General features: G+C 43.3%; 2 protein-coding genes across 5 annotated transcripts; one reads left to right on the top strand and one right to left on the bottom strand.

The window, feature by feature from the left end:
• The first annotated feature begins 233 nt into the window (after positions 1-233).
• Positions 234-18847, top strand: lpin2 (lipin 2). Of its 4 annotated transcripts, none has more exons than XM_069692331.1 (19): positions 234-317; positions 6122-6322; positions 9118-9213; positions 10180-10544; positions 10637-10744; positions 10864-10990; positions 11072-11411; positions 11510-11609; positions 11781-11968; positions 12455-12548; positions 12663-12732; positions 12823-13094; positions 13352-13499; positions 13900-14048; positions 15362-15448; positions 16022-16174; positions 17328-17442; positions 17942-18045; positions 18608-18847. In XM_069692331.1, the coding sequence occupies exons 2-19, from the start codon at positions 6131-6133 to the stop codon at positions 18750-18752; spliced, it is 2853 nt and encodes a 950-aa protein (XP_069548432.1). In that variant the 5' UTR covers positions 234-317; positions 6122-6130; the 3' UTR covers positions 18753-18847. The 4 variants fall into 4 exon arrangements, with proteins under 4 accessions (XP_069548432.1, XP_069548433.1, XP_069548431.1 ...); XM_069692332.1 differs by lacking the exon at positions 234-317 and adding an exon at positions 508-578; XM_069692330.1 differs by lacking the exon at positions 234-317 and adding an exon at positions 3146-3435.
• A 3352-nt stretch (positions 18848-22199) lies between these two features.
• Positions 22200-40035, bottom strand: emilin2a (elastin microfibril interfacer 2a). The gene is made up of 9 exons (XM_069692327.1): positions 39764-40035; positions 39047-39172; positions 36187-36377; positions 34106-36061; positions 26639-26989; positions 24911-24964; positions 24400-24459; positions 24132-24272; positions 22200-22961 (listed from the first exon to the last, which is right to left on the bottom strand). The coding sequence occupies exons 1-9, from the start codon at positions 39907-39909 to the stop codon at positions 22639-22641; spliced, it is 3348 nt and encodes a 1115-aa protein (XP_069548428.1). The 5' UTR covers positions 39910-40035; the 3' UTR covers positions 22200-22638.
• Positions 40036-72089: the final 32054 nt, after the last annotated feature.

A 72089-nucleotide genomic window follows, 5' to 3' on the forward strand; every position in this document is an offset into this window, starting at 1 on the left:
GAAGTCCCAATGTCGTCTGAGGAACTAAACCTCGACCAGGTCTGAAGTGTCCCAGCTGCTGCTGTGTGAGCGCCCCCCCCCCCCCACACACACACACCCCTCCCCCGGTCCCGTCAACTCTCCAGCCAGCCTGCCAGCCAAACCACCAGTCGGTCACGGTGGTCCAGGCGCGGACACGTCAGGAGGGCTTTTTTTTTTTTTTTTTTTTTTTTTTTTCTTTCGGAGGGGAGTTTCACCGGCGACGACATGGCGACTCAGTGAAGACACCCGGCACCCGCGTCCTTCGTCGGCAGCGTCTCGCTGAAGTTACCCGGAAGGTAAGCGCCGAGCGACGGGGAGACGATGCGAAGCCCTCCGACCGTCGCGGTGTCCCGACCCGTCGGCTGACGTTAGCTGGCGACGTAAGCTCGCTTAAAAAAAAAATATATATATATATATATTTATTTTTGGTGGGGGGGGGGGGGGGTGTTGGGGGATTAATTAAAACGGAGAAAACGCGACGGCTGGATTGGAGATGCGATCCGGAGCCCGGTGATGTCGGGACGGACTCCCGGCGCGTTAACGTTTCGCCGTTAACGGTAAAGCAAAACGACAGCGCTCCGGTTAGCCGAGCTCCGTCTCCATTCATCTCTCTTCTACTATCTTCAGGCTTGAATTGTGTACTAACGGCGATGCTCGTCGAAATAAGTCATTTGAGGGTTTTTATTGTCTAGTCGTTCATTTCCGGTGCTTTCATACTGGGTGATTTATCAGCTTTAATCTCCAAAAAAAAAAAAAATGCTGTTGTTTTTGTTTTAGCTCGAAAAGCTAAAGCTAACGTCAGACCTGCGAGACGTCCCCCGGGGGGGGGGGGGCTAACGTGAGCTAGCTCGGTTGTCTTGTGTGTTTTTGTTTTGGCTTTATCGCAATTTGATTTAAAACGACAACAAAACATTTCGATTACGATTAGAGCTCAATTAAAAAAAAAAAATATACAGAAGTGCTGTCAGAAAAATGTTCTTAAAGGATCAAAATTTTAAAAAAAACTGGTCAATATGCAAAATGGACCGATTTATTTGATCATAAGTGAATTGAAAATATTGCTCCATTGACATGTGATCAGCTGTATATTTGGTGTCAAGGCAGACACGTGATACTGCCGAGTAGTTGTCTATGTATAACAATTCATATATTACAAACATATATTTTATGCAGAAAATATTGATCTGAAAACTGACTATTGCTGTGAAATATATGTTGTGGAGTAAAAAAAAAAGCACAATATATTCCTATATATAATGTGTGTGTATATATATATGATAATGTTACTTAACACTCAAGTCAGATGTTATCTTTACATTATAAAACACATACTTTGAATCAGATATCAGCTATTCTGCCTCTTGAAGGAGCTTCTTTCTGATCTTTCAAATACCAAATGGCTGAGAGATGAAACAATAATTTGAAGTAATTGTTTTTGTTTTTTTCTTAAACACTACCAAAAGCTACAACCGACAAATGTCCCGTAAAGTCGAGGAAACGTATTTCGGAAATAGATTTGTCACAAATATATCCGTTTGCTGGTTTACCTGATAACGCAGCAAAGTACGTGAAGAGAAATAAAAGGACATTAAGATCAAACAAACTCTGTTTTAGGCTTCTTCTTTGTCGCAGGGTGCGGCCTCAATCCTCCACGGCAGAATCAGCGGTAGAGCTTTGACCGTCTTTGCTTTCTGCAGTCTGTCACTAAATTCACACGTAACCAGAAATTTCCGCAGACGACAGAAAATAAGGACTCGACTTGTCATTCTGATGAAGAATCTGTGTTTTCCTGGCTCTGTGGAGTGTGTGAAAATGAAAGCCTGTCTGTCTGTCTGGGGCTGTCATGGTTTGAGTTACACAAATAACGTGGAGGCTGATTTTTGGCATGGGTTGGTGTAACCTCATACTTGAAAGAGTGGAACAGGAATCTTGTGTGGTCTGGCTGCTCAGCTAACGGAGAGGAGGGATTATTTTGTCACCCACCCAAAGAAAATGTGCTCTGGACCGTCCCAGTCTAGAACCATAATTGTCAAAGACCTTGATAATAACATGGCTCTTCCTAAAATTCGTTTGTACAATTTAAGACTTGTACAAGTGTAAGTTCCAGTGTCTTAACAGCTTCAAGTAGTGAAAGCTTTCAGTGTTGATCCTTTTTTATTTAGTCATGGCTGTGTTTTTCTTCTTTTTTTTTTATAACTCAGTGCACAGTGCAGGTAATATATTATTTGCGACTAAAAGGAAAGTATTCATCTATTTATGCACGGCCCGAGTGAAATTCTTGAACGCAGACTAGATCCTAGCACACGGGAAGAAGCAAGTCACAGCCTCAGTAGGCCTGTGTGTTTTCTTTGGTAGTGTTTACAAAAGGCTTGGCAGATGGGACAGGAGAGCTGCATGCATCATGTTCATCTTAGGCACTCAGTCAGGAGCTGAACCAGACAGGAGGAGGCTGGAAGCCAGAACGGGGAGAATCTCCTGACGACAAAAACATGTTCAAATTCGTCACTGCGTGGACTACAGTCTCATGAGTGTGCCCTCTCCGTCTGTGTTGAGTTTAGATCTTGATATCGATACTTAATGTAAAATAATCCCTCCAGAGAGATGATTCCTTTAGTATTTACAGCACTGTACCATGTTTTCCATCTGCGATCACATGTCCAGGATGTCAACCAGTTGTAAAAAGCTACAAACAAATCAACAGGTTGAAGTCCATTGTACTGAATATCCCATCGGTTGAATCCATTGGCCAGTCAGTGTCCACCAACTTCCCTCCCAGTCCTCCCACCCCCCCCACCACCCTTTAGATAAGTCATACACAGTAACAAGCTCACGCAGCAAAGACTGTCACGTACACGTGACTGACGGTGCAAGAACATCACACTGCTTGTTTTTTTTTCCCCTGAGCTTGAACTCTTATCAGGGCGAAACATTGCTTAGCTGTTCACAGGAGTTCGCTGTTATCATTTATTTACTGCCACCTTCAAGAGGCCATCCCATTGGCTAAACCCTTTATGTCATGTCAGCTGACTCAATGAGCACAAGTGCACATCCTGCAAACAATCACGCAGAAGAACGATGACAAAGTTTATGACAGTGTTGCATAATTGCCTCTGGCACCAGATAGTGTTATCTGTATTCACCCCTGGGAAGGTTATTCCAAGGTGATTAGGTGGGCCATATTTGAGATTGTATTCAGGATGGCAGGTAGACATTATCATCACAATCGGAGGGAGAAGAACATCGGTCCCAGCGGAGTACCTTGAGGTGGGTAAAGTAAGAGCTGGGGCTCCACAAATAGTGATGAAGAGACAGAGATCCTGGGATAACGGTGAGCTCCAGGGAAGCAACACAGAGGACAACACAGACACCAGTGAACAGGATGAATCCCTGTCCCTGAGGTCTTCTTGGTCCCTGGTGAGTCAACACTGACAGGTTCCCTCGTCGGTCACAGCTTGGGCCTGATGCTGGAGGACCTAATGCACTGTTAGTCATCTTGTATTGTTTGGTTTAGCTGCTAAACAATTAGCAGGTCGCTTCGCTTGTTGGTGTATTGTTGTTGCCAAACTATTAGTTTGACACCTAACCACAGTGAGTCAGATGGATGATGTCAGCTTGAACGCTGCAATTGAGCCTTTTTTTTTCAGCACTACGTTGGATTGTGAAAAATGTGGGAAGCACTAATATTGTGTTGTGATCTGGTCCAACGTATTCAGGCTCGGTAATGGTGCTTACATCACCTGTCCAATCTGCCAATCATCTCCTATTTACTTTGTACTTTGTGGTCTGCCAGGATGTGTACTTGTGCTTCCGCTGTGCTGACACTAAAATGAAAAAAAACGAAAAAACAGCAATAGAAGCAGGTGAAACCTGCTTCTCACGTGTGACTGTTTTCTAGGTAACTCATTATTACATGGTGCATTTTCTAACAGCTTCTTAATTTTGTTTTTATTGTGGAATATCTGCTATTGTTTCATGATCTTTATAGATCTTTGAACCCCTGTTGTTACGCCCTAATTATTTTTGACTCTCTGCGCTCGGCGTTTACACTGTAAGTGCAGTGGGTTTTCCTTTATGTGCACTTTTACTTTCGCTATGTCACGCCGTGCTGTCCAGGTGAAAGTGAAAGCAGATTTTATATGAATAGTCTGCCAAATCAAAACGTGTTCCTTGCTCAACAGCAGAAAGACAGATTTGCAGAAATGCCCCCCAAAAAAATGGAGATGAATGGAACTGACCAACAACATGCCACATGGCGTCTACATTTTACCAGTGACAGTGGTACATTGAAATGATGTTGCATCAAAGGTGTGTTACTCCACGTCTCCAGGCCATGTTTGGGTTCACTGGTTCCTCTGAGATGAAATGTACCTGTGTGTACCAGTGTATGTGTACCAGTCGTCACTGTATTGAATCACCCTTTTCCCATCAATAAGTCATCTAAACCTTCATACAATATGGAGCTGGCTTAAGCGCCCTGTATTTGCCTACTTATCTTTGTTTGTTGTAAACTGAAAGCACAATTATTTTTTTTAACTCTTATTTAATACAGATGCCAGACTATGAAAGTCATATCGTAAACACATACTTGACAACATACTTCTGTCACGCAAGCAGCACTAAAACTAGTTTTGTCTTCGATCTTTGGTTATTTTTGTATGACGTATAGTTTCATGTCATCCTCAAGACGGGTGGTAACTGATTGTCACAACCTGGGATGTCAAAATATTGATGTTGTAACTCCTGAAGAGAGTCATTTTGTTAAATGTCAACAAAGGGGAAAGCCTGTTCTTTTTTTGTCATCTTTCTTGTGTACAAATGTTCAAAAGTTCTGAGAAAGAATTGAGAGCTTCTCGTTCCTGAGCTTCCTCCCGCAGTACTTCCACTAAGTCAGCTGAAGCCGTCTGTAACCCTTTAAACAGCCAATTTGCTGTGACTTGTGTTGCATGACGTTGACCTGTGTGGTTGTGGTTAAAAGTCCATCGTCCTGCGTTGCCTGTACACACGTGTACCTGTTCTACGTTTCTTTAATTATCAGCGTGCCCTGAAGTAAGAAAATGACCCTGTGAGTTTCCCATATTCCACGATGCCACCGTTGCATAAATGCCGCTATTCTCTAGTCTTACCCTGCCCCCCTCCCACCACCACCACCACCACGCCCCAATCACTGCCCTCATCATGGCTAGACCCAGAACAAAAGATCAGTGTGACATAGGAACATTTCAGGTTACATAAACCCAGTGAGGTCAGCAGGGGAATGTGTTTACGGGCCTCCCTGAACTAGACCCTGAGCCCGAGCAAACCAAAATTATGTTGACTAAGTTAATCGTCACAGTGTGTCACGATGCACTAATGACGGCAAATTATTGAATTATTCAGTAAAGAGGCCACAGGAAGGCAGGAACGTTTGTATGATTAGCTTTGGCCCGTGTGTAATTTTCTCTCTTGATTTAGTAGCTTCAACAGATTGCTTGTAAAGTTGTTTACAGCCCCCCCACCTCCCACAAACTCCTGATCCCAAGTAACTAAAAGTGTTGTGAGAAAATGTGCAGAATTAATCCAAGGCCATATAATTCTAGCCACAGAAATCTGGCTTTTTTGTTGTTGTTGTTGTTTTGTTTTGTTTTTGTCGTATTTTGCAGAGAGCCGCGAATGTAAACAGGAAGTCAGCTGCTCCCATGACAGCAGGGCAGTGGGATCTCTGTGTGAGGTTGTCTCATTGTTTCGGCCCAGCCATGAGCCCCTCTCTCTGATGTCGCTCGCGTGGGACAATGGTCAGTGATAGGATAACAGTGGGACTCTTGCAGTCAGTATGCAAGTCAGGAGATAACAGACACCACGGGGCAGTGAGGCAGCTAAGAGATGAACGCAAACAACAAATGAGGCATCCCGACTGTCTGGTAGAGCCGGCTTAAAAGAGGTGACAACAGTGGACAGACTGCGAGACTGTTCTGCAAATCAAACGGGGGGAAAAAAACAAGTCGATTTCTCGACTTGTGCCTCCCACTAGAGTCTTCTCTTCTGGACTCTTGCTGAACAACATGCCTTTCCGTGAACTCGGCTAATGTTATATTCTTTTCTTTTTTTTTCCCCTCCCCTGCAGGGGGACACCATGAACTACGTGGGCCAGCTGGCAGGTCAGGTTCTGGTAACCGTCAAAGAGCTGTACAAGGGCATTAATCAGGCCACGCTGTCGGGCTGTATCGACGTTGTGGTTGTCCGTCAGAGAGATGGCACCTACCAGTGCTCACCGTTCCACGTGCGCTTCGGAAAGCTGGGTGTCCTGCGCTCCAAAGAGAAAGTGGTGAGTTCAGTTTTTTTTTTTTTTTCATCTTTAGGTTGTTACCCTTTATTGGGACATGTTGACGCCATGAGCTCGATATAAAAACGTATCAAATCATTTGTGTCCAAATAAGCACATTTCCTAAATGTACATATGACAGAAAACAAAGTGTCCTTTTGAAGAGGAAATACAATTCCCCCATTCCCATACAGTATAAGACCATGCAGACCTGTAGCCAGCTCCTCATCTCTGCTTGAGAAGAGTGGCTTGACACTCTATTAGCAGCTATTAGCATAACACAGCTGAATCTGTAATTGTACTGTTGGTGGTTGCGTTGCATTATGGGTTATGTGGGTGCTCGTGTTTGACAACGAAAAAGACTGTGTGATAATAAGGACAATGTCTCTGGTTCTGCTGCAATGATTTTAACATTTATTTTTCTAACCAGCCCATCAGTGGGGTAGTCTTTTTAACTATGAGTTTGTAGTTGTGAATATTGCATAAGATTATTTCCAGTGTGGCACAGATGAGTTTTTCTGGTTATATTTTAGGCTGCCGCATTGCAACTTAAAAGACGTCCAGTTATCTGCCCGGGTAGGCTTGTTTTCATAACACCGTCAGCATGTGCAAAATGTGCTTTATCGACATCTTCCCCACGGCACGCTCATAATAGCCTTCAATTCAACTAAATTCACCACACTAAGCTCAGAAAAGGCATACGGATTCCACCGATCCGATGCGGGTAATTGATGAATATGGAGCGGAGCGATCGCACACTGTGAATCATTCATGGGAATCTTTTATGTTCCGCTGAACATAGGTGGGATGTTCGGGGCTTTTCTCTCTCACTGATGGTTGTTGTTACTATATTATTACTCGCTTGCACATGAGATCCAATTACTCATGGATGAAAACCAGTGGTGTTATCTTTAGCACTCCCTCCTCAATTGAGAAAATGGGCATTTTTGTAACACCTCTGCACTGGCTCAGTTGATGGGTATGGACGGCAGGTTAAGTCCAGTTTAGTAGTAGTGGAGAGATGTAGCGCTGCATATTATGGATAGAACTATAGATCTTAATGAAGGATTATTAGAGAAAGCTACATCCGCATAAATTAACCCAGGCTTTTTTGTTTGTTTGTTTGATAGAGGTTACTTGAGTTAAACAGCTTAGATTAAGATAAAGATTCTGAATATTTTTTTGGTGTTCAGTTCGCAATTAGTAATGGCCAAAATTAGCTTTTGCAGAACAGCAGTATGAATGGTGAACTTGTCCTGACTTATGTTCTCAGAACAGTTTTATGTTTCGCACTGAAAGCTTATTTACTTGCTGGTGGACCAGAGTGGATAATGATTTTGGGGGGGGGGACACATACACTGTCTCTCCACCTACCCAGAATGCTGATGGGCTTAGAGAGGAGGAATGAATGAGTGGTTTCCATGGCAATGGCTCTACAACTTGAATGTGTGGGAGAGGGAGGAAACGTGAAGAAGGCCCCAACAAGGGCTGTTGTATAACTAACAGTTATGCATGTGTCACCAAGCACCCATCAGATCCTGTATATATATATATATATATATATATATATTTTAATAAGTTGATGGACCAAATAAATGATGCGATGTTTGTTCCTCACATGGAGGCAGTTTGAAAAATTCAGAGTGGGAATTCAACCGAGTCACCAGCCAAATACTAATTAAATTTTGGTCGTGGATAGTATGTCCGTCCTCGTACACCAGTCACATCGGCTGGCAATGAGAAAGGTTTTTAAAATACTGTCTGGCTGTAAAAAAACATTGGGGGTTATAATTAAACACAGCGATGCACAAGTAGTTCTTTCTTCCTTTCCATTTTCTGTTCTTCTTGCTGGAACTAAACATGAGCCTCAAGCGTCAATTTGGGTAGCGCTGTCAGAACCAAATAACCCAATACACTGTCCTAATTTTGAGCATCTGCTGGTGGCCATTGCCTTCAATAATTCCTGTCATCCAGCACGATGTCTGCAAATCCACAACTCAGCCACTCAAGTGAATGTAGCCTGTCACTGACTGTGAAAGGTTGAAGAGGATCCTCATTTATTCAGGATCATTATTAATTGGGCATTGAAATTCCCAGCCACGACCACACATGAATTCCCCTCAGCAACTCTGAGGGGGTGAAATTAAATCTCGACGCTGCGGAGAAACCACACCAACAGTAAAGCAGAAGGAAAGAAACAACATGACGGATCACATGAGAGGAAAAGGAACAGATAATTCTGGTGGCCATTGGTTGAAAATGAATATTGATGTTTTGGTTTCAGGTTGCAGAGCACTTGGAAGTCAAAGTCTGCCTCCTCTATAGTCTCTGCCAGACGTGACCTGTTTTTTTTTTCATTTGTGGTGTCAAGTTGCTGAATGGGCCCCCGCTCCACTGGGGTTTGTCTAGCAAACATGAATGGTCTTGTTCTATTGACAGGCTCTACAGAATGTAAAAGCCCTAAAGACCCATATGCTTATTAAGTTTTCTAAAGCCTCAGTAGAAAGATGGGGTTTTAAGTAGCTACAAGCCCTGTATGTGGTCTGATAAAGTGGCGGAAGTGTTGTAAAACGAGACCCAATTTACTTTTAAATCACTTAAAATGGCTAATAAATATGATTTGTATTGATTGATATGTACCTATAATGATTGACTAATCACCATTTTCAGTGTCCTCTTTATGATTTTGATTTTTCTATTAGAAAAAAAAAAACCTTTCAATGACTGCACCATTACATTGTGAGTTTTCATGTTAGCCCAGAGGTGTCAATCTTTTATCTGCTGCCAACCTTTTCCAGATTGACATCGAAGTGAACGGAGAGCCCGTGGACCTGCATATGAAGCTCGGTGACAATGGAGAGGCCTTTTTCGTCCAGGAGGCTGAGCAGCTTAACGTAAGTATGACATCAACTACACAGATGAAAATAACAATACTCCTGAAGGTCAATGACACGAAGTTTAATCAGGATTCCTGTGCTTTGTAAAGTACAGTACCTAAAGTTAAGTGAGACATTGAATAGACTGCGAAAAAAATTTCCTGTCACAATCGATATCAACATCTTTACAGATTTCTAATTTGTGTAGCTGCTCAAGCTAAGGCTGACAACCTTGTTTTGTGTTTCAGCATAACAGCCATGTCTTAAGAATTTATGGGGGGGGATTGTGTGTGTGGGGGGGGGGGGATCGCATAACACATTCAGCATTGCTTTTGTTCACACTACAGAAAAACACTGTTTTAGGATGCCTGTGCTTCATGCTGTAACTGCAGCCCTCTTTTTTAGTGCAGTGGGAGGGCAATGTTTGTGTGAGAAGGTAATTACTCCACTGTTGTGCAGTCGGTTAATTTGAAGGGTGACCTTATGCCCGAGCACCTCGAGCACGTATTGTGACAGCTCAGCTGTGACCAGCACCCTCTTCCACAGGACTTGAGTCACTATGCTGCTTATGCTTTCACTTGTTTTAACCGTGTCCAGGATTTAGTGGCATCTCACGGTGAGGCTGCAGATTGCAAACGACTAAACACCCTACACCTCAACCTACCCTTTCTAAGCATGTCGGAGAATCTACTTAGAAAGATACTCAGGAAAAACACAGAAGTCCCTCCCTGCAGACAGTGTTCGGTTTGTCCACTCTGGGCTACTGTAGAAACATGATGGACTCTGTGGCAAGGCACCCGCTCCCTATGTAGACAGTAAAGGCTCATTGTAAACTGACAAAAACACAACGATTCTTCGTTCCAGGCGATTTTTACACTGATGAAAACATAATCGTCAATATTTTATTCCATTTGCGCCAATAAATCCCCTTCAGTCCTTCACACAACCTTTAAGCCTCACGTCCGTGCGTTTGTCCTTCAACAGATTGTCCCGGCACACCTGGCCACCTCACCAATCCCCACAGAGAGTCATCTGTTCTGGATCTCTGAGGTGGAGCACAGGGCACCAAAAGATCTGGAGGATGACCCCATTGACCCAGAAGACCCACCTGATCCTCCTGCTCCCAGCACCATGGCCACGAAAAAGAAGAAAAAACGGAGAAAGAAGCACAAAGGAGACCCCCGCAGGGAGGAACTGACCCCACCGATGTCAGTCACTACTGCTAACGCTCTCGCTGCTAACGCCTCCGCTGCTAACACTGCTGCTACCATGTCCAGCATTGGGCAAAATGAAGAGATCTTTGAGATGGACTTGAGCTCTGACGAGGAGGCTGCAGCACACGTCTCAAGGTAGGTTCGGGGTCAATGGTTGTTGCTGTAGGCAAGATTTATTCCAACATAGATGGATTGATTGCGATGTATCTTTTGCACTCTGGGTTTAGGTCACCGTCAGTGAACACAATGCGAGACATTGACCCCAAATTACCCGCAGCCAGACACAACCTTGATGGTTATCCAATGTCTGATGGGGACTGGGCAGCAAGTGATAGGTACCTATTGACATGAGCATTGAGCTATTAGTAAGAGTATAGTAAAGACACATAAAAAGCGTTTTTAATTTTTTTTTAAATTTTACTGATTGTTTGCTTTTCTTTATCTGTCCCTTCAGTCATGGTTTGTCTCAGGCCTTTTCCCCAAAAAGCGACTCAGAACTGATGATGAGGCCCTCAGAGAGTTTACTCCGAGCCGAGTCCCACATGCAGTGGACCTGGGGAGAGTTTCCAGAAACCACCAGGGTAAGCTCTTCTTTCCAATAAATCTCACAGCAGTTTTTACTCTGCCTTTTGTCATAGCCATGTGTTATATCCGATATCCAGGTCACCAAGAAAGACAAACCAGAACCACTAAAAACGGTGACCATCATGCCATCGGAGAGCACCCACTTCCGCGTCATCCTCAGCTCCGAGGCCATGGAGATTGACAGCGAGATCGAAAAGAAAGACGGTGCCTTGTCCTCCTCAGTGTGCACCATCGTCAAGCCTGAGCCACGCACCCCCATCGCCACTGTAACACCTGGGAATCCGCTAATGGCCATCAGCCCCCTAACCTCTGCGAGTCCCGTAACCCCCACAGAGCCCCTCGATATCCTGCCATCCAGCATGGGGACCTCCACCCCTTCCAACAGCCAACAGAGCGATTCTCCTTCGAAAAAGAAAGGTAGGTTAGAGCGCTGTCCGTTGTTTTTTTTGTTTTTTTTAAGCACTGGTTATAATCCAGTACATTAAATAATGAAATACTTCTGTGGTTGAACGCAGGTGTCCCAAAGAGGAGCCAGCATCAGGGTCCTGAGGATATCTACCTTGACGACCTGAATGTACTTGAACCTGATGTTGCGGCCCGATATTTTCCTAAGAGGTTAGATAATGAAAGAGGCACCTAATTGCTTGACCTAATTAAAGTGCTCTATTTTAAATCGTGAACAGAGGCAGGAGAAATATCCCTCCTCTAAAATACCACCGAAAGCCTTAAAGACCAGTATCATGACGTATATGCCTCTTTTCTTTTTCTTTTTTTTTGTGGCTCCAGTGAGTCTGAAGCTGCGACTAAGCACTGGATGGACTCAGAGATGCACTCCGGTTCACAGTCTCCACAGTCGGTGGGTAGCGCCGCAGCTGACAGCGGGACGGAGTGTCTTTCTGACTCAGCCAGTGACCTCCCCGACGTCACCCTGTCTCTCTGCGGAGGTCTCACAGAAAATGCTGAAATATCCAAAGGTACACGAGAACGAAACGCATAAAAATTTTTAAAAAAAATGCAGGCTGAAGTGCACTTTTATGGCAGACAGAAAGTTACCCTCAGCTAGGAGGCATTTGGCTAAATGTGTTGTGTAACTTCAAAGTTTCACTGCTGCATTTGCTACATAAGAAGGCATCCAGCTACTGTTAGAGGAGGCTCTCTTTTTTTTTCTTTTTTTTAATACAAATAATCAGCTTGGTATGCTTAATTGTGCCAATGCCCACATTAACCTATTTTACTTTCCCTCTTATATTTCATCAGCTCTGCCTTTTTCTCTCATTTTCATGTCAGTAAATATATATACACTCTTCTGGGAGTGTGTCTTAATATCGCTGAGCTGCTGTGGCTGAAGGAAGAAAAAAGTTCCTTGACCTTTTTGTGTAGTGAGATGTTATGGCTCACCACCGCTGCCCTTTTCACCCGCTGTCTTTAATTAGTCTTCTCCCTTTCTCCTGTTCTTGCAGAAAGATTCATGGAGCATATCATCACCTATCATGAATTTGCTGAAAGTCCAGCAATTATTGATAACCCCAACCTGGTAGTAAAGATAGCAAATAGGTACGTCAGTGTTTTTTTTTTTTTTAATTTATTTAACAAGATAAATGTATAAAAGAGAGATATACTGGGAATGTGTGGTCATGATTGTGTCTTAACCAAAGTCTGTGTTCTCAGATATTATAACTGGACACTAGCTGCTCCCTTGATATTAAGTCTACAAGCATTTCAGAAGAATTTACCAAAGGTAATTCAGGTTTTGTTTTTCCATTTTGTGCACCGTATTTGTGTAAATTTGCAACCAGCTCATCATTAACTGTCTCCTCGTATATGTTAGGCTACAGAGGAGGCCTGGGTGAAAGAGAAAATGCCAAAGAAGTCAGGCCGCTGGTGGTTTTGGCGAAAGAGGGCGGACAGCGCAATCAAGCAGGCATGCATGCGCTATCACACGTCTTTATATGCAGTGGTTTTAGATCTGATTTGCGCTAATTGTCCGGTCATTTCTGTTCTTCCTCCTTTCCTCCAGTCGGAGACGAAGCTTGAAACCAAGGAGGAATCTCAGTTGGAGGACGAAGGGCCCTCCATATCTCAGGAGAACCTGGTCTTACCGTACGTGATGCCAAAGCAGTGTGTTAGTGATAGTATTGGACAGAGGATAGAGCTGTCAAACCAGTGTTTTTTTTGGTTTTTTTGGTTTTTTTTATAACAAAGCAGGTCATGACTGATGTGTGTATATGAAGTGACATTTAATTCAACTGTCTCTCACTACAGATACAATCTTGCAACCAATACATGCTGTGTCTGCAGTAGTTTTCATTGCTCGGAATAATTAGATGACCATAAGTGTTGTTGTTGCCGCCCAGCAGACCTAAAGCAGGAGACTCGTCCAGTGACGAGGAGGCCAAGGAAGTGAGTGCCGCCTCCTGTCAAGAGAGGCTGCAGCCAGTTGATGGCCAGCACCATCCCAGCCCACACACTTACAGGAAGTCACTACGCCTTTCTTCTGATCAGATTGTAAGTACACGCTAACACATTTTCCTCGTTCAAGTTCATCTAGTTTTACTTTAAATCTAAAGCAATATACTAATTCTTATTACATGTCCTATATTTGTGAATTCATACTTTAATGTGACTACAATTAAAAATGGGGTCTCGCTTTCAGAATACTCTGTGCTCAAAGAGGTTTGTACAGGAAAGGGTTTATTTGGTAGTTTAGAGCTCCCTCTGCTGGCTCGCTGTGAACTGCAACGTGTTTACTCCCCTTGTTGTCTGTAGGGGGCTCTGAAGACCTGCACATGGTCGTTGTGCTGTGGCAAATCAGATCATACTGGAGAGTAATTCTGATGTTGTTGTAATTAGTGAATGAAACGGACTCTTCCTCCAGATGCCTTCACTGTTCTCGTTGTTTTTCCAGGCCAGTCTGAAGCTAAAGGAGGGACCCAACGATGTGACGTTCAGCATCACCACGCAGTACCAGGGCACGTGCCGCTGTGAGGGCACCATCTATCTGTGGAACTGGGATGACAAAGTCATTATCTCTGACATTGATGGCACCATCACCAAGTACGAACTTTTAATCACTCACACTAGTTTCCCGACGCCTCCAAACTAAGCAATGATACTGAATTACTGTGGCATTTGTTCTCCATTTACGGTGCTACTTAATGCACATTATCACAGAGCCAAACTGTGCAGCAAACTACTTGTTTATTAAACTGACCTGAAAATGACCTGACAATCGTGGATAGTAAAGCACAACACATTAACTCATTGAGTTATTGTTGCAACCATTTACATGATTGCAGGCTTCTTCTCCACTCGTGCATAAGAGTTTGCTTGTTTGCCTGCTCATAGTATAGTCCTAAAAAAACTGAACGTATTTGGCGTGCGTGGAGTAACCGCTGAAGCTGCCATTCATACACATCTCCTGTAAATGCCTGTTTTACTTTATTTAATGAAGTGAGGATCAAATTTTTAATCAATCAGTCAAATCAAGTAAAAGCGCCAGTCTTGAATTATTTTCTGTTAACATCCATCATGCCAAAAAGGAAGGATGACATGAATTGACTAATAGCATCTGTAGTGTTTTTAGTCCATAAGTTAACCACATATTTTACTCTTAAATAAGGCTTCTTATTTGATGGCTACTGTGATGTATGACCAACGGAGGCCAGCAGGTGAATGAACAGGGGCTGAAGTTGTTGCAAAAATATTGCATACGTTAAAGTGCGTTCAACCAACTAAAAAAAAAAAAAAAAAAAAACAGCAAGGAAAATGAGAAATGAGTTTTACAGATTGTGTCAATTAGCAGTTTTCTGAGCAACTTCATCACCAGGGACACGTTCCCGATCTCAAACAGCAGATATTAAGCCCTTCGCCCAAATCTGTTTATGTTAAAAGCTAGTTACCTCTCATTTGAAACCGAGCTGACGACAGCTGCCTGTCCGACGCCCGCCCTGCAAAGGTTCAGAGGTGGTCAACATCAAACAAGCCCCGACTGACTGCAGCTTATTATCCGTGACCCTTCAGGCCAACCTGTGACACGAGGCTCTCTTTGAGGAACCGGGTGAAGAGCACGGGGGCTCTAATGAGCTCATTTACATTTAGGTCTGTAAGCACCACAGAGCCATAAGATGAGGGTGAGACGGTGCCTCCCCTATGGGCCAGTAATCCTCATTAGTGGAGAACAGCCCATAATGTTCTCTATTTAAGATTTAAAAAAAAAAAAAAAAAAATCCAGACTTAGTTATGCGCCTTTATTTGACCTCTTTTGAACAGTCTGTACTACCAGTGTGCTTTCTAGTCTTTTACTCTACATAAGAGTGCAGGGGGTGTCCCTGTCTTTATGTCACTAATATTTGTGTTGAATGTCTTAGGTCAGATGTATTTGGACAGATCCTTCCACAGTTGGGGAAAGACTGGACGCACCAGGGCATCGCCAAGCTCTACCACTCAGTAGCTGAGTAAGTGCACACCAGCACTGATTAATCACAGAGGAAGGATGAAGCGTTGGTCAGTAGTTAGGACTGTCTGGGTCGGATTCCCAGTCGGCTTGCTATGCAGTCGATGCCGCCTCCCGGTGTTTTGTGTGTGTGTGTGTGTGGGGGGGGTTTACTCCCAGGTGGATGACTCGGTAAGTTTAGCTGTAATTAAGACTGAATTATCGCAGAAACTAAAAACACCCATTAAATTCGTCATGGCCAAATTTCTAATTGGATTTCCTTTTTGACTTTTTACATTTTTCTCCCGGACCTGCTTCAATCACGCAACGAACAGCAACTCGAGTGCCCTTTTATGCAGGAAATAGGTTGAAGAGAACGGGCCGGAATGAATATAATCTTTCCTCTGTCCAATTTTGCATTGAATTGTTATTGACTTCTGCACTTCGTGAAAGCAGCCGTTACAACTGATCTAATGAAAGTGCTATTTTTGTTTGTTTGTTTGTTTGTTTTTGTTTCAGTGGTCGCTACTCCGGCCCCTGATAATGACGCGTGTTGGGAACAAGTGTTAACGAGCTCTGCTCTCCCCATTGGCAGGAACGGCTACAAGTTCTTGTACTGCTCGGCTCGGGCTATCGGCATGGCGGACATGACGAGGGGTTACCTGCAGTGGGTCAACGACGGAGGCACCATCCTGCCCCGCGGGCCTCTCATGCTCTCTCCCAGCAGCCTCTTCTCCGCCTTCCACAGGTACGATCGCGTACGGTGTCACGAAACTCATCACGCGCTAAATCCTCCTGATGCCCCCCCCACCCACCCACCACACCCCTCCCGCATCTTAATTGTGTTTTCAAACCACCCCCTTCAGACTTGAATCCTTTTTTTTTTTTTTTTTTAATGATGTTCGGCAGTCTCGGGAACCCTCCGCGCCCTCCGCAGCCTTCGTCCCTGACAATAAGCCTTCCATACGCCCGAGCTCGTGAATTCCTACCCAGAGAGGTGTTAACCGTGCTGGCAGCCCGTGCCGCCGGCTCCCAGAAATAGCCTGGTGATCGGCATTCTTACTGAACTCCGCAACAGTTGTTTGTACGACCCGTGATGCCGAGTCGATGCCGAGTCGAAGAAAACAATTGAAACACTGCACGTGTTGTCGGGAGCTGCTGGCTTTGTGTGGACATAAACATCATGGGCTTGTGGAAATTGCTACATTTTTTTTCCCATTGTGCCCAAATCCAACCCTCTGGCTTAAATGTGCACAACGCGCGCGCGCGCGCACACACACACACACACACACACACACACACACACACACACACACACACACACACACACACACAAAGTAAAATAGAGGCTTTTGTTACACCATACAGGTCTATTATCAACAGGATTTTCAACTCTTTTTTGTGGAGTCAACCGTTCTGTTGAACATGACCTGCTATATTTTGCGTTTTAATCATCCAGCACATCACTGGCGATGTTTCGTTACCTTGAACGGCAGGTGAACCTGTCACCATAGCAACTTACACCATGTTCATTTTTGTGTGAAGTCATTAAGTTGCAGATATTTGCATTATTCATGGCACCTGGTGTTTGGACTTTCATCAGACAAGCTTGATTGAAGTGATTTATTTGATTTTTTTTTTTTTTTTAAATGATATTTTCAGGGTGCCTTTAGATGTTTTGCTTTGACATGTATACAGATTATATATTAAGCGAGGTGTGGGGGTATATATATATACATATATAGCCCGGAAGAAAGAAGTGAAAAAAAACAAATAAACCTGCGTTCGGTTACGTTATCGCTCACTCAGACTTGACCCACGTTAAGGACACGCATGTGTGTGTGTGTGTGTGTGTGTGTGTGTGTGTGTGTCGCTCTAAAGAAACCGTCTCTCTGCTTCAGGGAGGTCATTGAGAAGAAACCGGAGATCTTCAAGATCGAATGCCTTACCGACATCAAGAACCTGTTCCAGCATAACAAGCAGCCGTTCTACACCGCCTTCGGGAATAGAACTAATGTGAGTGAATGCGCGTTTGAAGACGCTACACATTTTAAAGTGCTCATTTTTACATGTAAGCGAGGTGTGTCTCTTTTTTGTTGTTGTTGTTGTTTTTTGTTTTTTTTGGAAGTGGACGCGGTAATTGCGTATTGTAAGATCAACGCGGCCCTTCGGCTATGAGTTAAGCAGACGCGTGTGAAACCAGCTCCGGGGGCTGAACCCCGAGCCGAGGTCGCCGGCGGGAGTCCGAGCCCGGGCGGCTTCATCTGCGGGCCCGGGGAGCTCGAGTCGGGCGCAAAGCGTCCCGTCTTCAGCTGCGTAAACACCCGACACCCGGATGAAGCCGTCGAACCTCCCTCCGCCTGTCCGCGTCTCTCCCCAAAGAAAACAAAACACAAGACGCGCGATCTCGCCCGCGGCCTCGCTCGCTTTTTTGTTTTTGTTTTTGTTTTTTTTGTCAAGTTTACGTTTGGATCGTAGATTGACGGACACTTTAATCGTCATGTCTCCGCTCCAGGACGTGTTTGCCTATAAGGAGGTTGGCGTTCCGGTGTGCAGGATCTTCACCGTCAACCCCAAGGGAGAGCTGATCCAGGAGGATCAGAAGGGCAACAAGTCCTCGTAAGTACCGCAAAGATCCCCGGCGTTGACGTCAGGACATTTGCGCCGTCGGTATTACAGCTGATTGGTTTTTTTTTGTTTGTTTTTGTTTTCCAGTCCGCACCTCTTACCGTTTTGCTCGCTCTCCCTGTAACTGTGACCGCGCGCCGTCTTGCCCGGCGGCAATAAAACGCAAAGTTGAACACGGGGGGGGGGAGGGGGGGGACATTTAGGAACACGCCTGAGGAGGTGGCGGAGAACAAAACGGGAGTTCAAATTAGAACAGCTATTCGACATATTTGTCAGCCGCTCAAAAGCGCGACTTCAAATTCGTTTGGATTTCGCAACAGTCTGAAAGCTTGTCCTCGAGTTCCCTAAAAAAAAAAAAATAAATAAATTTAAAAAAAATCGACGCAGCGGTTTGCTCCCCGCGTTTCGATATTTTGAATACACTTTCAGCACATCTCGAAACCCTTTTTCAAGGACCGGACGCGCGGGGTCTAACCCGCACCGACCCGCTCATCCGCTTGCTTTCCCCGACGTGTCGTTCCGTCTTTCTCAGCCCGATGTTTTTCCTTCGCAGTTATTGCAGACTGAGCGAGCTGGTGGAGCACGTGTTCCCCCTGCTGAGCAAAGAGCAGAACGAGGCCTTCCTGATGCCGGAGTTCAGCTCTTTCTGTTACTGGAGACAGCCGATAGCGGACGTCGACCCCGATGAGCTGCTCTGATTTCCGCACACGTGGACACGCGGGTATCCGTGTGACTGGACTCCAGTGCACTTCGAATCAACGCATCTCCTGAACACACACGCGCACGCGCGCCACTCTACACTTGAGTCTTGACACGGCAACATGGTTATGATCGCAAACACAAAAAGGTGGAGATTAGCACCGGAACTGTAAATCCTCATGAGTAACGCCTTCGAGTCCATCATCCCCTGGAAGACGAGAGGGAGAAATCACCCACTTTTGTCTGCGAAGTGGGGCGTTCGGGGTGGGTGGAGGGGAGGGGGGCGGGGGGGTTTAGCGACCGGAGACCCGTCTTTTGTCCTCCCCGTAAACTCCTGCCATCGGGAGAGCGACCCGAAGTCCCAATTTTTTTTTTTCGCCCTCGACGGCCCCGAAGGAAGCCGGAAGGGCGGCGTTCGAAAGGAAAAACGACACGCCGTTAAATTGAAACGGGACAGACGACGGAACGCCGGGCGGCAGTTTGCCGCTGCGCGTCGGCCTTTTTTTTTTTTTTACTGCTGCGGCTGCCGCGTTGGCCTCGACGCGAGCGTCCGGCCTTTAATTGGAGGCTTTATTCTGTTCCTTTTTTTTTTTTTTTTTTTTTGTAAAAGAAGAAAAAAAAAAAAAGAAGAAGAAGAAGAAGTAAAATAGTCACAGTGGCTGAAATAACAAGATTACACCGACTGTGACGACCCCCCCCCCCCCCCCCCCCCCCCCCCCCCCCGTACGCGGTGGTTCAGTTTCCAGGAACCTAACCGTTGGGAGAGCGACAGCAAGGCGTCCAGTTCTCACTGCGGCTGGAACCGATTTCACGTGGCCACTCCCCCCGCCCCGCCCTCCGCCCCGCCCCCCTCCACCCCCCCAGAGGTCATGGCCTCCGTTCTCAGTTAGTCACGTTCGGCACCGTTCACATTGAAGGTCACACTCGGGAGACGCCCTCGACAATCACGTGAGGAATGTGACTTGAAAGCGAGACTGAAGCAGCCTCGTGACGCACCGTCTCGCCGTCTGTTTTTAAAACATGTTTCTTCTGTTCTACAAAGCTCTGGAAAAAAAAAAAAAAAATCAAGTGTGTTCTGTTAGCGATGCAGTCACTATTTATGAGAAATGATGTTGTTGTTGTTTTTTTTTTAAGTTATTGATTTCTATCGTGATGCCTTTCGCTCGTCTGAAAAAGTAATTTATCGCCGACGCGACGCGGAAATACTTCAAATTTGGTATTTTGTGTTTTCGGTCACAAGAGTTAACACGCACTGAACGGTGACTCCCTCGGCCTCGTGCAAGCTCGGTCTTCAGTCATGTCTCCCACGGCAACCTGCACATAAGACATTCCTGAGCAAAACCTCTGTTAAAAAAAAAAAAAAAAAAAAAAATCTGCAGCTTTAGTATTAAAGCGTGCGTGTGCGTGTAAATGTACGAGATAACGCTCGAGTTGGAACAGCGGAAGGAAGCGGAGAGCTTAACATGAAGGATCCTCTGTAGAATGACTACGAGTTGATTTAAAAGTGTGTGTGTGTGTGTGTGTGTGTGTGTGTGTGTGTGTGTGTGTGTGCGTGTGCGTGTGCGCGTGCATACCTAATCACTGAGCGCTGCTGCTGTTGGGGTGCTGCTGTGGTGCTTCCCCTTTCGCTCGCGTCCCCTCAGCGGCTTTACCGAGACTTATCCGACGCCCTCTGCCCGAGCTGCGCCCGGAGACGCAGACGGTCCACCCAGCACGCCTCTCGCCCACAACTGCACTTCACCGCCGGCCTAAGTACACGGTAGACCCGAGTGTGCAATTACTGCAGGATTGAAGAGTTGTTGTTTTTTTTGTGTGTTTTTTTTTTTTTAGTTTTACCTCTCTGACCCGTTCAGTTCTTCTGAGATACGTCGACGTAAGTCACCGTGGATAGGCGCTGTCTGTGCGGCAGAAGTGGGGGAGGAGGGGAGTTGTGTTTACTCGTGGTACCGGAAAGACGACACAACAACAACAACAACAAAAAAGGTCGTATCACAGCAGCCCCCCTTTAAGCCTCAACGTGCGAATGTGTGAGAGAACGAAACGACTGATCGTGTGCCTCCGGCGACCGGAGGAAGAGAAATTTGGTTTTGTTCGGAGGTAAACAGGAAATACTTGACTCCGCAGAGGAAGCTTTTTTGAAGCGCGCGCGTGTACGATTTAAGAAATGACTCGTTGTCGGACGCGCCGCTGACACGGATGACGCCCCCAACGCGAGCGGGAGCAGGAATACGACTGTGCGTTCTTGTCGAGGGCTAAAAGAGAAAATAACGGAGGGAAGAAAAGAAGAAAAAAAAAAAAGCACAATTTGTGACGACGGCTCCATCCGGACCGGTCACGCTAAGTTGTCGTCACTTCAGAAAGGGTTTCCTCATTCGCTCCGCGGCGCCGACGTTTCGCGACGATCAGGACGTGTGTTTTGCGTTTGATTCGTTTGCTCGTTCTCTGCAACATTTTTGAAGTCAACTAGATTTATCTTATAATTATCAAAAGAAATTCCATTCTTTCTATGAAAGTGAAGCACCTTGTGTGAAAGAATCACACTTTATCCTCTTTGATCCTGGGATATGTGGTATATATAATGTTTGTTCTCACTCGACTGCTGTGGGAAAATGATTCGGTATGTATGCTGATCATCACCTTTTCTTTCTTTTGTTTTTGTCTCTGATGCCTTTTTGTTTGTTTGTTGTTGTCTTTATTATTTCTTCTATAGTACCTGATCTTTTGTGGGACTATGTTTCGTTTTTGTTTTGTTTGCTTGCTCTTTGATTGTGTCTGACCAACAGAAATACCTTAAATGTATGCCGTGTTTAATTTTGTACAGAAATGTGGTTCAAAGTATGTTTAAAGAACAAAGTCCATCGTAAGAAGAAAAGCGGGCCTAACGAAGCTAAACCAAGTGTGGCTTGCGGTCGTATTTGTATTAAATAAAGTTTCTAACTGAATATATTTCCGTGCGCTGCAATTTTTCTCCTCTGCAGTCCGAGTCAAAGTTCAACAGTAGCCACAGGCTGGCGTGGTAGCTTTTAACCTACTGTTCATTTTGAAGTAACAATACATTAATGAGGTGGTTGAAGTTCAAATCCTTCAGGAAGTTTCTGTTGGTTTTAATGAATATCCCAAACATTTATAAAAAATAAAAAAAAATCAACTTTGAATAGAGTTGTTCTCTTTTTAAAGGTTCCTACAGTTTGCCTGTGGAAAAACTTATACCTCTCATGAGTGATGAGAAGGGAAATGTATTTTTCATCCACACCCACTTTATGGAACAACCCAAATGTTTTTTGTTTTTTTGTTTCCTTCTAACCTCGTCTTTGTCTGTGCAGTCTCTGAAGCCGTCCCAAGTTTGTACCATTATTATTAAAACCTCGTTTTCCGCATCGATCTCTTAACGAAAGAGTATTAATCGTCAGTGTGAGAGTAGCTGTACGCAGTAACAGGAAGTGAGCTCATGTTTAAAGGTGATTTATTGGTTTATTGCCTAACAAACAATATATTCCTCTGATAGCTGGTCATACTGTATATAATAAGTCTTTGAAATGGTGTTCCTAAAATTAAAAAAAAAATGACATTTTTACGAGTTTTAATGTTAATTTACAAATACTTCTACACGAGACATTCACAATAGATACAAAACTTCCAACTTGATAATCAAATATATTAGATACAAATCCTGCTACTCGCGTTCAGGGATCTTTGGCAAATGGCTTACAAATAGCATTATAACAACTTCTTAACTGAATTTATATTCTTCGCACAGCGGCGCTGCATGTTCAATAGCTGTATCACAGCAAATCGGTGAAAAACGTGGTTTCTTCAACATTTCCTCCAGTCCAACTCTCTGGGAACAAATTAGTCCTCGCTGCTTCCGGCCAGCTGAGCGCCGTATTATGTTTTGGCCTGCGGTGCGTACAGGAAGACGGCGCTGTAGGAGGAGAGGATCTCCCTGGCCTCGGTGGTGGCCAGCTGGCCTCCGGTCCTCACCAGACCCACGCGGTCCCCTTTCCTCAGAGGCAGGATCAGGCCGAAGGACACCGTGCCCCCGCAGCCGCACTCGCGTCGACCCGCGGCCGCCGCGGCCCCCGCTGAGCTCTGCAGCCGCTGCACGCTGCGGTTGGACACCGACAGGACGGCCTCGATCCGGTCGCCCGGCTTTGCAACCAACAGGCCCGAGACCAGGTAGCGGCCGTCCTGCGGTACGGTGAAGACCCCTGCGGGTGAGAAAGGAGACACTTTCGGTCTGGGTTTGAGCGGATTCATTCAATCCAATTCAACTTTATTTATGTAGCGCCGAATCGCAACGTGGGTTATTTCACGGCACTTAACACATTGAAGTCCTTAACAGCAAGACGTTACAATATTATACAGCGAAACCCAACCATTCAACGATTAGTATTAGTGGCTGTGTAGAGTCACAAGTCTACTTCTGTTTGTTTGTAAAGCCAACAATGAATTCATCCTACTGACAGGTTTTTGACTGCAGCCGAAGTCTGATGTATCTTATTTCTCTGCGCTACAGAACTCCACTGCTGCCCAAATAAGCACTAACACACACAAGTTGAACGAACCGTTGCACTGGGTGAACATGGGCACTGTAAATTATTTAGTTATCTGACTGACATCGGACACGATCCTGCCTCAATTACTCACTAGAGCGCACATTATGTATTAATCCACAAGCGAGTTTCTCTTTGTACAAAGTGCAGCACATTGCCCAGCCTTTTAATAATATACTGTGTATATATTATATATGAGTTAATGAGACCCAAGATTTTAAACTCTGTATTTGTTCATATTTAAAACTTTAAACTTGCAATAACTGGCTTTTTTTTTTTGGTGGTTTTTTGTTGTTGGTTTTTTTTTTGGCCTCTTGGTGGCAGTAAAAACAGACTGAACACAAAACTGACATCTCACCGCCGTCTACGTCAAGACCAGAAAATGGCCTAATTCCAGCACGCACGCAACAGACACAGTGCAATATTAGCTTTAATTTGAGACCAATATTCTCTGGCTTTTTAGCTCCGTTTTGGTCTCTACCAGCTCCGAATGAAAAGTTCTCAGGGCTTTGAGTTAATAGATTGTCTGCTGAGGTCAGCAGCTCGTAGCTGACTGTGCGTGTAACGTCTGTTGTTGGGCCTGTCGCCGGAAGAGCTTCCTGTTCCCGGTGTAGCGTAAATTCAAAACGATGTGCTAAAAGAAACAGAAACGCTTCAGAGTCCTGAGGAGTTTAAAAAAAAAAAAAAAAGGTATTGACTAGTGAAGCTTTAAATCCCATTTGCACGATACAGTAGAAACACAACATCGCACCCGTGTATTTTCCATGTACCGCAGTGCCCACAACGAGTATTTAACTCCCGTTCTGGTTGCGTGTGAGGGTGTACCTGTGTGGGGGTTGTAGTGTCCCCCGTCGTTGACCAGGACTCTGTTAAAACGGATGGTGCCGAAATCCCCAGAGAAAGACTGCTGCGTGAGGCCGGCGGAGAAGGAGAAGGGATCTGCGAAGACGCCGTTGTCCACTGAAACTGGACCGAGAAGCACACGCGTCACTCATTCGGCAGTTCGAGTCCTCATATTTGGAGCTAATTACAATTTTGTCCTTGCGAAATGCTGAGAGAGACTTGAGGGGTTGTTTTCCAGGAGGGTGTTTACCTGGCGAGTCCGCGGGAGCTTGGTGCATCAGGTCCCAGGGCACCTTCGCTACCGCGGGAGCTACAAGGTACAATTAGTACAAACCACGTCAATTCGTCATGTAATGTTACTGTTGCAGCTGTAAGCCGACAGGGTAATATCTTTATATTCATTAATGTCTCATTGAGCGGGGTTTTTTTTATTTTTTTTTATTTCAGTGACTATAGCTGTGATCTGCTTAAGTAATGCCTTTTTTTTTATTCATCACGTCCAATTGTAAAATTAGCCCGACGACCCGGGATAAAACTTTCCAGAGAACGCCCGCAGACCAGCTTAAAATCCCTTCCACAACCCGCCCACGCTTCCTTAAGCCAAACACATCCAGTTCCCACTCCCTCACACTCCCAGGCTACAAATTATTCACAGCTTTTCCAATTCTTTTTTTTTTTTTTTTTTTTTTAACACTGCTGTAGTAGAATAGCAAAGCCTGCAGATGCACGCAAGGTAACTTGATAATGAGGTGCTCCAGTACCTCTGCGGCTGGCTGATTGAGGCTTGAAGGATGCCGGCTGCAGCGGAGGATAGCCTGCAAAAGGAGAAACACAAACACATGATTGTTTCATCATCATCTGAAGAGAAGTGCCGCAGACGACAGTTTGGTTTTCCATCTGCGCGCTTTGGCCAAACACTTGAGAGTCTCCCAGAAGAGGTGTAAATTAAAAGCATTTTTTTAAATCCAGAGTCCATCGTTTTGGTTTTTGCATGTGGCTTTTTTTTTTTTTTGAATCAGGTTGAATTTAATTGAGCTGCTTCAGTTTAGTAGAATCGGGCGCGCACCGCCTCGTCCGAGCCTTGTAAGAGCCCGTTTTATTACAAAATTGTATCCAACTGCCGTAAAATTACAATAAAAACCAAACAATTGTTAGAATTCCTGTATAAAAAAAAAAAAAAAAATTAAAAAAAAGATGCAAGAAAGAATATTAACTGAAACCAAAGCCGGAAAATATGGATAAATTAAGAGAACAGCAGATCGTTGATCACAGAGTTGATCGTTTTTAATATAGTTTTGATTCTTGGGTCAAGATTTTCGATTATTCTCCCACACTGTCAGTGAGCAGCAACAGAATAACCGACGTAGGCCGTTCTCGCTTCCTTTGCTGCCAAAAAAAACAAAAACGTGGCGGTTAGAACAAAGCCTTCGTGTAGTTCTTGATATCTCATTTAATCTCCCTTTGTGCCCTCCAGTTAATTCAATCCACAACTATCTAAATCTGTTTTCGGTTGTCTCTCCCGTCAAATTGGATTTGGCCTCCACTGAAAGCCTTTTTGTTCTAGAAATCGTAAACGTGCATCACGAAACAAAACAAAAACGGAAACGGGCGGACACTCGTTTCTGAAATTTTGTCGACGTCTGACGTGGCCGTGGACTGGCAGCTCTGTTAAAATGAAGATACTTGCAGTGCATATGTTACGTCACACGTGTGGTAAATGCCGGCTCGTCACCGCAGCGACGACAGGGTCCAGTTTCAGCAGACTCAGTGGTAACAACTTTATGTTTAAAAAAAAAAAAAGGCACTTCAGCCAGTAACGCAGTTCCTCTTCTCTCGTACATACCGTAAGGTAACTACAGTGTGTAGTTCAGTGACACCAAGTATTCATACTGTAATTTTCATTTAATGGCTTCCTGAATCTGCTTCGGGGCTGGAAATCCATGTGGGTTTTTTTTTTTTTTTTGGGGGGGGGGGGGTTAAAACTAAAAAGAGACTTAATGCAGATATTTGGTGTTCATACCTATTTAGAGAACCGGTTGCAGCCATGACTGTAGACAAATGATGCAAACACGGATGTTGCTGCAAAGAAGCTCCAATTTCAGACCCGTCTTCAACCTGACAGCTCAGAAGATTTATACAAACGCCACAGTTTCACGGCCCGAGATTAACGCCACCAATTTGGTACCTGACAAAATATGAAATATGGTCACAATCCCCCCCCCCCCCCCTTCTGTTCCTGAGTTATTGCATCGCGTTGGCAAAAATGGGACGATGTGAGGCAACTGTGACCTTTGACCTGCAAAATCTAATCAGGTCATCCTTGGGACCAAGTGACCTTTTGTGCCAAATTTGAATGAATTCCCTGAAGGTGTTCCTGAGATATCATGCTCACGAGCCGGAGCCCGACAGACAGATGGACAGATTGATTGACCATCATCACCATCATCATCACCATCTTCATCATCACCATCGCCATCGGCATCACTCACCTGGTGCTCCAGCAAACCCTTCGACAGGCCTGCGTCTCGGTGAGTCCTCAGAGCCCCTTCGTACAGTCACCCTGCGGATGTACCCCGGAGGTCCGGCCTCTCCGGTCTCCACCACGGGCCTGGTAGGGATCCGAGGCAGAGAGGGGGGGGCCGGCTGATGGGGGCTGGAGGGCTGGCTCGGCGGACTGATCTTGATCGTGTGCGTGTTGGGCTGTGCCGACTGCCTGGGGTTGTACGGCTGCCTGGGGCTGGACGGCGGCGGAGGGATAATGAGAGGGATGTGGATTTGTTGGATTCTGGTTCTGCGTGTATCCGGCAAAGAAGCTGGCCTCTCCGGTTGCAAGGTCATTCCTGGGAAAGTGAAAGAAAAGGAAAGACGAGACTGTAAATGCCCAATTTACTTTCTAACTGGGCATCATCATCAAACATAAAACATTTCTGGTCACAACAATTCTTTACAATCAACTTCAAAGTTTTGGAAAATGTAAGCATACATTACTTTTTTTTTTTTATTACTCTTTGCTTGTAAATGCCACTCTAGCGCATTCAGACCAAACCTCCTTCTTCTCTTTACAAGTTTTCATTTAACAACTTGTTTTCTGATGACGGGCCAAATTAGACTTGGTTTGTACTACGCGTCCCAGCTTTTTTTTTTTTTTTGTATTTATTTCTTTTTTTAAACTATTATTGCCCTTCGTAAAAGCAAAGTGGACCCTCGGAGTGAGTTTTAGGCAACGAGAACCATCCGAACGGAAACCACTTGGCCGCTAGCCAGACACCCTGAGAGCACAGACGTTACCTGGCCCTCTGAGGGGGGGCGCATACAGACGCTGCGAGAGTGTCCCGGGGACAAATAACAAAAGTAATTACAGTACCTGCTTTGTGTCAGCCCCGTCTCACAACCAGGTGTCGCACAGATTTAGGTCACACCGCATTTAAGATTGGGTGGAGGGCTTTGTTTCAGTAAATGGCTTGTTTGATGCTTTATGTATCTGTAGTGTGGTTTAAAGCTTGTGTGTGTGTGTGGGGGTGGGGGGGGGGTACCAACTTATTCCAAATGAATGGATGGTTTAGAATGGGTACGGGCAGAAAAAGCTCTGCTATTTCAAGAAGTTTTCAAATAATACAGACAACAAAGATTCTGCAGGGAGATCAAAGACACGAACTATAATACACTGAATTTAAAAAAAAAAAGATTTCTCTAAACACATGTGAATGTTAAATCTCAGCAAAGCAAATAAATACCAAAAGCTTCAACACGTGGTAGATATGAAGGTCTGATCAGGGTAACGGTGAGAGATGTTGCTTATGAAGGCTGCTTTGTGCCTCTGTATGAGTCATAATTGCATTTCACTGGTCAGCTGTCATAATCGGCCGTGGATGCCGATGCAAGAAGAAAACAGCTGATAGCAGAGGAGCTCATTTAAGCGCTCCACGTCAAGCAACAATGCTCTATTGAAAACCAGGCTAACAGAGTACCCAGCATGCTCGCTGCTTCGTGAGGCTGAGCTGAAGCAAAAACTGACGGTCTGAGCTCGATGCTAATGTCAGCGTGCCAACATGCGCCCGTGCACATATCAACATGCCGCCGTTTAGCTGATCATGTTTACCTTCTTCATTGTCTGAGTTTTGAGCGCATTACCATCCTTCTTTCTGCTAATTAGATCCAATTACATCTTCAAATGAATGTTAACCTGAAAGTCATTTGGAACGCAGTCGTTAGCGCAGACGTGTCTGTCCCCCTAGGGCCATAAAAACATGATTAGTTTGCACTTTACTTTAAAGTTCCCTCCAGACAGGTTCAATGACAAACAAGTACTTTACTTTGACCAATGATTTGTGTCTGATATTATTTTTTCCATAAATAAAAGCTCAATTACCTGTTGATAGATTCTTATGTCACCTACGCCTCATCTGTCGTTTAAAAATCAGGAACCTATGCATATGTAAATATTTCTAAGTTTGAAAGTTTAACCGATGGTTACTTACCCACTGACACAGACGGCACCCGTGTTGTGTCATGTTTTGTTGTAGTATTTTGTCAGATTCCCAACCAGCATTCACACTTAAATCCACAGGCCTTTAAAATAAGCTTTAGTTTTGTGCAACCAAAATAATAATTTATAATGACTGTAAATAATGATTCATGAAAGCTGTCGGTTCTGCCACAGCCAGAAAAAAAAATGTATTCAATTAAATGATAACTGTTAATTCAACTGTACATTCAGTCAGTGATCGGAAGTACCTGAAAGCAACTGTGTTACATTAGTCTGCCTGTTGCTCTAGATTATGAAAGTAATTAGCCACTCTGTTCTCATCGAATAAAACATCATCAACCGTCAACAAAATTCTTCCTTCTGCCTGCAAGTGATACCACAAGCTACTCAGAAGCCACATGTATAATCAAAAACAAATTAAACCCAGCAATCATTGAGATAATCAGAAATCTCTTCTTCATTTCCTCCCAATGCCTCCTTCAGGACGCCGGTTGGCTGAGTGCATATTTCCCATGAGCTCTCAGTCTGCGTCTCACCGAGGGGGCAACCGCAAAGTCGAAGAAAAAAAAAAAAAAAAAAACACAGAATGGCGCAGATGTTTCACACGCGTGCCGCTGCAACCGAGAGCATCACCAGAACCAGATGTTAATGCTCACGGGCAGATCGAGACGCTGCGGAAGAGGGGGCGACTTTAGTCACTCACGCTTCCACAGAATTAGGTGACAGCGTGAGTGCTCAGAAAGTGTGGAGGAATATCGCAGCAGACGGGCTCGATCGCGCGAAGGAAAATGGTGTTCGGGGGGGGGGGGGGCAGCGAGCAGGGTGTGGCGGTTACATACAATAATGCACCGCTCACAGTCTGACATACATTTTTTTTTTTTTTTTCTTTTACTCTTTTCTCGAGGTGCACATGGACACAATTTCATCCTCCACCCCATTTTCCTCCAGTGATCTTAATAATGGGGAGGCTCAAACTGTGCAGTGCATGGCAGACCTCTGGGACTCCCATTGTGTGTATGGGTCTCCGCTGAAGACTTCCAGATGGGTTCCCGGGTCAGCGATGGAAACACCTCACCTCGCAGCTTCAGATATCTCACCGGGGAAACAGTCAAAGCGCCCCTCAAAATTCTGGTGGTGACTGAATATACACAGTGTGTGTGTGTGTGTGTGTGTGTGTGTGTGTGTGTGTGTGTGTGTGTGTGGTGGTGTCTAATACAATTTTCCATTCTTCTACGACAGACACCCTTTGACTTCAAAAAGCCTTTCATGTCTTGTTTTTTCTTGGATTTCCTCATCACAGTAGACATTTAATCTTACTCACTGTCTCCAATATAAAGTCAGAATGATCAATTGCAACGCATTGATCCATGAAATCAAAGCCTTTATTCTATCCCTGCATTAAAACCACTTCTCCTTTTTCTGAAGGTCTCGCATGTCGATAGACACTTACAGGACAGGGTGGAGGGAGAGGAGAAAGAAAAGCCCTCCGGCGTTCTTGAAAGGACAAGCAGAAAGAAAAAAAAAAAAAAAAAGTGGACAGAAGGAGGAGAGCGACAAGGGAGTAAAGCGAGAGCAATTCGGAGATAAGAGTGAGATAAAGAAATGACAGGGATGTGATTGGATCTGGACTGGGATCGTCTCCAAAAAAAAAAATAAGGGAGTAGGAAAAAAAAAAAAGATTGAGAATCGGTTGAGAAAATTCAGCACGAGAAGGTTTGATTAGTCACCATATGAATGAGGAACAGCATGCTCTTTGAAAACAGGAACATTTTTCCATATCTCTACATTTCCTCTGTTAAACTAATTCGCAACCATTAAGATATTAAAATCTCTGGCGTAATTTCAAAATAACTTTGGCAGATCCGTGTAAGATTTCTAAATGATGCAACAGAGCCATTTGAGCTCAACCCCGACTCCCCGCCGGAGAGGAAAAAAACGGCAAAGGAACAAACACAAGTCGGAGCTCTGCAGCAGCTGTGGGCGAAGCAGTGCCAACACTTTGCAACTAAAGTCACACGCTTCCACTCAGCAGTCACACTGAGTAAGGGCGAAGCTATTGCAGTTCATCTTCCAGTTATGTTTTTACAACACCTCATCTGTTCACAGCCTCCTCAGGGTCCTCGCATGACTGCGTGGGGAATATGAGCTCCAACACAGTGAGGAAACATTTCAGCAGGGCTCTCAACCACCGCCACACCCACCGAGCTGGAATTTTTTTTCGGTGGATATTTTATCTCTATTTAGACTATTTCTCCCTTTTCCAAATGTGAAGAAAGCACTAAAATGTTGAGCCACACAGCCCGACTCCCTCTCTTGTGGGATTTAGGAAATGGACATGAAGTAAGAGAAAAGGAGATTTACCCTTAAAGGAAACGTTTAAAACTTTATTGAATTCACTTTTTTTTTATGCTGAGATTTAAATGGGATGATTGACAACGCTCTCGGGTCAACGATAAATAGGAAGCTACCGCCAGCATTTTGCCAAGTTAACTCAGAACAAAGACCAGAAACAGCTTCAGACGAAGTCGGCCGAGCAGCACCTCCAAAGGTCACCGCTTGACACGTTGTATGTTGTTTGTTAAATCAGTGTAAAAATGACTGTTCGGTGACAATTCAGCCTTTTTACAGAGGGGGTTATGTGCCAAATTATTTCTTGGCCAGAGCCAGTTACCAGGCAACAAGTGGAGCAACCAGGAAGTAGCTGTTGATTTGTCTTACAGCTTTAAAGACGGGTTTTGTTACAGACGACGAGCTGCTCCCCCATCTTCGCAGCCTTTGAGCTGATTTAAATTAGCGGAGTGTAGTTTCGCATTTGCATTTGAGTATAATATTTTTTTTCCCGGTCCTGCAGCTGTACGTGCAGCTCTGTTTGAGTCAACGCTGGGCAGCAGTGCAGGATGAACCAGGTGGTCAGAGTGAGTGTTTGTTGTCGTTCCCAACAGCCCCACTGGAAGGTGGAGTACGAAGCTGGCCATCGGACGGGGGAGAACCGATATCATTTTATCAGTCTTTCCAGAGAGACACTGATTGAGTTGCACTGGCTGACATGAGTTCCACACGTGAAAATTGACCCGCGTAGTTGAGCAACTAATGAAAAGTTTGAGCCAACAAGAGTCGTAGTTTACAGTGCCCCTTCTCCTCTCTAACCCCCGTTAACGACGTGCAGCGATGGTGAACTTTGGATCGTCCGTGCCCGGATATAGTTACAGAGAATAGTTGACACCGACACCCCCTATCTGATGTTGGAAAGGTGTGGGCGGAGGGAGGGCCTCTGACGCTATCCGACCTTACAACATAAAGTTGGGCGGGAGCGTAAATCCTGCTTAATGTTCCGTGTAAGGTCATGAAATCAAATATCGCTGTTTGGAAATAACAGCCCATATTTGGCAAATAAAATGCCTCCTAGTTTTCCATCACTCCACACCGCAACCATTCATCCATCTGCCCTTCTTCTTCTTCTACTCAGCTCCCTATCACACCATTGTTTTGGACCGTGGTGCAAGAAAGGGCGGCACCGGCGATGGGGCCCCAGTCATGACATCACAGCTGAGGGCAGTTGAGGCATCTGGTCCTGGGTGTGGAGCCCTGCGTCTCCCCTCTCCATCAAAACCGGCTTCCAGCAGTGAGTCAGGGCCCGTAATGAGGACCAGACTCCACACATCAGGCTGAGGTCACCCTACGGGAATCTCTGGTGGCCGGTGTGTGTACATGTGTAAGGAGAAAGGCAGGAGGGAGGGAGGTGTGTTGTGTGTGTGTGTGTGTGTGTGTGTGTGTGTGTGTGTGTGTGTGTGTGTGTGTGTGTGTGTGTGTGTGTGTGTGTGTGTGTGTACTGAGACACTGGGAACTGTGGTTGAGGTCTGCAGTTCTGTGGTAATGAGTCCAAAAAAAAAGCTTTGTCATGGTGACAGACCTCACCACTCAGCGTGTTCATAAAGTGACGGGGGGGGGGGGAGATGGAAGCAGGCTTGGGTGTTCTGACATTTACATAAGGCAGCAGCGTAGCACAAAACAGTGCGCGTGGATCACCGCAGCAGTTGGGTAGGGCTGTAGAAATGGAAGATTCTCTTTACCTGTCTCGTTCTCTGCATAAAAAACTGGGGAGTTCGTGGGACAACACGGATCTAAGTCACAGGAAGTGTCCAGTGCGGGCCTCCGCCTCTCGGTGCCGGGACATATTGAATGACATACTCGAGGCGAGCACGGGAGGCCCTGTGAACTCGTGTCCTCCCTCTCCGGGAAATACCCTGTGGCCATTCATGGGATATGATCCTTCCTTCCCAGCCTCCGTTTAAACCAAGCAAGCAGATTGCATTCTATTGAGGATTATCTTCAGGAAAAGTTTGTGTTTGCACAGATGTTAATCACACTCGATAAACTCATATGTTGGAAGTTAAGGAGGAAGCCACAAAAAGATTATCTGTGTTTAGTCAGGATTTTTTTTATTTTTTTTATTTTTTTACCCGACTTCTTTTGGCTAATTCCGGGGCTTGACTGCACCAATGTGGGATTCCACCAGACATTGTGTAACAAATAGGCGTTAAAGCTGCAAAATTGTGCCGCAATCTGAATCTTAACTACTGCCGCCCTGTCGCGATGAAGCAAAGCCTGCGAACCGCTTCAGGCAGTCAACTTGTGACTGCTAGCATCGTTTTTTTTTCACCACAAGACACTGTACATCAAGCACACCGTTTTCATCGTGGTGTTGCATTTATGCAATCAGTCTCACTCTTTTGCTGCCATACGACAGCCGCTTGCTGCTGTTATTAATTTAATAAGCACCTCCTCCGAGCCAGAATTCACCTTCAGGTTCTGAAGGCGCCAATCAAAGAGAGTTTCAGATGGTCAAACGGCGTCCGTGTGACCCTTTTGGGGGACCGTGTCTATCTTTAATCTGACATTTAGGAGTAACTCAACTGGTGTGCAGAGACTAGAAAGTTGTTAAAGTTTGTACTTTTTCATTCTTTACACAGCTACTTCTGTCATATTTTGTAAAACGAGTACAACACTGAGTGCCTTCCAGGAAAGACTTTCCAAAAGTAGTGTAGTGGGCACTGATATTCCCATCTGAGTGACTATTTGCTTCTTGCCACTCTATGATGCCAAACTTTTCAGCCCACCTTGGTTTGCTTCCATTCTGAAAAGCTATAAAAGCTTTTTCCACGTCATGTCTTCATGTGACACAATCTACGAGCACACACGTATGTTACGCAGCCGTTATTGTCGCTTCCCATTTCATGCCGTGTTGAGCTTCCTTTTGAGGAGTGACCATGTTCGAGTGTGATACCCCAAATTTCAAAGCTCCACATACCATCCATTCCTAATCCATCCCGCCCATGTTTACTGGCGAAATATAAAGCTTTTGATGTTGATTCCAAAGTGATGTCCTCTGGTTGCCTTCGTTAATATCAGTGGGCGCCGAAAAGGTCAGTCAATGATATCATCGAACTATCACCAAAAAACGCCAACTCACCTGGTTCTTTAGCAACGACGTCTTTCAAAACGTGTTTGGCCATCGCCGACAGCTGTGCCTGGAATCTCTGCAAGGAGTTCTGCAGCGCGATGATGTCCGCGCTGTGATTCCCACAGGTGACATTCATTCTGTCGACGCAGTTCCGCAGGCCACCGACATGCCTCTCCAGCCCGTCCTTCAGGTCTCTGATGTTGGCAGAAACCCCATCTAACCTCCCACACACCTTTTCAAGTCTGGACACACGTCCGTCCACAGCGGCGATTCCGTCAGAAACACCTTGTGTGTTGTGTTTGCATTGACTCAGTTCAGACGACACCTGGTGACTAAGCGCATCGAGCCTGTTCCTCAGCTCCTCCACCTGACGGTCGGTGGCGTCGGGTGAAGCCCCGCTGTTCCGCGCTGGACTTCCAGCTCCGCTCTGCTCTGCATGGCAGCATGTTGAGTTTATTCTGTGCACATCCTGGTTGTATTTGCTCAGGGAGTCACTGAGGCCATTAACAGCACCAGCCAGGCCGAGCACATTATCTTGAAGATTAATGAGTCCCTTCTGGAAATCCTCCATCGTCTTCACACGTCTCTCGTTTCCGGATGTCTGCCTATTAACAAGGTCCTCCAGTTGGCTGAGCTTGTCCGTGTTGGAGCTGACATCCGTGTGAAGAACATCCAAGTCGTTCCTGTACCGCTTCAGGTCCTTGAAAAAGTTCTCCAGACCATTCGGTCCAGGCGCAGAACTTTCGGCACCTTCAGAAATCCCAGAGCCTGAACATCCTGCCGAGCACAACTCTCCAATGGCATTAACCTTATCATCCAAACCCCGGAGGAGGAACTTGTTGTTGTTGACTTGTGCCTTGATGGCATCAACAGAGTTACGAAACATCCCTGGGAAGGAGTTGTTGCTCATTTCGACCAGCATGTTTGTAAACTGGTCCTCCATGGTGTTCAAACGTTCATCGAAAAGCTGTCGAAGTGCTACCACTTCGTCTGTGATTGTACGGGTAAGCTTCTCTTCGATGTAGAAACAGTGAGTCTCTGCATTTTGTTCCGTGATATTTACACGCGCCTCCAGCTCCTCAATCAATAGGCCAAAATCATTGACTTCTGGAGGTGCAGAAAGGTGTGCCAGCTCATTGTCAATACGGACATTCAGGATGCGGTGAGCCTCTGCAATACGGTCAATCTCCCGCCACAGGTCTTTGTGGTCACCGTGGTCCTTTTCCTCTTTGGTTGGGTCTGTCTCCCTTTGAGTTTGGACAGGTCCGTCTGCGGCTGCCATGTCTAGACGCAGTGCCCGGATCTCCTTTCTCAGATTAGCCTCCTTGGCATCCACCAGCTTGGTCAACTGGACCAAACCTTGGTCATAGCTGTCTTCACAGGTCTTCTGCACCGTCTGGATCTTCTCATTGTATGAGCTCTGTAGTTTGGCCGTCTGTTCCTCCACATTCTGGTCCAGATCCTTCTTCAGCTTCTCATACTTTCCATCAATGTAAGTTTGAATAACATCAAACTCCGCTATGGGTGGAGTCTGAGACTGGGAAGCATCCATCAGGACACGTATCTGCCCCTCATGACTTGTTGAGATCCCTCTTAAGTCTTCCAGAGCTTCGTCTTTGTTCTTCAGTGCATTGCTGATATCATCCAGACGAGCTTCTATTTTTTCTAGTGCCTCCCCAGCAATCCCACCTCTGGTCGCCTGGTGGCCATCCAGCACAGCCGGGTTCTCCTCTGTACCTCCGGCCGTGTCGCTGTCTGGCGGGCGCATGTTGTTCAGAAGTGTCACCAGCATCTTCTTTGTGTCGTCCTGCAGGTCTGTGCGGAGGTTGGCAGTTAACCCTGCCAAAGCAGACTGGAGATCCAGGACTGTCTGTGACAGGCGCTGAACTTCACCTTCCAGAAGAAGCACCTTATCTGTCCCGCCATGCCTCGTCTCATGGTGCGCTGTCTCTCTGCGTTCTGGCCCTGTGATTACGGAGCAAGTTATTAATTCTTATAAAACAACACAAACAAATAGTTTAGGCTTTCTTGTCTAATTTAGTATAAACTGATAAAAACCCTAAAGGTGGAAGAGAAAATGGTTTTCTTACTTTGCGTGTGTCTGGTTGTATGTCCTGGACTCGGTGGGAGGTAAGGCTGTGTTTCCTGCACTGTTTGTCGATCCGGGGCCGGTTTTAAATCTTTACAGTTTGGACCTTGGTAACCAGGACAGCATCTCCACTCTAACTCTGTGACTGTCTTGTAGGCAATCTTGTATGTGGGTCGAAACCGAGCTTGGTATCTGTAACAGAGAGCAGAGTAATCAATAAGATTTGTGTCTGAAAATCTCCAACAAACATAAATATGAAGAGGGAACATCAGACTTTATCTCAGATTAAACCCAGGCTATTTGTGAAGTGTTGTCAGTGTTATGGTAGAACTACACTGCTATTCCAAAAACAAGAAACAGTTAAAGTAATATACATTTTTCTTATGAGGTGTTGACCCCTGTAATCACCAAAATGTCTTTTGTTTTTTGGACATGGCCATTTTCGAGCTCCTTCACCATTCCCCAGCACACGCAAATGCCTAAGTTCTAGCCAAAGGAAACATTTCCCAAAGAAACAATGGATGACATCACTTCCCCGAAGGCAGGGGTCATGTCATCTGGAACATCTGGAAAGTTGGTGTCTGAAACAATCATCTTTGTCCATTTCCCAACTGTCACTGATAACACTGAAGCTCGACGAGCAGAAAAAAAGACAAGTAAAAACCAGTGGGAGAGCAACACTTTCCATCTGTAATCAACAATGTGTACTTCCATCTCAACCTGACATAAGCTAATACGAGATCAACGCTTTATTTCATAATTTGAGGAGTCTGTTGTCACTGGCAGCTCAGCTTTACACAGAAACTTGGAAATGTGCTCGGATGACCTAAGAACGATTAGCTTCCAGGAATCGTTTCCACAGCACAGGGGCTCTTGTGCGTCTGTTTGTGTAAACAGATCACAAAGCTAAACCACAGACAGCATGTGTTTAGATCTAACAATGATTCACAAAGCAAAATATATTAAATTGCAACACGACATCTTCCAGTGCAGAATTATAACTATTACTCACCAATTACTGGTACAGATGCCCCTATACAACATAATGCTTTGTTTCAAAGATTTTGGGTTTGGATACGGGCTCTAATCAAATTGTTTCTTTGACATGATTTATTACTATGTAAGAATTATAAAGAGGGAAATTAAATAGTTGTGGTAAGAAGTGTCCATACTGTAAAAAAATACATTAATATTTTGCTTACACGCTTGCATTTTTAACGATGACAATGAATCCCATGCTCTATCTCAAATGTTTATCAGCATTAATTTAGCATAGAAATTAATGCAGCTCCCGAAGACGGCTTGAACAAGATTCCGAATGATGTGATTTCCAACTGAATTAATGGCAAAGTCTATAATTTTTCCATGATAATTATGAACGCTGCAACAGGACATTGAGTTAGTGAAGGCTAAATACTTGCTAATGACCAATAATCAACCATGAATTATCTGTTTACGTATGATAACACATCTGAACACTAGAGAAAACTACATGAACAAATATGCACATGTAGAAAGATCTGTTGAGGAGGTGTCATTTTGAAATGAAAGTCAACCCTTGATTCTGGAGCACATGTTAGAAAAGTGTGAAATCACAAAATCAAAAAGAAACTGGTCTAAATGTCAGTAAACATTCAGAGTACATGAGTCATAAACGTTTTCATTGATTCCCATTGTGCCATTCCTAATCTTGGGATGGTTGGCAGTTCAATTAAGCTAATTTACAGTATAAACTCATACTTCTGATCAATTCTGGGCCCAATTCTAAGAGTTCAGTCTGGTATCACACCAAAGCATGTAATACACCCATCAGTCCACAGGATATCGTGTCAGTGTCACAATTTGCCTCACCTGGGTGTAGAAAGTAAGGTGCCTTAGGTTTAGGTCCCAAAAAGCCCATAGTTCGGTTTAATAGATCAGGGTTTATGTTAAGTGAGACTGTCGCATTTTGGTAAGGGTTAGGCACAAAAAGTACTTGATTAGGTTCAGGAAAAAAAAATCTGTGTTTGGGTTCAAAGAATTTTGCCGAAGGAATGTTCCGTAAGTCATGTAAGTTAAATACGTTAACGTCAAGTAAAAAGAAATCCACATCATTTTTTTGCTTTCTCGTGGACTTGGAACATTGGTCTCCTACATGAAAGTCCTGTTTTTGTTCCGCTGGTTATACACATCAGTACTTTTTACGCCGAGGAGAAGCAAAACGTGACACTGACATGTTACCCTCTAGTGGACAGACTGGTGAATTACAAGCTTTGGCGCGATACCAGGCTGGAGAGTTATACTGGCGACCTGACCAGGATGTACGCTAACTCACCTTTCAAAGCCCTGATGGTCGGCTTCAGTAAAACGTAATTCAATGACTATGCGTTCTGGATTTGGCCAAAAATCTTTCACACATTCGGAAAACACACATTTGTTTTGCTTCTTAACATGCTTATGAAAATGGCAGTATGAAATATTTTTATACATCCAACATGTTGCCGTGTATTTTCTGTTGGAAGCAGTGCAGATACTTGACAGACAGTTCATGTGTGTAAAGGGGAGTTTAGTATTGGCATTTGCTGGTAACAGATGATTTGATCATCATTTTGTGTAACTACCATATGAACTAGTAAGTTAGTAAGTTCTAGTCTTCATTAGTTTTAGGCTACAGTTCCTGTTTAACCCTTTGCCTTTTTCAGTGGGTTTTTAAACTTCCTGGATAAAGCTGTGCTTTTTGGTGCTGCCAACAGATTTTCACAGCCACTGTGGATATTTCTGCCTCCAGCTCTCTCTGTCATAAAAAACATTTTGTATCCAGTCTGTCTCATACATCTAAACATGCACTCTCAACCCCTTCTCCCTGCTCCCCGGATGCTCACGTCACTTGTTGCTGGCAGTCGGGCTGGTATGCTGGGCAGGGGGCCACCACGGGCTCCTGGAAGCTCTCCACACTCCCCTGCACGGGGCAGCTCACGGTCTTGTGCACCACATAGGCGCACCAGTTCCTGAGGAGGGAAGCAGAAATAAACAAGAGCCTCGCGATATGTACCAAGAATACAAATTACTTTATAGGAGCGTTGTGCGAATAGGTGGAGTTGGTAGTTTGGCAATACAAATATCATAATTAGTTCCACATGCTTTCCCGAACTTTCCTGAAAGGCTGCGTCATTTCATTGAGATTTTTCCTCATTTTTTCCACAAGTCTGTTTTAATTTAACAGGAAACTTTTGGAAACGCTCTCATGGTTTCTTGTTGATGATAGATTGGAGTAATCAGTGACATTCCGGCGTTTATCTGGATCTTATCACCTTTTGGCAACACCGGCAAACTCGAGCCAAATTTAGCCACATGCTGATAAAGGTAAAGTGAACGTTAACGTCCTGCAAAATGACCATAAGAGGCTAAATTCTCACCGATCCGAGGTCCGTCTGGTCAATGAGAAGTTTGGAACTCATCGGATTTTTATTGCCAGCTGCGCAACGAAATCGCACAGCTTTCCAGCTTTAGGAAAAGTGTAAAACCTGCTTTTCAAGACTATCTCAAAGGCTGCAAAGTTTAAATAGTTCGCCTTAGAAGTATAAAAGCCCGTTACGTACCTGTTTCTGTCTCTGTGTACCACTCCAGTGTGTGCAGACCCATGGAATAAGCCATAAGAGGAGGGAGACCCGTAAGTGAATTGAAAGTTTAAAATCAGTGTGAGAACTGTCCACCGCCAGTCCATCTCTCCATGCCTGTAGTTCATACTTCACAAACACCTTAAAATAAATACTCCTAGCACAAAAAAGGAGGACTTGTTATTATCATGCGCGGCTTTCCCAAACACTAAAGTTACATTGCTCCTGTGACTGACCCAACTCCAGTAAATGAAGTTTGGGGAAGTCCACATTCACTTGCAACTCCCTTGGAATGACGTTTAGGGCCCACACCCTCCTCCAAAAAAAAAAAAAGGGGGGGGGGGAGAACACTCCAACCTTAAAAAACATGTTTATAGCAAAACAGCTTGTGGTAAAGTTTGTCTTTCATTAAATTATTCTTTTAAGCCCTTGAAAATATTGAGTGATTAATTAATGTGAGAGACTCAGGGGATGCTGCCATAATGAAGTCAGTCACCAGCCAATAGTTCACACCTCACTGATGAATAACAGGGTAATGTCCTTTGATTTCAGCAGCTAGAGTTTAAAGAGGTGTGTATAGTGGAGGCGTTGACGATATTCATGGCCAGGGATAACAGTAGTAATTTACATTTCGTCTGCCCCTTCGGCAAACAGGGATATGGGGAAATATCTTTTATATTTTTTTTCAGTCAAACTGAGCAATTTGCTGATTTCTTAATGTGGATGGAGACAGAAAGTGGAACATTAGTCACACAAACAGTTTCAGTTCACAGCACTTGAGGCAAGAATTTACCGTCAGTGCTTTAGCACTGTGTGAAAGTGTGAGAGCAGGAGAGTTTCCATGCACACAGGGATGCTGTGAAAATTATTTTTGTGAAATGACCTTAAGTAGTTATCCCCTTGTTTCCCAGGGTGATGTCGCTGGGTAAAAAAAATAAAATAAAATAAATATATATATATAGTGTTGTATATCTTTTTTTTTTCCTGATCAGACAGATGCTGTCAGTTAACACAAAACTGATAATGGCAGGGGGAAAAGAAAAATAGAAGGGGCTGGAGGAGGGGTGAAAATGACCAGGGAGGATTGAGAGTTAAATGAAGACAGAGTGAGAATGCAAAGCACCAGATGTGCTGTAATGATTTAGATGGATGCTGTGCAGCATTGTGGGAGGAAGACATGTTGAACACAAACGGATACGCACACGCACGCGAGTAACATGGCTTTCTCATCTCAAAGAAGCTTTTATCACTGAACAAGCTTTTTTCATGTGAACTGCTGTCAGGCCAGAGATAGCCCTTCCCAAAATAAGACTGCACTGTTTCATCAGGCAGCCTGCAGATCGACCAAAGGAAACATGCTGGAATATGTTATGTAAGTGGATGATGTCTGCAGGGATTTGATCTTCAAATGTTTTATCAATCAAGATGAACTAGCATCATAATATGCCACATAACAATCCTTTAATGCGGTTATTTAAACATTTTTATCCATTTCCTTTCTTATATTTATACATAATCTAACATTCATCAAACTTCCACACCCAGGCTATTCATAGATGAAAAATTATGTTGATAATGGGCTTTATGCGAGTCAGATTTGTGACAGTTTATGGTTGTTTATGTCCTCTCCAGAAGAGGGCAGCACAGCAGCAGTAAAAACAGCAAGAACTCCTTGTAGTCATGGAGATTCCTTTCTAAAAGTGTTGGAGTGAGGACTAGACATTTCATTACTGAGGCAGTTTGAGTGCTGCATTTCCAGTCCCCATCACCTTCCTGTGCTATTCTCATGTCAGTAACCTGTGTCATGGACTCTGTCTTGCACCATCCTTTATTTATTCCTGTGCTGGGATGATTTGATCTCTCAGATCACTCCCTTTCTGTCTGACAACCATTGACATTATACATCTCGTTGTCAACAGGTGATAATTCAGTTTCACAACTTCAGACTCTGTTTTCACTGCTCTAATTGGAGGTGGATTACAGTACCTACTCTTTATTGTAATTTTGGCATGATGGCATTATGCAGCCTGACACCTGTGTGATCTACTCAAGTTAAAAATAGTCAGTTACTTCATATATGGCCTGGCATTCCTGTGGAGCAGGTTGTAGGCTATGATGAGTCATGACTGAAGGAAAATACCAAGCCATATCTTTCATTAAAAAAAAACAACAACAACAACAACAACATGATTTTACCCATGCAGGGGACATTTCCGCGTTCCACCTCACTCGGATCGATTTCTTCTTTTTCGACTTTGCAGAAGTTGTAGGGCTGGTTGAAATTGGAACAGCCTGTGTTGAACCCCTCCTTTGCGGCATACAATGTATTTGTCATTGAGACATGCATTTTGCAAAGCCACCCCTCGCCACAACTCCTTCTGAATCCTTTAAATTCGCCGTGCTCCTACTGAAGCTGTGACCTTGATCTTTCCCTTAACTTAAAATAAATGTGTTGGTGCACCTGGGGGTGGGGTGGGGGTGGGCAGCAACTGAGGCAACACAAAGCAGGTTTTTTTTTTCTCTTTGAAAGGAGCAGATCTGTGGTGTACAGAAGAGCCATTACACCACATATGTCCTGAAACACATTCAGTGGCTCAAATTAAATCCAGAACTGACCGTCTGGAGGTGAGCGGTGGATTTTGTGAGCGTTGTGGCTTTTTAACACTAAACATTGCCTTGTAAAAAAAGAAAAGAAACAATGCCGGCTTTTTGTATCACCTTGGGGAGAGTGAGCCGAGCTGCAGAGATCACTTTTATTTGGCAATCAACAGCCTTGCACCACGCACATTACACCAAGATACTGCTCCACGTCCACCGGGTGACTCAGTGGGAGAGCCGAGGCCTGCACACACTGCCTACACATAGGTGCTTTTCAAAGTGGGGGTCGAGGGGCGACCGAAAGGGTGCCGTGATTTATCTGTTGCCTCAATTTCTCTCCTTTAGCTGCACACAGTCAACAGAGAATATGAGACACAGTGTTTTGACCACATATTTTACTTTATTCACTCACGTCAGGGCAGTTTGGAGCTGAAAAATTGTCTTAATCTGAAGCCCTAGATGTGGAGAGGCTTGGAGTATTTGTCCCTGTGAGAAAGCAAACCATTGTATATGAACACATATGCAAACCATTGCAGATGAACACATAAACACATTTTATAGCACAGTGAAGCAGTCGAGGGCTCCTTGTCTCATTGCTGGCTCTTACACCCACTCTCAGAGGCTTTTTCAAATATGTGTTGAGTTTGACGGAAGCAGGAATTATGATACCTCGGAGGATCGACTCTACCTGGTGGCCTTCTGCCATTATTTCAGATGTATCCCTCCTGTCTCCTCATCTCTCACCTCTCCTACATGTTGCTTCACAGAGAAAAAGACTCCACGAACTGACTGGTATCGCTGTCACTTTGTAATTCAACCTTTCCATTATATGTGACATTTGGGTTTGTGGGGGCTTAGCCCGATTTATCTTCTCAGGTTATTAACTGGCATAACACTGTGAACGGCCTCCTCCGGATCAGGTTGTAGGTTGTATTTTGCTTGCTTTGCTGAGGTAAAAAAAAGAATAATGAGTATGATTCACTGCTGTGCCATGATCAGAGCACAAGATTTAGAGAAAGTTCAAACAAATGTTATGGCCAAAGACAGATGTGGAGATGGATTTGGAGACAAAGGAAGAGACATGGCTGATTATTGTGGATGTAGACAAATAACACACACACACACACACACACACACACACACACACACACACACACACACACACACACACACACACACACACACACACACACACACACACACACACACACACACACACACACACACACACACACACACACAAAGTGCCCCCCCCCTTCAGTGTCACACACATGCGCATAGACATGGATCTGTGCATGCAGACACACAAAGCAGATTAGGAAAGCTGATTGATTGGTTGTAAAATGTTAATATAGCTATAAGCCGCCCTCATGAATTGTTAATTCAGGCCTTGACATACTCCTCACCTAAAATGTTAATGAGGTGAAATTGCACCATGGCTGAGAGGCCTCTGTGAGCCACTGAGCAAATACAACAGATGAGCTGAATCCACAAGACCCCCATGTTCTATAATAAGAAACGCTGAAGGCACCTGAGATGGGTCGTACCCATTCGGTCATAGAGTAATTAAATTAATGAATGGCAGCGGGTGAATTAACCGCTGTGATAGTGAAAGTGAGTGATGAATATGAAGTATTTTTACCCCTCACCCAGCCTATATCTGTACACTCCTGTCCAAACCGACTCATCAGAGATCGGAGGAGTATTTAGCATGAATTTAGTATTTAGAAAATAGAGATAAGAAGTTTTATTTGGATTATGGATTACAATAAGAGTCTGAAATGATGGCTACAGAGAGGAAGGACCTCCCGGTGTTCAGCGGTGAACCTTCAAGGCTATTTCTGAAGCTACTGACTGCGTTTGGTGATCATGCTCATCACATAAAGTTAACAACTATTTCCAGGCATTTGTTAATAAAGCTTTTGACAATTTTGATTATGAAATTTAATGGCAAACAAACAACTCAGGTGTAGCTGATAACATTAACGATGACTGGGTTGGTGTGGCAGTGAGCCATACAGATACAGCACTCAGTTAATTGTTAATTAGATACACCTATGTTTGATTTGTCATTTAATGATATTGTATCTAAAATTCTCTCCTATAAAAATAATAAGTTCTGAATATAAAAGGAGTGAAGTAGCCTAACTATTCCCTTCAAATTTCATTAGTGAACTAAAAAGTACAGCCTGGAGCCTCAATTTAATGCAATTTTTGAGTAAATTTACTTTATTATTTTTCATCGCTGCTCAATAAAGTAATATCTATTTGAACAAGTAAACCTGCAACCTTGTTCAAACAAATGGAGACATATCCTGTGTCCCTATTCCAGAAATACTAAATGTATACTGAATTGCTGATCTGGTCAACCAGGCCTAAGGTCCCTGGGCGCCCCGTAGCCACGGCCCCCATTCACAGTACAGTGACTGCATATTTGGTTGTAAAAGTAAATCTAACAACGACGAGAAGACTCCAAATGACCAAAAAAAAAAAAGAAGATGCAACCCACCCACACAGAGACACAAAACAAAATCTGTGTCTTTGTGTATGAGATTAGGGAGTTTGGGGATGCCTGTCTGTGCCCAGGGGTCTGTTGTCTCATAATACTGATGTGTATACGCCTACAATATATTCATGTTCACAGTAAGCTGTTTTTTTTGTTGTTGTTGTTGCAGATACGGTTGCAAGAAATAAAAAGGCCTGCTGTTTTCGGAGTAATTTACCAAATAAAAGTAAAGTAGTAAAATATTTAACGTTGTATTCATTTGTGTGCAAGTACTACGAGTGCATATTTACAAAACCCCGGTGCATTTTCACAAAGTCCAGCATCCTCTCGCACGGATACTGACTTCAGTGTGCACTAGTCGCACTATTTATTGCGACTGCTACTCGCTGACATACTTAAATTTGCACGAGATTGAAGCCTGAAATTGGGATCGAGAAGCACCCCAAGCAGGTTGTAACAGACCGACTGCGCCTCTGTATGAAACACTCGGGAGCTTTTCATTTTCAAAGGAGGGCTTTTTTAAAGTTAAACCGCACAGGAAGTCGCGGCGTTCACTGTCCACCTTTCTGACTTCGGTCGGTGCCCCCCTCTCCCCCCAAACCACCGAAAAGGCGGGCTGTTTTAAAATGTCCGACCCCCCCCCGCCCCCTGCTGTGCACCCCGCCGCCCCGGTAACTTTTGCAGCTGACAAACGCTTTTACTGTTCATACTTCGGCGGCTTCGGTAGCTTTTTTTTTTTTTTTTTTTTTCGTAAATTCAACCTCACTGCTTCAGGGCGTCTTTGTGGAGGAACAACCGTGTGGACTAACATGAACCCGGAGGAAACGGGCGTACATTGACCAAGTCTTTCCGAAGGACCCGCTGGGATTTCCTGCCTCGCTTCACCTGGCTGAGGTAAGGTGTTTGCTTGTTTACGGCAACGTGACTGGCTGACCTTATATTTCTGTTGTTTGTCCCCTGGCATGTAGATCTTTATGCTTTTTTATTTTTTATTTTTTTTATTTTTTTTTTATTTTTTTTTATATACATTTTATTCGCATGGTGTTGAAACACACACTCAGTTGCCGATTTATTAGGTACACCTAGTTTGAATTACAGCAGTCTGATACAACAGTCAAGCGGTGAATGTTGTCCTCATCGAGGTAATAGTTGTTCTGCAGAGATTTTGATTGAACTGAGACATTTCTGCTCTTAAATTTACCCTCATTTATATAAATTAGGTGGACCAAATAATGGAAACAGCTGTCAGTACAATGCATAAACCGCACAGTATAATCCAGTTCAAAACAGCCCCACAAACTTGATCATACAATTGATTTAAAAACCCTCACCGGGAACTGAAGGAGGATTTTGAATCTTGTTTTTGGTAAATACATTTGCGTACAGTTTTAGTGGAAGACAAGTATTTTGGCTTTACGAAATATAAACGTGATTGTTTTCAATGATATTTTTTTTTTTAACATAATATTGACTTCATTCCAAACTGTGATGGCTTTTTTTTTTTTTCACTTTCCAGATAAAATCACGACAATCCCGTTTTACTCCAGGCGCTTGACGTTCAGCTCGGAAATACAGGGATATTTTCAGTCAAAGAAATGGGATTGTGTGACTGCTTTGTGCTACAATTACAGCTTCAACTGCTGAGCTCTCGCTCACTCTGCTTCACTGGCAAACATTAAGCCCACATCATGTACTGATGGTCAACTGCTGCTTATCAGTTCGGCATATCAAGAGCGTGTGGGCCCCCGGCCATGAATTTGCGATCTTGTGACGTGTAAGTGAATAATCGTCTGCGCACTAGCTGAAATGTCTTTGCCTGCTGATGACGTGGATTTCCGGGTTTCGATTCATCCACTTTTTCCTCTGCAGTAGCTTAAGGTGCTTTGTCGGGGATTGGCCATGTGATGGCAGCTGAAGGCAGCAGACAAGACAGACAGAAGATCGGCACACTGTGATAGCTCCCTGTAAATTGAACCGAAGCATGGTTTCATTTGAACACAGCCTGCTTCATCGGGTACAGTATTGTCAAGAAAACGCCACAGAGCAGAACAAATAATACAGGAAACATAAATACACCCACGGCCCACATAGTATGTCAACGCTTACGCGGTCAAATGACAGATTTGGGCTCCCGGGAGAGACGTGGGATATCCAAAAAGGAAAACAGTTGCTATCAAAATTAGTTTTTTTTTTTTTAATCTAGTACATGTAAAAGTTTTTGGGATATTTATGCTCTTCAGCTCGTTTGGCACAGTGGCTGCTGCCCACTCAAAGAAAGTGTTCCTTGGATAATAGTCCCACTGTGCTCTGAGATGGAGAGGAGTGGCCACAGACGCTGATGTGCACCAATAACATGGTGGATTTCACATATTGGTTGTCACGGGGCCTCGATTGTGATGTGGTTTTGGGTTTACTCCTCTATCTGGGCTGTGCTCATGCTGGTGATGGCTCGTGGAGAGTGACGAGGTCAGAGCATGGAAATACAAACTTTGTGGATGTTTTAAGGTTCGTGGATAGAACTGGATTTAGAAATCTCTCCTTTTTTTTGTTGTCTTTTTTTTGCCTTCCAAGACTGGAAGTGCTGTAATTTAATTCTGAAAACATTGAAAAATGATTTTATTTGTCAGTAATTTTTGTACAAAGTGTTTTTTGTTTTTTGTAGATGCATTTGCATACAGGTTTTCTAGGTCCTCTATCGGGAAGTTGTGTAACTGCAGATAGGGTCGTCGGTCATAAAATTTTAGTTGACGAATAATAATTGTCGTACAAACGATTGCGATTACTAATTTATTAGTTGTTTTCTGTTCTTTGTATGCGACTGTTATAGTATAATAGTTCAGTTTAATGACACACCTTTTGAAGAGGAAGAGGCATTTACTCGCTGTGGTCTTTGGCTTTGCAAAAATCCAAGATGTTTATGTCAATAGATGCTCATCGAAATGCTGTCGGTTGAATATCGGACGTCAACGCCTCGAGATAAACAGTTGGTGGCGCTAATTCTTTATTCGTGCTTTTAACATAGCAGAAGAAGGGGAGTAAATGAAATGATGTCTTTTAAGAGTGGACCAGTAAAACCTCAAATGGTGTAAAATGAAGTGGGTATTTTATGCAGGTGAATGGAAACGATTCCTACAATTATGCAAAAATGATGACAATTATGCTTTCATAATTGCGATCAGGCGATTAGTGTATGTAATAATCGTGACGGGTCTAATTTCCGATTTGACGCGAAGATGTTGAGATCTTACAGGACTCTTTGTTCTACTTGTCGCTGAAGTTGGTTCTTAATGACGGCGTGTTTTGTGGTTGTTGTCAGGTGCTGTTGAATGAAATTGGGAAACCGATCCATCACTATCCCATATTATGTGGCTGATATGATGTTCTGTGGGACTCACCTGGGGCCCCACGATACAATATAACAGTTTTAAACATTTTGCAATATGTTGAGCATTGCAATAACATAGTTGCAATCGTGCAATTTTAGCTCAGTTTTTAGTCTGACCATGTGATAGTCAAGCACATGTCTGTCCAACACCATCATAAAAACCTTCCCTAAATGTTCCACGCACCTGAGAAATGTATCTGTCTAATTTTATGATGAAATATTGATACTTGGGGTTCGTTTATCGATACAATATTGCCACGCAAAATCTCACGATACTATCATTCTCTTTTGATTTTTATTTCCCCCCTCCGCCTCTACTAAGGAGGGATCCCAGGCCCATCATTGACAGAAGTAATAACCGCAGCAGTCGATAACTATATTATACGCCCCAGGAGATTACTGTAGTAAGACACCTATCATAACCCCCTTTTTTTTAATTTTTTTTTATTTTTTTTATTGGAAACAACCTTGCTATAGATTGAAACTTGCCATAAGAAGAGTAAACATAGCAGGGCATTGCTCAACCACGCCAAGCGGAGCAATGATGATGTTTTCTTCGGCTCAGTTGAGCAGGTTCATCTTTTCACAAAGACCTTTTCGAGGCTCTCTCCTCGTGTACCGCCTCTCAGACATCCCTTGAACATCTCAAGGAGTTTTTGGCCTTTCATATTTTATCCTATTTGCTCCATACCTTTTGATCCCCTTTCATTTTCAATATTTCTTCATCTTTCTTTTTACTCCATTGTCAGGCTGTCACCGCGCTTGCGCTTTAACATAATTTAGTCAAGGACTAGTCAGATTCAGACGTAAGTGATGTAACCGTCTTTCAGATTTTGTCCCTTTGTCCTGCGGAGGGAACAAACACTTCTCCATCTGTGCTTTGTATAAAAGTGTGAATAAAGAGGTAACCCTGAGCCTCGGCTTGAATGCCGCAGCATTTCCAAATATCTGACGCACTCTCTCTCTCAAGTTTGGTTTCGCCTCGAACTTCAGCAGAGTGTGAATTTGTTCCGTGCAGACGTTGCCATTTAGGACGGAGTTTTAATGTAAAGTAAAAAAAAAACAACAACATAATGGTTGATTTAATTTACAAAAACAAGTTTGTCGTCCTCTGTAATGAGTCAGTAGAGTGTTGATCTGGAACTTTTAATGCTGCAGCATGACTCAGAGTGATGTAAATGTTTTGTGCCGAGTGTATAAGCGGGTGGGGCTGGAAGCGATGACGTCAGCGTGACATCAGAAGCGCCCTACGCAGTTAAAATGACCCGCTTTGTCTGTCCCCCACTCCTTTTTTTTTTTTTTTTTTTTTTACTGTACATATATCCTCAGTGTCCCCTCTCTTCCTCCCACATGCAACCCCCCCCCCTCCCTTACCCCCATCCCACCACCACTGCGTGCGGTATGTCACTCTTTGCCAAAGCACCCAGCAGAGATTCAAACAAAAGTAGTCATCACTTTCAAAAAGCCCAAGACCCCTTTGTTCTCCAGCGAGACACGGAGCGATGAGAAGAAGAGGACAGAAAATGCAGATCACCAGTGGGCTCTGATCCGTATTGGTGTGAATGTAATTGATTTCCCGCTGTGTGGAATCTGTCTTTCAGAATCACGGAGCAAACGCTGACTGAATAGTTGAAAGGGCAGAGAAGATCTGGGCTTTATTTCCCAGTTCTGTCTGCAGATCCTCTTGAATCGCACAGGCAAAGTATATCACACGCAGGGCCTTCATACGGCGAACGCGGCTTCATCACTGCCGTTTCTTTGGTAAAACTATATGCAAATTAGCTTTATTTAATGTCAAGCGGGACAGATGGCACTTCATAATTAAATAAGGAACTCGGGGGGGGGGGAAACCAACAGAATTGATAAAATACAAAACAACAATAGAAAACGACGTTAAAATGGAAATACAGAATAACTAAAAACATGGGCGACTTTCCGAGTGCGTTACGTATTCTGTGCTGGTTCTTATTGTTTTCATGAAATCGTGACAACCTCACACTCTGAGTCTGACTTTGACAACAGCGCTTGCAGTCTCCCACCTACTTGGCTTTTATTTATTACAAAGTTACTGCCAGGGAAATGGAAGCACAGCATTTTGAAACAGTAGTACAAGCTCGCTCAGCACTGTGTTGCAAAATTTGGCCTGCATAAGGACATGTTGTTTTTCCGTCAGGGTTTCCTGCAGGTTAATGTGTTCGATACAAAATCGTGTTCTCATTTGAATCTGTCTCGACTCAGCTGCTGGTAATACAGTCTCTCATCCTCCTAAATCCTTTTGGAAAGATAATGAAGCATAAATTGCTTTGCTCCAACTCAATACTGGCACGTTTGTTACCGTGGTCTGCGCTCTTGTGTGGCCTAAAAGAAAAACAATACCCAATACCCGAAAAACTCCAAAGGTTATATACGACTATAAATGTCCAATTGGGTATATCCCGAACCAATTTATCACCTCGAGCTCAGTGGTATACAACGCTAACATGCTTGAAATAAGGCTTGTTTTATTCATGACTTCACAACTGAGATGTATTTTGAAGACTTTTTCTATTTGATGAGTTTTTAGACGAGTCCTCTGAACAAACTAAGTTCTCCGTCCAAAGGAAGTTTCAGAAACTTATCCGACACATTAACTGTTCAATCAAATTTGACTTCTAGTCGAAAGCGTCGGCTGTTTTTGTTTTCAAAGAAAATCACCGGTTGGCCCGTGAGCTCCCCCTGAAAGTAGATCCCTGTGCATCGAGCTAGAATATAATTTTCTACCTCAGAGTGGAAAATGAGCATTACTCATTAATCAAAACCAGCAAATCACAGCTATGAGAGTACGATCCAGGTAGAAAATGCTGCAAGTTCGCTTTATTGCTAAGACACGAGTTCAGCACACCTCACCTGTTGTTGGTTGTCGGTGCTCTGCGGTGTCTCCGAGTTGCGCCTCAGCCCGGACTCTGGCTGCCAGAAACCCCCTTTCAGAGTGCAGCCGCCGCTGGCAGTAAAGGCTCATCTGCAACACTGGAGACAGTGATTAGAGAGAGGGAATCAATAATACATGGTAAGGGACGGCTAATGTACCGCAGGGACGGTCAGACAGACAGTGACGTCTCTGATACCCGGCCCCCCCCCACCCCCCACCCCCCCGTCTCATATCCGCCGGTTTTCGACACAGCCAGAGCGAGCGCACGAAGTATGAAAAGCAACAGGGGAAATAAAAGCTGGGAAAGAGAAAGGTTAGACAAATAGAGGTAAAAGAGCTTAAAAGTAGAGCGAAAGAACACACCGGGGCGCCCCTCGGAGTAAAGCAGAAAGCAACTCCACAGTAAACGGGGCTGAAATGTAAAAAGCGCCCGTCTGATTGAGCTAATAACCTCCTCAAATCCTCAACTGTCATCATCGTCGCGAAGGAGCATCTTTTATTTACTGCAGAGGGAGAAGACCGAACGGCAGCGGGCGTCGCGAAGCCCCCCCCCTCCTCCCCCCGTGTTCGAGAGAGGGCCCTTTATCCCCGTGCTGACATGATGTTTCAAAAAATCGATACGGGGCTGTGAAACGGGCCAAAATGAAATAAGTGTGCAAGCTATCCGGGAAACAAGATTGGGCGGGCGGGCGGGCAGAAGCATGCCACCGGTCCCCGGGGACAGATGCTCGCCGAGCGCTCTCTCATCCAGAGGGATTGGGGGTTAATGTCTCCTTTGCATTAGCACACTACCGCCACATCAGCCAGCTGACCTCCACTCCAGAAATACTAGATATACACACACACGCACACACACACACACACACACACACACACACACACACACACACACACACACACACACACACACACACACACACACACACACACACACACACACACACACACACACACACACACACACAGACGGGAAGATGAACAATAGAAGTACGAGAGAATGGTAATCTAATTAATGAGTGATTGGAACAACTGCATGCAGTATCCTCCCCCCCACACACACACACACACCTCTCCATCTCATTCCCAGCACTGCTCATCATTACGTAGAAATGCACAAACATAGTTTACAGACTCGGACACAAGGACACTGGTCCGCTGGCGAGGGGCTGACGTTCCCGACGCAGCTTCCGTCTTGAGTAAAAAAACCTCATTACCGAAGTGACACTCTCCGGGAGCGCGCCTCGCGCGCCGCGACGCCACGGGTGGCTCGTTACTGCTGGCTTAAACCTTCGACATCGGCGGACCAGCCTCCGTTCGCCCCCCCCCCTCCCCCATCGCCCCCCAATTCGGTGACGCTGCCTGCGACCTCCTGCTCATCACGACAAGAGTCGCCGCACAGCGACGATTGTTCAGGAAAAACACGTGTTGATTTCTGCTATTGCGCGCCTCCAGAAAGCAGCATTCGTATCCGCGTTGTGTTGCAGACGATACAGACACGGCATCGAGCGGCACGCCGAGGTCGGAGCTATCTTTGTCGAGATAATAGCAAAAGCGTTGCCAGGGAGACACGGGTGAAGTCACTGAATTCTTTTTGACTCTTAACCTCGACTCAGTTACCGCTAATGTGAAGCTCATGAGACACGAAAAGATGATTTTTTTTTGTTTTTTTTGTTCAGGGGTCTATTGAGTAAGCGTGAGTCAAGATCAGAGCATTTGTCTTTTATTATTTAGTGAGTTCAGCCTGTCAATGCCACCGGGACCAGCGGGAGTATTTGAGAGCGGTGTCCGACTGTATAGTGAAGCAGCGCCTCAACAAGTTGTTTTAATATTGAAGCAGCATCTATAAATGAATTTCATTAACATTATTGAATAATCATTAGCTCTATAACATGTAATATAATAGTGTCTTCAAACATTCATAACGACAATTAAAAAGGAGTAAATCTTCATCCTTTAGAAGGTGGAATCAGTAAATGTTTCACATTTTTGTTTCATACTGGTAAATGTTTTCCTCCTTAAGCTTCAGTTTTCCCTCCTCTTCCCTTTTAAGGAAGTTTAATCATGGAAAGAGTCACCCCGGCTCATTTAGTGCGGATTTACAGGTTGCGTTTTCCAGTTGAAACGGTTTAGATTCTGGACGAACGAAAGATTTTTTTTTTTTTTTTTTTTTTTAATAGAATCTTTACGCGTGGCACCTCTTTCCTTTTCTCCAGGAACTGTCACACAGCAGCTGAATGCCAGTCGTTTCCGGGAGAGCGCCCGTTTGAAATTCGACAGGTTTCCATGTTGGAAATTTGTCCCAGAAAACTACTTGTGAGTTGATAAGCGTGGGGTCGAGGCCGCTGAGCATTGTTAAAGACAAATAGTTTGTGGAATGCCAGAGTCGAGTGCTTAACAGGGTTGTCACAATCATTTACATTTTAAGTGATGATAAATTGTCATACAAATGAGATGAGTTGGACATCCAAAGGGGGAAAACAATGTGGTAGCTGTGATGGAAATATGAAAAGTTTCTGTTCTTGTCAGTCAGCTGTTTCTAAACAGATGAATGCATACAAATTATGCCCGATAATTGGGATCAGCGATTTAAAAAAAAAAAAAAAAAAAAAAAAAAATTGTGATAGGCCTTCGGCTTGATTGACAAAAATGAATGAATTACGCAGGATGTTATATTGTTCAGAGTCGCTAATGACACCCAGAGATTTGGAAATATTGTCTCCATTACAGAGTTTGTCCACCAGAGAGCACTAACAAGTTTTGGGACGATTACAATATTAACTAAATGGATGAATTTTCTGTTGGGTCAGTTAAATAACTGACTAATTATTTTAACACCATGTAAAACGGTTTTGAAGGTTGTGGGGAAGTAGGTGCGACAGGCCTGAACATAACACTCTTACTTAAAGTGATTATGGCTTGTGAGTAACACTGTAGGAATCATGTGAGGTTGTCACAAGCTGGCTGACTGGCACCTTGTCAAACTGTCGTTCGCCCTCTTCCTCACCATGTGCCCTCTTTGCTGACTGTCATGATTCATCTCCCAGGAGGAGGCGGCTAAACTGTAAAGAGACATTTGTCTATGGTGTAGAGGACTCCCTCTGAACAGCCTCTGCTGAGCCTGTGATGACATTTTCATTTGACCCATAGCCAACATAGCCCCGTTATGAGAATCCATCAAAAAAAAGCAATCTCCTAAAATAGAAAGGGATTTCAATTTGAGGACACCTATATTGATATGCAAAATATGTGCCCCCCCCCCCCAAAAAAAAGGCCTTTCAGTGAGACGAGTCCAATACAGTGGGAGTCATGTGATGATGCATGGGATTGGTTTGTTCAGCATGTACCAGAATAAAATTATGCTAATGGTATGGACTGAGAAGGGAAATGTTGAAAAGAAGAAAAAAAAAAATATGAATCCGATATTCAGTTTTATTGAAGATGTGCATGAAATTGATTTTTCCCTCAGGGTGTTTCAAAAGTAAATCAATTGGATATTTACCATAATGGCTCCATAAGAAACCACAGTGCAGCTTCAGGTCCATAAAGCTGTGAAGAAGTAGGTATCGGTAGAAATAAGTGCTACTCAGCCTGTGATCTGAATGAGATGCATTTTTTTTCTTCATAATCTTTAGCTGCTAGTTTTCATATCAACAAATATAAGAAGAAGTTATTTCTATTGGCTTGTCGATCTTAAGTTCGAAAAGGCTGACTTGGAAGCAGTACTTTTGGTTCATTCTCAAATGTTGTGACAGGGATGTCTTTAGGAGAATATGTCAGGAAATATTATTACTCAAGTCTCGTATTGCTCTGACGTCTTTAGAGTTTGACCCGATCCGTTTTCCTTCTCTGGTCTGATCTCTGAAGCTGGTGAGGTCCATGTACTTTAGTTGGACTTTTCTGTGCCGTTGTAAAATTCAATTCAGTTTTCTATAATTACATTTTTCCATTTGTGAGATGAAATATAATTCATATAATATATATATTATTTCCTTAATTATATTTCATCTCACAAATGAAATATATATATATATATATATATATATATATATATATATATATATATATATATATATATATATATATAGGGGATCCAAGCGCCCGGCCTAAACTCAGCTCGCCCCTCGACTTGCCTGATTTCAAGGATATAAACGTACTTTGAGCATCATCACCTTTTAATGGGAAGGTCTTTGCGCTCATGTGCACAGACATGTACAGATTGTTGAAAGAGATTGCTCGCTACTGTCCATACGCTGCATCTTGGCCTGGAGCCTTTGCGTTGGCTAGTCTCTTTTTTGGCGTTGAGGGATTCGCCTGCGGAATACCTGATGAGCACTTGCCGGTATAGCTGCTGGCATCAGAATAGATTACAAACAACCTCCAGATTGGTGTTCAGTACGCGCTGCACATAACGCTCGCTGCCTATTAAACAAGGAGTTCTTCAAATGAAATGTTTAATGAAATGTTTTTGCTTAAATGTTTATAGCCTGAACTGTTTAAATCCAAATATGTCCTTCCCCTTATTTGCGGTTCCTTGGAAAAGTATATGGTTCCTCCTTATTCCCTTTACAATACATTTTTTTAGGACTTTCTGATCATTTCAGATTTTTCCCTCTTGGATATAAAATAACTTGAAGGTTTGACTGGACAAACTGATTTAATTTCAGACAATTTATTTGTGAATGAATAAACAATAAAGACAGGAAAGTCTCTCTTCTGGAGCTGATTAAACCCCCAAAACTCATCTCTTTTCATCAAAATTACATATTTAGAAGTTTTTTTTATTATTTTTTTTTTAGTAGTTTCTTTAGTTTAAGTTTATTTCTTGTAGGGACCATGTACAGAATATATGAATCTCAAAATGAGAGGAAATGCTCTCTACCAGATTTAACTACTGCCTCATTTCCATCTGCAGTCGCTAATAAGGTGAGAGAAAACAATATTACATTCCACAACAATACCACATTCTACTTCACATTGACTAACAGCCCACCAACCCCCCCCCCGCCCCCCACCCCGCAGGCGTGCACAGCCACATACCCACACAACAACCTTCATTGTGTGAGCTCAGGTCTATGAATATGCAAATAAGCCCCGCCTCTATCTCCACCCACCCCTCTGCTGCTTGCCTGCAACTCAAGCCTGCAGCTCCATGATATGGTTGACAGGATTGGTTCCTTTGTTATGTGATGTACGTAACTCGGGCTGTCTGAATCTGTATTTAAGGCGGTGTCAGTGAAACACTAGTCCCGAAACTGAAATGCTCAGCCTTGGTGTTGACTCGCTATTTTACCCATGAGATGTCTTTTAATGCATACAAAAAAAAAAACCCACCACATGGACACGTTGGCAAAGTTTAAAAACTTGATTTTATTCAAATTTTGAAAATGCCCAAGCAATCTTTAGAAATCACTCATATCTGCATTACCTACTCATTTAAATGTGTCATCTGAACCTCACAGTTACTGCTGCGAGCATCAGAACTAATTAAGACTATTCTCACATGTCCAACACAAAGGCAGCAGTTTGCGTAGTTCAGAGCACAACAGGTGGTTGTACAGCTATTATAAAATAATATCAAGACAGATTATAACTATTCATTTGAACCATTGGAAAGGAAACAATCAGTTACAGAGTAAGTAAAAGGAAAAAAAAGAACGCAAGGTAATTTTCGTTTAATTTTCCTCCACGAGTGGAACCAGATGAAAACATGACACGCTCTACTGTCATCGGAAAGGTTTCATTTCATTTTCTCTTGAGCCTCGGATGAAATCTACCTTATTGCTGCTTCTCTCCTCCCCCACACCCGGCGTAATGAGAGAATATTTCCCCAGAGTGTGAAAGCAGATCCAGGCTGTACTTTTAGAAACTTTATTAAACCAACCTCACTAATTATTTCCGTGTTTGCCGTCTTTCTGATGAGCTATGATCCGTTCAATAAGGCTGGTATTTGTTAATGTAAAATACATTTTCTGCCGAGTTCTGTTTGTGATCACTGATGTGTTTTTGGGTTTCACACCGCTGCCAAACAATAGTTTCATATTTTCCAACAGGCTTGATTATAGGTCGTAGAGGAGTGAGCAGTGAGTTAGGTATTTGGCACAACAATACCTCTGACTGAGAGGGATTATATTTTCATCCAAAAGTCTGACAAGACTCCAGCAATCTTTTATTGAATTGCATAGTTAGCTTGTGATCAAACATGTGGGTGGGAGATTGCATTCCCGAGGTGACATTTATCTGTTTGTTTTTACAACAAAGTTATCACTTGCTTTTACCAAGAACTTCAACCCTCAGCCTGAAGAGATGCCTCCGATTCCCTCACAAGTAGATTAGCTGCTGTGCAACACTTGAAGAATGGAGATGCAGGTGATAGGAAGACTGTCAGTTTTGTTTTTTTGAGTTATTGGTGACATTATTCAACTATTTCATCTCTTCCTGGTGACTTCTTTTTTTGTCAGATACCTAGATGCATTGTACACAACATGACACTCTGAGTTTGTGGCACTGACCCCTTTAATTTAGTGAGGCAATATATGAAAGCAGTTGTTCCTTATGCAAAATAGGGCTTTTTAAAAAAAAAATTGTATTATTTATTTTTATTATTTTTTTTTTTACTGGGCAATGTCTCAGCCTTAGTGAAAGGGTAAGGAGCTCGGACATCAGGAGGGAACTCCCTCGCGCCGAAAGAAGTCAGCTGAGGTTGTTCAGGCATCTGATCAGGGCACCTCCCTCTGGAGGTTTTCCGGGCACGCCCAACTGGAAGGAGACCCGCCGGAGGGATTATAGATCCCAGCTGGCCTGGGAACGCCTCGGGATACCCCAGGATGAGCTTGAAAATGTTGAAGGGGAGAGGGAAGTCTGGGCCAACTTGCTTGGCCTGCTGCCACAACGACCCGATCCCGGATAAGAGAAAGAAAATGGATGGATGGACTGGGCAATGGAAGTGCTTGAAATTGTCACGATTCACACTTGGAAGAGACTTGAAAGAGTCTCCATGTTGCAGTGGCAGTCGAAGGGAACGATTCATGTGAAGTTTTTCACGACTGTAAAAGTTTGCTTTTTATACATTTAAATGGGCAGTGTATCCTCCTGAGATCTAAACCACGGGAGAGATGCTGTGGAGGCAGTAAATCTGCCTTTGAAAATAGTTTAAAAACAAGAAAAAAAAGTTCATTAAAAATGTCCATGTGAAGCAGCAGTGGTCCTCTCAGACCAAAGCAAAGATCCAGGATAAAACAACACTTAATGTTGGTGTAAATGACTTAATCTGTCATGATGACCCAGCTCCTGGCCCGGATTTCACACCAATTCCTTGGGAAAGTAAGGGTGAGGTGGTCGAAGCTACCGTCGTCCTTTCCTTTTCGGCAGAGCGCTCACTGCCACTAGATGTACATTTATGGCCTTTTGAGAGAGTTTCTCTGCGTACATACATGCAAACTAGACCTCGAGTCTCGCCTATTGTTTCAGAGTTCAAAGGGGGCCAGGATAATTATCTTATACAGAACCTAAATTTGAGCGGTTCAGAGCCCCAAAGGTGAAAGACGTGATGTGAAATCGCTTACGCTGCCATAATTAGTTAATCATCCTTATTTCTTGTTCACAGTAGAGAAGCTGGATAAGCTAGGCCAACGTTCTTTGCTTGAACCTCAACTTTGCATTTTGTTCCACTCACGAAAACATGGCACACAGACCGCAAAGCAAATCCCATTCAGTCATAAAACAACATCCATCAAGCTGTCACTCCAGGGATGGTTGAGGAGCTGCAGCAGATCCACAAAACAACACTGAGCTGATCCAACAAAACACAGCGACACTCCAAAAAAAAAAAAAAACCCACCGAGGTTGCTGTTACCTGAGAAAACGGAGACAACTTTTCTGTGTCTGCGTTATTATGTGACCTGAATCAAGAGTTTGTTTCTTGATCAGAATTTTGAATTAAGTCCAGGATTATTTATATTTTACCGTGACCAATAACAAGATTCAACTTTCATAAAATTTTGAATTCAAGTCGTTAGACCAGAAATATCACCTGACGTGCTCGTTGTCAGAGGATTGAAGAAGTGCTTGTCATCATACTTCTGTCCTGAATATTTGGGATAAGAGGGTCCTTATCATAGGTACTTTTATCAGCTGTTCATTTCATTGATCTAATTTTCCGACTGGGCAAACAACTAGTAGGCCAGTAGGTTACATTTATAGTAACCTCTAGTAGATGTAGAAATTCTGATGGGAGCAAAGGGAAAAAGTCAGGTGACGGAGTATAAAGAGTATACTTACTCTTTTATACGGAGTATAAAAGTCTACGTAGGGAGGCGGTTGGGGGGGGGGGGATTCAAACATAAAACTTTCAGTTTGCAGAACGCTGTTCATGTCCCGTCTGTTAACTTGCGTAACTGCGTATTTAACTTAGCCTCTACAAGTAAGTTACTTGCGTAACGCACTTATTTTAACCCAAACCTTGATCGTTTCCTAAACCTAACCAAACCTGCAATCATATCGCAACCTTAACCATGTGTTTGTTATTGTCACCATGACAATGAAATTAACCGCACCTGCATAAAAGGAAATGATTGAAATTAGCGTATGAGAATTTAATTTGAGTTTTTAGGCAGGTGAGCACGATGAACTTCATTTTAAGTGGCGTTAAATGCATCAAATATCAGCACTTCCAAGGGGCTAATTTTGACCAGAAGATAATGTAACATAAAGAAAAGAGTACTTCCTCAGCAGAACATTCTATACTATATAACCTGACTCGTAAGTAACCGAATTACATGATAAAACTTAATGTATTCATAAAGTGCCTGCCATGATGACATCTCAGGGCTCCAGAGATCTGACAAGGAAACCCATCCACCCATACTTATTTTCTCATTAGGAAATGTTGCAACGACTGCGTCAACAAACTCGATTCGCACTTACTCTGAACTCCCCCTAGCGCCAACCCGCTGTTACCAAGGTAACCCCCAGGAGCCGTCAGAGTGTAACACACCATCAAAGGCGACAAAACTGAACAGTGTGCTGAAGGCCTTGAAGTCAATCACACAACAGACTGTAGAGTTTGAGGCTCGTAACGTCAAAAAGCTGCGCATGCGGAAAGTTCAGGCGCGACCTGTCCTGACATCGGGGTGGATGTTCGGCTGCAGGAAGGCGACACAGCTGGTACGCTCATGTGAAACGAAGGCTGGGAACGTCGGTGATGCATTAGCCGAGGGAAATGAGGCCCTGAAATAATGTATGGAGATAATTATTTCCTCCATTCTTCCGGTGTGTCCCCTTCACTGGTCCTGTGCGTCCCGGTCTGCCTGTGTGTGTGCGTATGTGTGCGTGCGCGTGTGTGCGTGCGCGCGCGCTGCTGCTGCACTGTAAAGCTTTAGCTCACAGCGTTAGCGTTTTACTGTAGCTATATTGAATTCCAAACGTGAAAATGATCTAAATGTACGCCGTCCAGAAATAAAGAAAAGACAAGAAAACACAACAATAGATTAATTGACTGCAGCCTGTGACATGCAAGGTGTTGCTGGAAGGGATGAACCGCTGCTGCAGCTCCCTTCAGCTGCTTGAAGTCTTTGTGCACTCGTAAACCTTGTTTCCTGCCACAGCAGGCAGCTCGGAGCTAAAGAGAGCGTTTAACATTTGAACCGATGGCCAGAGAGAGACGTTACTTTTAATTAATGCTAAGGTTGCCTTCTGTCGGCTGAACGTATAAATAGACTGTTTGTCAGCGCTGGTATGGTAGTAATGTGTCGGAGATGTGTTTACAGCAACTTTCAGTGCTCTCATGTTACCCAAAACATCAGTGAATGTCCGTTTTAAAGAAAGACTTTTGACAAACGCACTAATCAGTGAAATAACAGCATCGAATGATCAAACCATTTTTTAATTTTTTTTGTTAATAATTAAAATTATCATCGGTTTGTTTTAAAAATGTATAACAATCAAGAATTGATAAAAAAAAAAAAATCTATATATCGTTATGATAAGTAATCGCTTTTTAAGTTTGCTAACCACCACCCATTCCAGCACGATGATATCACTTTCCATTGAATGGCAGTGGCTCACAAAGCGGTTTAAAACCGCAGCAAACGTCAAAACCACCTCTCTCATTGTGTCTAAACAAGTCTTGAAGTCTTGAAAGGTGACGGCCTGAGGCTGAGGAATGATGATGGGCTTTTCGCGTGACATTGCAGCACTATGAATATTTCCACCAGCGTGGGGGTTGAAGGGTCATCCATCTTTCGGTGGAGACGGAAAGACAAATAGGCTGACACTCTCCTGTGACTGGCTGTCATACATCCATCTCATCATTATTGAGCTGCTGGGGACCGGCACCCCATCAACCCATGTCACACTGACAGCATTTTCACTCAGCTGTGGCACTCAGGATAAGACACAACGACATTAGATGAGAGGCTCTTCACGGTGTGTTCAGAATCCTAACGGGAAGGTAGAAGTTTCTCTCTCGGGTTCGGACTAAAAGCGTTGCTGTAGGTTTTGATGATGGAATTTGGCTTTTGGGGTAGTGAGAAGAGGCCTTGTTAAATGATTACGTTTCACTTTAAATTTCTCATCAATTTGTCAGATGAATCAACAATCATTTACCTGTTGCATGAAAAAAAAAAAAAAAAAAAAAAATCAGTTGCCAATGAAACCCTCTAAAATATGTGAATTTGTTTCCCTTTTTTATGTCATGGTATGCGACTTGAAGTGATTAGATGATTGATCGAGTCATTCAACAAAAAGAAAATGGGAAATTAATTGATTTTCATGGCAAAAAAACAAGAACACTAATTTCATTTTCTCTAATGTGAAGATTACAAGCATTGTAATTACATTAACGTGGGTTCCTTTAAACTTGGATGTTTTCAGACAGACTATTTAATATACTAACAGATTAACTGAGAAAATATATTAATCAATGATAAGAAATAGCTGTTAGTTGTAGCCTTGATTGTGTACCTTTGCATTGAGCAGTTCAAATTGCTGTATTGCTGTGAGGTGCTTGTAGAAATAAATGAGACATCTGAAGGCGTCACATTGGGGTCATGGACCCCTTTTTTTTTTTTCCTTCAATATATTCTGATGTTTAAAGCATCAAACAATGTATTAATTGAGTCATCCGTTATATCACCATAAACGAGAATTTTGATGATATAAGCTTGGGCCTTGGGAATTTGTGAGCCTTCCTTTTTAAGCATTTTATTACCAAAAAGAAATCAACACATTATTCAGAAAGGAAAATTAGGTTTCATTAAAGTCTTCTCTTTTTAGCCTTCTGTGTAATTGTTGTTCAGAGTGCGTATAGAAAACCCCTCAGGACTTCTGTGATACTCCCCAAACCTCTGACCCAGGAGGAGGACAAGCCCAGAATAAACCGGGGCTGTGAGGGTCGATCCAACCAATCGGCCCATCAGTGGGCATATCCTGCCGTCACGGTCTGTATTGTTTCTGGTTGGCTGCCCGGTGCAATCACCAGGTGCAAAGAAATCTCATTATCCCGGGTCCTGATCTCGGTGTACTGGGCTGAATAGCAACTATGGTCAGCCGGTGTGTTAAAGCTTTGACCCCCGGCATTAATTGGGCGTGACTTGTTGGGCGTCTGCACTGGGAGACGGTGAGGGGATTTGTTTTCACAGAGAGGGTTTCTCTTCCCCTCCGGCAGCTGGCGGGCAGCGTGGCAGAGCACCAGGAGACGGAGGGGTCGGAGGTCACGGCTGCAGTGCACTGGATGTATCTTCTTTAGTTTGGATACCCGATCTGCGCAGCTGTGAGCCTCCGGTATTGAAGCACAAATACTGATGGGTAGCATTTATGGCTATAAATGAAATGCATATCTATTCTTCAGTAAGACGAACCCTGACTTTTAAAGGCCAATAAAATGCATTAAAGCCATAAAAGGCAATAACAATCCTTAGCTATTAAGCAGGGGCCTTTGGTGGGTAGAGCCCAACACTGAAATGACTGTCCTGTGGGCTTCACGTGGCTGTGTGTGTGTGTGTGTGTGTGTGTGTGTGTGTGTGTGTGTGTGTGTGTGTGTGTGTGTGTGTGTGTGTGTGTGTGTGTGTGTGTGTGTGTGCGCGCGCATGCGCACATCTACAGCAAAGCCTAAAGAGCAGACGCGGTCGGCCCTCGAGATTAAAGTGTAATAAAGGAGGATGAACGTGTCCGGAAAGCTCCAGAATGTGTTCCAGACACCGCCTTACTGGAAATCAATCCGCTCAGTCAGGCCCCCTGCGTACTTAGTTTAAGTGAAGTGTGGGGTGGGGGGGGGGGGGGTGGTGATGGCAGGAGAGAAGGAGCCAAGTAAAGGAACAGGCAGGAAGGAGAGAAAGGAAGAAGTCGGAGGGGCCGGAGGAAAATGAGTGGAAAGGCTAAGTGAGAGGGCCGATTTGAAAGCGTTATGGGTAGCTGGATTAGCGGGCTACCTCTCAGCACTTCGGTCTGACTGGAAGTCCGTGTGAGCCGAAGGGACGAGAAAAGCAAGGAGGCTGCAGCTTGGTCGCGTTTAAAAAAAAAAAAAAAAAATTTAACACTCATTGGCGGATGCTGAGATTCATTGAACGGCCAGGTTCAAAGCACCAACATCTCAGCTAGTTTAACAGCGCGCACACAGAGGTGAGCCCACTTGGCCAGAGCCAAACAAAAAGCGACGAGGATGGAAAAAAGATCGTATTTTTCAGTTTTCGTTTAATCTTCCAGTGAAAGTTTCTTTTACTCTCTTATGAGTGCTTGTTGCGGCGGGGTTAAGAGAACCAAAGGTCAACACTCGGATCTGTAGTGCCGAGGCGTGATGATTGACACTGTAAAGATGTGATTGTAGAATTTACACTATATAACTACCTGAAAAGCTGTTATAAAATTGATGTGAAGTACCATTGCAGTATACCTTTTATAAGGATTTGTTTTATATAAATTACAGCACATTGTATGATTTTACAGAATAACAAACATTTCTGTTTGTTGCAGGTGTTGCAACACCCTGAACTTGATCAGTTTTACAATACGTACCTTTTCGGAACCTAAGGTGACTTTTCTTTTTCTGAACATCTCCAAAAACCAAGGCCCGAGATAGAAATGGACAACGGAAAGATGACATTAATTCGAATTTTTCAGCCTAATCCTCACACCCGTCAGCCACTGAAGGCAGAGGAACGTCTTCATCTTTTGCACATAACTTTTACCCAGAGCCATTCAAAGTCCATTCATTGCCTGAGGAGACGAGAGACCTTGAGGCAGACTGAAGTTGTTCTTCCCATGAACCCTCCTACTTCTTTGGCTGACCAGCTTTGCAATAAACCCAGCCTGTGGCAACAAAACGGCAACGAAACACCCGAAATCACAAAATCGCATGGAAAAGATACTTCATGAAAAAACTGCGCTCACAGCTGATCTACAAAAGAGTAAAATCCTGCAGTTTGTGCAAGATAAGCTATTACATTTTTTTTTTAACACATCAAAAGACTAATTGGAACCGCCATCCATAAATAATGGGAGTGTGTCGTTAGTAATTATTATGCACTGAAAATGTTGATTACCCGACAAAATACACTTTTTCACATAATACTCGGGACCTCTGCTAAATTCGGTGTCCCGTTTCACCCAGTGGAACTTAAATTTATGAAATCAGCAGTACTGAAAATGTGTGACCTCTGTTGTTTAAGGCAGATGACCATTATCTGGGAACATTACATTCATTCACTTGTTATGGAGCTAAAATTGATGCCAAATTATGTTTAGGGTTCGTAAAATTTGACTGTAGAAATTACGGCAGTTTGTCGGAGAGGAGAGTAAAATTTGCTCTGGCTTCAAATCAGAACAGTGATCATTGTTCTCTTTGGAGAATTACACACTTGACAGTGGCCACACCGTCGCTGTGACGAGTAAAGTTCCCACACCGAACGCAAAGTGATGGAACACGGAGAAGAAGGTGTGGGTGCTCATCCAAAACTAGAAATGTGCTGTGAAGGTGTCAAACACACACACACACACACACACACACACACACACACACACACACACACACACACACACACACACACACACACACACACACACACACACACACACACACACAAACCGCACAGGCACGCTTTAAGAGTAAGCGGCGTCTTATTTCGGAAACTTTTATCGATGTGCGTTAATCACCAGGAAGAAATAAAGTGACAGAGTTGTCTTGGTGACATTGGTGTGCAGACATATTGACAACTTTCAGAGTTTCTCACTGCATACTGATAGCTCGAATATTTAACAAGGACAACCGCAAAGGACGAATGCTTGAAGAGCAGACACACCGCCCTGCACACAAAGGCTGAAACTTATTTTCTATTCTAAATGTTGTTGTTTTTTAAACCACTGATCAGTTCACTTTTGGCAGAATAAGGGCATTTCAACAATGTCAACAAATCTCATGAATGTCATTGGGAATTAATTTGACTGTCTGTGGCAATCAGCCTTTAAGCCCATTGAATCCAACCTAGGATGTAAATGTAAAAAAAAAAACAGGTTCCAGAATATAGATTTTTATATAGTTTACTAAATCATGTCCTACCTTCCTATACGTCATAGAACATTTGATTAATGGAGGAGTAAATATTGAATGGGTCGAGACTCATTTTCACCTGTGGAGGAAAACACACTTGTTGCACTAGTGATGATTTACGGCAGCAGGGCGACATGTGTGGGACAAATTTGAAATAAACGACAGTCACCATGATCATTGTGATAAATGAACATATGAGCAAGTGCTGAGTTAAATGTTTATTTTGGTCTGATGACTTCAAATTGCTTGTTTTGTCTGTCCAACAAGCCAAAAGCCAGAGATATTCCATTTACAATAATATAAATCAAAGCAAAACAACAACAACTTACATTTAAGAGGCTATAACCAGTAAATGACTCAAATAATTGTTGTCAAGTCATTTCAGCTGCATGAATAGATTTAGTTTTAACCATGTTTCTATATCTTGTATAGGAACCAGCATCTTTCATACACCCCAACAGAATTATTTCCACAATGCAATATGAGCAGTAATATCTTCTTTTTATGGTCTTATAAGATTCTCAATAACAAAGCAGCTCCCTTGTTTTGACTCTGTGTTCTACAAATACTGTGAGCCTCAACCAAATAAAGGTGTATGTGCCGTTTTTTAATTAAATTTTGTGAGGCTGCTTCCCTACAATTTTATGGTCCCTAATGGATGATGAAATGTCAATCTTGGCATTATGACAAATCACAGTAATCAGATCAATTGCCTTACAAGAACATTTCCACCCAAGACACCTCGGCCTTCATGCCATTTTGAAGTCTATTGCCATTTGGGGGCCCTCCAGAGTATACGCCTATATGAACTAAATGGTGATGGCGAAAAGTTGATATTTTGAGTGCCAGGTGTGTCATTGTTTTGTGGTAGGCAGTAAGTATAGATGCACGGTGGAAATATTAATATTGATAAAAATAATTAAAAAAAAAAAAAAGACGGCAAGAAAATTCAGAAGGTATAGTGGAAGGGTAATGATGTGTGTGTGCGTGTGTGTGCATGTGTTAGAAATACAGTGATCGAAGATTTTCACATGCACCAAACTGTTGCTTGTCATTTGGCCAGGGCCACTTAGAGCGCCTGGAAAAGAAATGATCCATGTCTCCGTCTGAATAGAAGACCTCATGTTGTCAAGTCAATACTTTGCTATTGAAATGGCAGACAAAGACTTCCCTGTACGGCAAGACAGCTTGACCTTCAACAAGTCGCAACTGTCTCACCACGCTGTAAACAGCTCCGTCTGTCTGCAAACATATTCTAGATGCAACAAAGGCCTTGGCTGTTCATTCAAGTGAAGTGTCCAAACTGATTTCTCTGTTGAGCCATGTTTCATTTGGGCATGCCTCCCAACACCTCATGCACACATTTTGCAGTCTCGCCATGCTTCTTTTTATTTATTGCTTCTTTGACAGGAGGAAGTGTGTCGAGAAACAACAGCAGCATTTCATAAATAATAATAATATGTATACATGTATGTCTGTAAGTCTGTATATATATATATATATATGTATGTATGTGTGTGTGTGTATATAGAGATACTGATAATTATCTAGCTCTGTCTTCCTATCTGAGAATTTGCTTGTGGTTGTGGGTGGCATGTGACGGTGCATGCAGAGACTCGTGTAGTTTACACTTGTTACGTTACTTGTTTACTGCTAGTAAAGCAAATAACATTGATTTCAATAGACAGACATCGACCCACTTCTCGCAATAGCAGAACGAACATGTTCAGGAGGAGCCGAATGAGGTGATATTCTTCTCTAGGTAATAGATCTCTGATCGTTTGGTTCTCCTAATTGGATAAAAACACGAAACACATTTTTTTAATTGCTTGCCTAATATACGTGGCCGGCTCGCCTCCATGTGTGGGGAAACGCAGAAATATCTATCCATCGACTGATCTTTTTAGTTATAGATTTATCTACGTATAGATATAAAGATTTTTTTTTTTTTCTGTTACACTTGCCAATGCACAGGATTACAGTATGCAGCAAGAGGACGGCACATGAACTCTCACACTATCCTCCAGGAAAGACAGTTGAAAGAACACGCTCCTACCTTCAGTGATGTGGTGTCTTACAAACACTCCAGTATCTGTAGCCCATCTCTATACAGTAATCCCTTAAGTACACTGCACCACCACCACCACCCCCAGCTAGTTCAGTAACGCATTCAAGTCATTTCTAAAGAAACACCAGAAAACAATCATCTCAGTGACCCGTGACCTGTATTTTATCTGGTGGTTCAAATTTGAGGCTCCCCTTGGCCTGAGTTTAGGCACCTGAAGAAATGCGATGATTCGCTTGAGGCGAAAGCTCGGGGAGAAGCCCGTGGCAAGGCTGAGACTTCAAACACCAATATAGAGAGAAGCACAGGAGTCAGTCAGCCATCACTCCCCCAGGACACCACACTGCTGGAATCGGCGCCAACATATAGCTGTTTTCCCGTGACTCCTGATTATTATTGCATGAAGAAATCCAGGAATAAGTAATTTGCTTATCCAAGGTTTTATTTTTTTTATTTTTTTTATTTCTCACAAAAATGTCCATAAAATTCCCCCTCAGCAGCTGTAGTGCTTACGTCAAATGCCACAATATTTAGCATGGCTAGAATTTGAACAGCAGCTTAAAGGATTTAAAACATTTCAAGATGAACCTGAGAACAGGGCAAATAAGAGTGTGATTGTAGGTGAGGCAGAGGATTGCTAAGGGAAAACCACTGCGATCTGACGCCCTGCCATGGCCTCTGCCAGTCCACCCTCGTGTAGATAGGTAGCCACAAATGAGCTCATTTAAAATGAGGCTGTTGCTGCGGCAAGGCCAAAAGTCAGACAGCCAGCTCTGACAGGTGTCAAGGTTCCCGATCGCATCCTCATGGAGAGCCCTGTACTGCACTCTTTTTTACCTTCAAGTGCCGTTAGTTACACCGAGGGGTATGGTTTTAGTCCGGGGAATAGAAGAGTTCTTTTATCAGTTACATATACACACACTGTGGGAATGGGGATTTTATAATGCACATAATAAAGGCATAATCAGAATTCATACCACACATTTAAAGAACATTTGTTGGCATAACAGATGGCTATTTCGGCATGATAATTTCATGGGTAAAATCCACTTTGTGACTCTTAACAAGACATTGATGATTGACTTGATTGTACCTGGAACTTCATAAGGTTCTGGTTAAAAAAATAGACGGTCAAATAAACATTGCATTGGTCTATCTAGGTTTGTAAATATTGTAAATATCTTGGAATTTGTGTGAATAAAATGATATGAATTTGTGTTTGATGACTATTTTCCAGAGCTCCGCAGGTGTCATGGAGAAAAAAAGATTTATATTTTATGTTCTTGATTTTTGCATTATTTTTACCTTGATGCCATTAGTCTTGTTTTCTGTGATCACCGGGTTTCATAGAGATTCACTTGTGATCATGGACTGAGGTATATGGATGTACAACCAAGTTTTGTTATTTTAAAAAAAAATATTTCCTTAAAACATTTTACAGAATAACTGTATTGATGGAAAAAAAACAAAACTACAAAAGGTCATACTTTTGGCCATTCAGTACATTTAAAAATCAGCTACAGGGTTTTGTACGGCATAAATTATTGTCGTGTTCTTCAGACCTTCTGCTGACTGAATGTGTAACTCCGTATGGAGGAAGAACAGATAATATAGACCTTGAAGACCTCCTAACAACTTGGAGAAGAATAGATTATTTCATATGTGACTTCTATTAATATTTAATTTACATCTACATAAGGTAGGTAGGTAGGTAGGTATATACTTTATTAATCCCCGAGGATTAAAGATAACATCTTGCAGTTAGACATAACTCGCACGACAACACTTTATCAGACATCAGTGTTGCTCAGTGCAATTAAACTCATCTCACTTTCTCCCCCTCCTGACATGCACTGTCAATATCATTAGACAGCAATCCCTTACCCATTTGCTTTACACTGGCCACAAGTCACAAATAATGGGACAATAATTTGATTCATGGAATAAAAAAAATAAAAAAATCTGGATTTTAGAGCTGGAGGTCAGTATAAACATTTCACAAATTGTCAGGTGTAACACTGTGAGGAGGACCTTAAAAAATGATAAGAATATTTCCTCCAAACTGTGCATTTGTCTCCAAGACAGGCCAAGCAAGCACACACTTTGTGTGTGTGTGTGTGTGTGTGTGTGTGTGTGTGTGTGTGTGTGTGTGTGTGTGTGTGTGTGTGTGTGTGTGTGTGTGTGTGTGTGTGTGTGTGTGTGTGTGTGTGTGTGTGTGTGTGTGTGTTCTCTTTAGCTCCCCTGCTGATTGTGTGGGTGATGGATGGCGGTTGTGCATAGTGCTTGTTATGTCACACAGACACACACTCACACAGACAGTGTTTGGCTTGCAGTTTCAGCAGCCATCTATATTACACATACAGACACAACCAGGATGACAATGCTCTGTAATGCAATAACGCTGTGTCACACTCTGTCCTCGGCATATTCCCGCTAATCTGGACTTTAACTGCCTCCTTGCATGTTGACGTGTTGCTAATGAGACAAGCCTGTCTTGCTTTAAACAAGAAAACGTCTCAGCAGGGCATATTAGACATAAAGTTATACGTATGAAGACTGTTTTCCCCTCTTTGTTACGGGCATGTCACCTCTCTGATGCTACCTTTTGAGCTGTTGCGAATGCCTGATTTAGTTTTCTTGTGGTGTGCACATTATAAGTGCAGAGCACATTGAGAAACAGTAGGTGGTGCTAATTGTCTAGTTGTGGATGCCATTACAGAAGAATGTTAATTATGACAACAGGAGTCAACTTAAATTAATTAACACTATTTCAAAAACGGGATAGAAAACATGATGACATTTAGGTTTGTAGCCTGGATTAATTGGAGGAAAATTACATTCTCCTTATCGGTCCACACAGATCTTGTGTTTTAGTCGCCCGTTACTAATCGTCCCAACAGTGAAGTTGAAGCTTCATGCACGATATGAATTATTCACTGATTTATGTGCATGTAAAAACCTTTCTGCAGTATCTCAACCTTTTTTATTGAACCTTTTTTTTATGCACAAAATAGAAATGCTTGATGACTTGGACAGGAGACATCAGTAACATGAGAGACAGATGAAACGAGCCCAGTGAGAGTTTGTTTTGAATGGCAGTGACTAGCCTGGACATCTTTTAAAGACTTGCTCTCTTTGACATCAAAGAAGTGTTTTTTTTTTTTTTTTTTTTTTTTTAAGAGCTTCATGGTTTCAACTGAAGTGATTTCTGAGATATCGTGGTCTGAGTAAATCATTCTCAACTTTACGTTTCTAAAATGTGGCAGAGATGTGCCATCGTGTCATTCATTATGATATCAGTGTAATTTTTTTTCATTTAAAAAGAACAAAACAACAACAACAACAACCTCATATCACTCCTCATACTCCATTATTATACAAATGAAAAAAAAAAAAACGTGAGAGTGAGAAGATAATAAGAGCACCTATTAAATGATGACACCTGTATGATAAAAACACACAATAAATGTGCATTTATATGTGGTTAACTTTTATGAATTATATTTATTTTTATTTTTTATGATTAAAATCTCTGCTTTTTTTGTTTTGACAGACTTAATGGACATAAACCAAATATAACTCAGTCGTATACCTGTAGGTTCAACTCATTCATCAACATAATGCAATGTGATGTCAAAATGAATCTCTCCACTGCAGTGTTGGATTGTCGATCTGGAGATGTTTCATTTCCCATCCAAGATGGATGATCGGTCCCAAAGCCATTTAAACACCATGCAGCCACACGAGAGCCACTAAGGTCATATGTGAGCCGCAAAGGTCACACTCTAGTCCTGAGAGAGGTTGGTGGGAATTGGTGTGAAACCACCAGTCAGGATGAAATTGGCCATATTATATAGCTTCTATTCTACAACAATACTCTAGTGAATAGTTTAATTTTGAGTTGAAGGATTCATTTCTTATTTAAAGAATAATCTAAATATCTTCTACTCATTCTTGATGAAAATTAAACTTCTGGTATAGTAATGATTTCTTCCAGTACAAAAAGTAGGTGTGCATACGCTGGATTGGGTTCGTGATGGGAATATTTCCGCATTGATTCGGCTTCTCGTGAATGTATTTAAACTGGAGCCTGATGTCTGTTTTCACACCTGACCATACTGGCATGTTCTTGTCGTGTGTGCGTGCCTGAGTTTATGCATTTATAAATGTGGCTGGGTGTCTTTTGATAGAGTGACTGGAAATAGAAGCTGACCTTAACAATGTGATGGATGAATGGGTTGGATGTAGAATACTAAAGCTGCCAGCGTCAGGCACCAGCCCCTGTTGGCTTATAGCTTAAGGTCACC

The sequence above is a fragment of the Brachyistius frenatus genome, unplaced genomic scaffold (genome assembly GCF_029030835.1).
Source record: "Brachyistius frenatus isolate BFR_SWC_R1_liver_20210118 unplaced genomic scaffold, ASM2903083v1 Contig_12, whole genome shotgun sequence".
In the NCBI taxonomy this organism is placed as follows: domain Eukaryota; kingdom Metazoa; phylum Chordata; class Actinopteri; family Embiotocidae; genus Brachyistius; species Brachyistius frenatus.

What these genes read in the sequence shown, in the direction of transcription:
- lpin2 (XM_069692330.1), top strand. Translation starts at nt 3,322, where the DNA reads ATGAAGAGACAGAGATCCTGGGATAACGGTGAGCTCCAGGGAAGCAAC. An exon ending in GACTGGGCAGCAAGTGATAG is followed by an intron (nt 10,745 to 10,863) that starts GTACCTATTGAC and finishes CTGTCCCTTCAG; the next exon opens with TCATGGTTTGTCTCAGGCCT. An exon ending in AAATGCTGAAATATCCAAAG is followed by an intron (nt 11,969 to 12,454) that starts GTACACGAGAAC and finishes CTGTTCTTGCAG; the next exon opens with AAAGATTCATGGAGCATATC.
- emilin2a (XM_069692327.1), bottom strand. Translation starts at nt 39,909, where the DNA reads ATGAACTACAGGCATGGAGAGATGGACTGGCGGTGGACAGTTCTCACA. An exon ending in GACTGCCAGCAACAAGTGAC is followed by an intron (nt 36,378 to 39,046) that starts GTGAGCATCCGG and finishes TCTCTGTTACAG; the next exon opens with ATACCAAGCTCGGTTTCGAC. An exon ending in AGCTCCCGCGGACTCGCCAG is followed by an intron (nt 24,273 to 24,399) that starts GTAAACACCCTC and finishes TTCTCGGTCCAG; the next exon opens with TTTCAGTGGACAACGGCGTC.